The sequence below is a fragment of the Aphelocoma coerulescens genome, chromosome 5 (genome assembly GCF_041296385.1).
Source record: "Aphelocoma coerulescens isolate FSJ_1873_10779 chromosome 5, UR_Acoe_1.0, whole genome shotgun sequence".
Taxonomy (NCBI): Eukaryota; Metazoa; Chordata; class Aves; order Passeriformes; family Corvidae; genus Aphelocoma; species Aphelocoma coerulescens.
The window spans coordinates 37863640-37935728 of NC_091019.1; the positions used below are offsets into that span (position 1 = coordinate 37863640).

General features: G+C 38.5%; 2 protein-coding genes and 1 long non-coding RNA gene across 3 annotated transcripts; 2 read left to right on the forward strand and 1 right to left on the reverse strand.

Moving 5' to 3' along the window:
• Positions 1 to 700: 700 nt before the first annotated feature.
• LOC138111618 (uncharacterized) lies at positions 701 to 12332 on the reverse strand. The gene is made up of 2 exons (XR_011151399.1): positions 11626 to 12332; positions 701 to 1186 (listed from the first exon to the last, which is right to left on the reverse strand). It is a non-coding gene; the product is annotated as an uncharacterized lncRNA (long non-coding RNA).
• Positions 12333 to 13179: 847 nt separating this feature from the next.
• Positions 13180 to 18560, forward strand: ACTC1 (actin alpha cardiac muscle 1). The gene is made up of 7 exons (XM_069017715.1): positions 13180 to 13285; positions 13880 to 14028; positions 15015 to 15339; positions 15998 to 16159; positions 16272 to 16463; positions 17695 to 17876; positions 18232 to 18560. Exons 2-7 carry the CDS (start codon positions 13900 to 13902, stop codon positions 18373 to 18375), a joined length of 1134 nt encoding a protein of 377 aa, XP_068873816.1. The 5' UTR covers positions 13180 to 13285; positions 13880 to 13899; the 3' UTR covers positions 18376 to 18560.
• A 20192-nt stretch (positions 18561 to 38752) lies between these two features.
• Positions 38753 to 40918, forward strand: GJD2 (gap junction protein delta 2). The gene is made up of 2 exons (XM_069015991.1): positions 38753 to 38823; positions 39492 to 40918. Exons 1-2 carry the CDS (start codon positions 38753 to 38755, stop codon positions 40333 to 40335), a joined length of 915 nt encoding a protein of 304 aa, XP_068872092.1. The 3' UTR covers positions 40336 to 40918.
• The last annotated feature ends 31171 nt before the right edge of the window (positions 40919 to 72089 follow it).

The window sequence follows — 72089 nt, forward strand, 5'->3', positions numbered from 1 at the left end:
TATGAGCACCTCTTCAATTTGCTCTTCCCTCCCATCTCTCTCAAATTAAAAATTAGTAGGCGATTGCTCAAATCCTTTTGGATTGCAATGAGGCTTGGAGCCCACCAATCAAGACAGATGTGGATGTCTGTCAGAATAGCCTCCATTCTTTTCTCTTTGCTTTCACTGTTATTGTGCTATCCATCTTTATTCTCTTTAACTCTTTCCTCAATTTTTTCCTATTTTTGCCTGGTTTTTGTTTAGTTCATCAAAATTTGCACCATCTTTTTCTTTCCTGTAAGATTTTTGAAAACTTTTTTTAATTCGAGGTTTTGTTAATTGATTTTATTTCCCTTCATGATGTTTTCTACCTTCTCCGTTACACGCTTTACTTTGTTAAAGTCCCTTTTATATTTATAAAGCTGCTTTTATGCTTGACATAAAAGTTGTATAATTCCTTGTGCTGAGTATATCTTAAGGGGTTGTTGCATTTTGTTTTGTGTTGTTGTGTTTTGGTTGTTCATTGTGTTGCATTTTGGATCACAGTCTGTTAAACTTAATAAAGTTTACTTGTTCAGTCATCCTTGATCAGATTTTGGACTGCATCCTATTGTTTATTATTTCCTTGTTGGAATAGGCCTCCAGCATTAAGTGTTCTAGGTTGGTGGTCTCCAAACTTTTTTGATTGCACATCTCTGTCAGTAATAATTTTGGAATAGGCACACCCAATCTTTGTATATTTATTAATGTATAACTTATGTATGAATGCTATTATAATAACACATTCTGTACACTATAAAACATAAAAAGACAAAATTAGAAAGTGAATGAGATAAAGATGAAACAAACACAATTTAAAAAATATTTTTTGATTTTATCTATTAATGGTACAAAGAATATTTTCCTCCTGCACTCCAGTGGATTTTCTTGCGCATCCCCTTGGGTCCTTGCATCCCACTAGGACCCCACAGTTCTAGATATTCCAAAAACAAGCATTCGTAGCCCCAAACACACTTCTTCCAAAGAGCACCTAAGTTCATAAGTGTTCTTAATTTGTTGTTGTTTCTTCCATAACTGATAAAGGAGGCAGAGTTTGTTACAGCTCCAGGATAGTTAGAGCAGCAGTAGTTAGATGAAACAATAATTCCTCTTCATTCATCTTCCTCTTCTCCACTTTTTTACCTTTCTTTTGTGGTTTTTGTCCATCCTTTTAAAGTAAACAATAAAATACATTTACAAGCCAATCACCCTCTTACACAAGCTCATTTACAATTCTGCTACTAGATTAGAAATACTGTTGTGTTCTAAACCAGTCCATGCTTGCTTCATTACTAGGGGTGTGACAAAACTCCTTTTAACCTCATTCTGGCAGAACTTCTTAAACAGTTCTGTGCTAGTATTAGAAACTCTTTAGCTCTGCATTATTAGTGTGTAATTCTATAGGGAGAAATTATCTCTCTTTGACTGTGGAAGGGCTTTATTCTGAATGATGGGAGGTAGTTTAAGATGAGTAGCACCACTGCTCTTTTTTACCAATATTCTTCTGCTCTTTAATGACAGAAAGACAAAAAAAAAAAAACCCAACTAGAATCACCTACAATGTACCTAAAGGCCATTACTAAACAAGCACTGTTTTTGTAATTCTTCAGTTTCTTGTAAGAGTAATGATGCATGAAAATAAATAAATGATGGAACCTGAAGTATAATTATGCTACATCTGAAAATTCAAATGAATTTGTATTACAAATAAAAGTCCATTCAAAGTCATGAGGAACAACCTGAAAAGCAATAACCTCATGTTTAACTTTACTGAAATATTACTTGCAGACATATCTACCCAGCATTTACCTTTTGTAACATACTTTCCCTAACTCAAATTTCTGGGTGCTATGTAGAACCAGGATCTTTTCTTCCTTTAGTTTTCCTTTTAGAGTTCACCTATCTCACATGATTGCTTCCATGCTAAGTAATTAATCTTCTATGATATCATATTGGTTGTTTTGGCAGTGGTGACATTTTTATATCCTATGACATTCTCCCAACAGTTCCAGAAGCACAAGGTAAACCAAGAATATATGTTAAGCTGTAATTTTCAAACCCCTTATGTTTCTGTGCTCAAGATTTTATTTTTTCTTTTCATTTGAATACTGCTGAGATAATTTCCCTAAAGGTAAAGCCTCCAGTATCTAATTTCCTTTTTATTAATAATTGAACTCAGAATCTTACTCCTCTTTGGCTTCAGGTGGGTATAACTGCTGAAACCAGCAGAACTTTCCAGGGCTTTCAAGCAGATCAGCTTGGAAAATGTGGCTGAGCAAAAGAATTTCTTAATATTGACAATTATTTGGTCATGTAAAAGTCATCTGTAAAATTCCATGCCCCAAAACACTAGTAGGAATGGGCGATAATTAGAAAATTTGAGGACTATAGGACTGATGTTTAAAACACTGGAGTGGTACTTCTAAGAAGAATTTTTCAGATTGATCAACTATTTCCTGTTTATCAGTAAGTCATTTAACCTGTACCTCATTGCCTTATGCATAAAAGCCTCACAGGAATTCTGAGAGTTTAAAATTCACTAAAGAAGCATGAACATCTTAGCTGTATCAAACTGGAAGACCTCTGAAGATCCAGAAAACTACTAGCTTTAGGACAGAGGCAGGGTGTTAGCTAACCCAAGACTGTAACTACAGTGCATATTCTGTCTTTTTCTCTTAATGTTCAGGCTTTGAGACTTCACTTAGTTTGTGTGCTTCTTAGTTTGTATGCTTCCAGGCCAACTGTTTGAATTTTCAGGATATATTTAGACACGATATTTTAAATATTCATCCTATTATTTATTTAATCTTGAATTTATTTTATGCTTGTATGGAAATTCATCTTCTTCCTGGTGTTATAGAAATTGACTCCACAAAATAATATGTCAGTCACTTAGTTCAATATGAATAGTCCAGTTTCTGCTGGGGTTTGGACTCCTTTGAAGGTGACAACCTAAATTAACAGTTTTGTAGGGTACACAATGATTCACAATTAATGGCCAGAGTAAATATGCTAGTTATAGTTCTACCAAATAAATATTTCTTTATCCTTGGGCATTTATGCCTTCTATTTAACTATAAATAGTTGTTGTGTCTTTCTTAATTTGATAGGAGAGCAATATACATAGACAACTCTTCTTGGGCTTGCTCCAAAGCCTAAAAATTCAATGAGAGTTTATTAAGAACTTTGGTGCAGTTTGTATGAACTCCTTAAGCTTTCTTCTATAGATTTCCTCTCAAACATATCACGTTTCCAAATTTGCTGTAGTTAATTCCCATTTTTCTTGCACTTGAGTACTTAGAACCTGCATTCTGAGTACAGTAGTTTAATTCTTACAGCAGCCATTTAGATAATTTTCACCTGAGTTGTCATAGGGTCTTCACTGGGAATTGGCTTGACCATGAATGACAGAGAAAGGAATCAGTGCAGATGAGTCTTACAGAAGACCAAGTATTTATTTTCAGTTTCCAAAAGCTTTGACAAAGTTTACATTTCAAAAGAGATTCAGTATTTAAGGCCTTTACCTTTAAAATGGTATATTTTTTGAAAGCATCATCGATTTTGATTGTTATTTTCAAAAAAGTATGTGTAGTGTGCTAAGTGTAAGGTAGGCTGGAGGAGCTGCATACATAATTCTTAGTTGCCTCTCACTCAGCAGGAATCTAGAGATTTGGCACAGGTATGTTGGTTCCACCTGCAATACGAGAGATGACTTGGAACACTCAGCCACTAGCTATTCTTTTTTACTAATTTTTGCTGAATCCTAAGTCTTAAGGCCATTTTATCTCATTTTGAAATACAGTATGGTATAGTTGAAATTTTCTTAATATCAAGCTATGTCAAGTGTATATCCAATATCTTGGTCTTTCCAAAATGTTTTGCACTTGGAAACAACTGCTTGACATGAGAGCCATTTCTCTGAGGGCAACCTTGTAGCCTGCTAGTTTTGATACCGTTTTGAAAAGTAGGAAAACATTTAGATTTTCCTTGTGGTGACTGCCTTTGGTTGTACCATGTGTATTATTTTAGAAAATATTTTATGGGGAAATAATTGCTTTATGAACCATTGAATTGACCTTTATTTTTTCCCTGAGCATCTACTATGCTTAAGGCAACAGATTAAAACTGTATTTTCAGCAACATTTTCCCCAGTTGACTTAAATTATGAACTTTCGCCACTGAGATTTTACTGATGCCATCTGGTACTTTCTCTGATCTTGAATTACTGAGATTTTAGGTAGATTACCTGTTCCTTAAATATGCATTTAACCTTTTAATTTGACCCTTTTTTTCAGAAGTTTCCCAGGGTTTTGAGATGATTCAACCCCCCACCTGCAATGGATCATTGTTCCCAAGCTTAGAATAGTTCCCGTTTTTCAATTCTTTACAGGATTGAATGAAAATCAATAGAAATTTTAGCTATGCCTTAACAGTATTTTAAATGGAAAATTCTATTGCTGCTGTCCACAACTCCTACCTGTAGTACATGCTGGACAGCTTTATACAAAATGCTAACTGAAATTTGAATTTTAAACATCTTTGTATCAAGCACAAATAAGTTTGATGACCAGTAACACCTCTTTCTATGTTAAGGATGACAGTAACTTGAGTAAAGTATTCCAATACATAGGAAATCCAGCATTCTGTTCTACAATTAACTCAGAAATGTCCCATTTTCTATCATGTTAATGAAGTCTTGCTAAATGCTTAGTCTTGTATAAAACAGGGCCTTTTAACAAAAAAATGAGGTAGACCCTCACTTTTTTCCCCTATAGTTAGGACTTTGAATAAATAAGTGACAAAATAAGTACTGGCAGAAAATATTTCCCACTGTCATTCTAGAATACTGTTTAGAAAATCATTAAACCCTGGAAGTAATCCCCTTTTAGTCCACTGGAATTGTTTCCACCAAGCATTCTACAATGGCTTAAAATGCGTTTTTTGCTATTCTCACTTCACTGTGCTTTTCCATTTTATTTTTTTTAGCCTGTAGGTACTTAATAGGAGTATCTTAATAAATGCTCTCTGAGATGCTCTCTGAGATCTTAAAAGTCTGTCAGTACCGTTAAAATGTTACACATACATTTTTATGGGTAAAATGAAAAAGGTCAGTCTGCTATGGATTCTTATTAGTTGTACTGAATGCATTATGGAAATTCTGGATTGGAATTAAGATTGCTTTACTGAAGATAGCTCATTGTAGGATATAGATTTTGTAAATATTTGGGTGTTCTTTATAAAACACACTATGGAAGTAACTATTGATAAAATCTGGTAAAAAGCTTAAGCCATACCTGCACAAAAAAAGGTGATCGTATTATAGGTTCCCTGTAAAAGTAAAATTTGTGATCCAGTGGCTGACTGAAAATTCAGAAAATGGAACCCATATTACATAACAATTCCTTCAGGGGTAAGGGTATATTTTTGAATTATACCTTCTCTTTCTCTCAATCTCTCTCTCTCTCTCTCTTTCTTACTGGGCATAATGGGAAATTAATGGCAAAAATTGGATAGAATTTGCATTTGTAACATGATATGCAATACAATACATGAACTTACTCTTATAGGATTTTTCTTATATTACATAAACTCTCTTTATAAGGTAACTTTGTGGAAGCTTCTTCAATCTTGTAGCTAATTGCTTAATTGCTAATTGCTCAATTTTCAAGGGAATCTAATGGTCAGCAAGATTCCAGAGAACTTTCATTTTGGTTATGAGAGTTTTAGCTTTGATTAATAAACTGTTATGTTTGAGATTATTTTTCATCTTTTGAAAATGGTGGCACAAAAGTAATTTTTCTATTGAATTTGTCTAGGGGGCAAAAATCCTGAAAATACTTAGAAACAAAATTTGTGAAAAAATAGTTTCCATCAAATAAATTTTTTTCTTTGTAATTCAGGCAGTGTTTTTCTGCAAAGTAAATCTGCAGCTTTCTGGATTTTTTTTAAACTGTAAGAAAATGAAATGAGATGACTTGAGAGCATTCTCTGAAAAACGGAGTAGCAAACTTTTGGGGTAAATGTATTTTGGAGTAGCTTTGGTTTTTAGCAAGATAAATATTTTTTCCAGAAATTTCCAAACTAGTCTCTGCATTATCCAGTTCTACACCTGGATCCACTTACTGCACCTCCATGTAACATGGTGCAGCTACATCCTCTGTTAATAATTGAGATATTTTTATCTAAACCATCTCACAGCTTTGCAAAATTGTATGTAGAAACCATCACAATTTTATGAGATCATCAAATATCTTTGTGTTCCTAATAGCATCAGCAGAATCCATGGGTCTTGTAACACAACATTTCTTTAGAAAGATATGTCCATGAATTGTGGCAAAGCAAACTCTCTGCATGCACCACAGATTCAGAAAATTTTATGTACTCATATCTGAGAGCAATGGAGTGCTTCTTACTCAATGGCAGAATTGGTCTTCAGAAGTAGGATTCCGTTCTTACATAAACTGCTAATTTCCAGTGTGAATTCATCCTGCTGAAGCTTAGCTTCTCATCTGTAAAGCATCACTTCCCTCTCTCCTTGGTCTATGCAGATTAAGAAATGTTGGTCCTCCTGCTTTCACACACAGTACAAGCAAATGCATGCAGAGAGGTTAGCAGAAAAGCAAGTATTTTATGGTTTCCTCTATTAAAGGTTAATTCTTTAGTGCGAATGCAATTAAAATAGACTGCTTAATTGCTGCTTTTGTTGTAATCATGAGACATCTGCCTCTGATTCTGGAAAACTAAAAGGCAGCTGAGAAACAATCTGGAAACTCACACATTACTTTGCAGCAGCTGGTGGATTCGGGTTCCTTTAGTTTCAAATTAAAAGAATTTCTTCCTAATGTCTAATCTAAACCTACTCTCTTTCAGTTTGAAGCCATTCCCCCTTGTCCTGTCACTCCAGGCTCTTGTAAAAAGTCCCTGTGCATCTTTCTTGCACGCAACTTTCAGGTCCTGGAAGGCCACAATTAGATCACCCCAAAGCCCTCCTTTTTCAAGGCTGAACAATCCCAATTCTCTCAGCCTTTCCTCATAGGAGAGGTGCTCCATCCCTCTGATCATCTCTGTGTCCCTCCTGTGGACTCGCTCCAGCAGGTCCATGTCCTTCCTGTGCTGGGACCCCAGAGCTGGATGCAGCACTGCAGGTGGGGTCTCACCAGAGCAGAGCAGAATCCCCTCCCTCTCCCTGCTGCCCACGCTGCTCTGGATGCAGCCCAGGACACGCTTGGCTCTCTGGGCTGGGAGTGCCCATGGCTGGGTCATGTCCAGCCTCTCACCCAGCAGCACCCCCAAGTCCTTCTGGGCAGGGCTGCTCTCGATGTGTTCATCCCCAGCCAGTGTTGGTACCTGGGGTTGCCCTGACCCAGGTGCAGCACCAGCACTTGGTCTTGTTAAAACTCATCAGATTCCCATGGCCACATATCTTGAGCTTGTTCAGGTCCCTCTGGATGGCATCCCATCCTTCAGGTGTGTCAACCACTCAGCTTGAACATGAACTACCAGAGGTGGCTGTGACTCAGACCTTGCAGAGGGCTTACAGAAGAGAACTTGATTACACTGGGAGGTTACAGCAGTGTGCTGGAAACAACACCACTAGTAGCAGATTTGCATCTGCTCATGACACTGGTCTGGTAGCAGTTTTCAAAACGCTAAATTTGCAAAGCAATAGGCTATGAAGTCCTTATCACTCTCTATAGAACGTGACAAGGGCAGAATCTATGGCAAAAATACCCAAGAGTGCAGTGAGCTTGGGGGAGACTGAAGGTGGAGTGAGACATAAATCTGGATGAGGAAGTTCCTTTGCAAATTTCTGAGTATGTGTTGTGTTCTTTCTCCCTCTCTCACTGTTCTCCTTTGTCATCTTCAAAATTTCTAGGTGTAAATCTACCTAATGTATATACTAATTAAATATCTACTAAGGTCCCATGTCATTTAATTATACTTCCTGAGTGATCATTCTGCTAATCTGAGCTTTTTGCAGTCACATAAGAAGGAAATATAATTTAAATAAAAATAATCACAAATTTCACTTAACTAGGCAGAATTTAGCCTTTAGCACTGATGGGTTTTTGAAATATTCCTAATATAAAGTATTGTATAACTGTCTTTAGTACATATAGCAATTAGCCATTGTCTTTGAAATTGTTATATATTGATTCTGTACCAGCAGCCAGAGACTCATCAAGTATCAAATTATGATTATATGATACTGAACATACACCAAGTTTTTCTTCATATTCCATCTTTCCTCAAGTTTAGGTCAGATGTGTTTTCTGACTGAAAAAACCCAACAACAATAGTAGAAATGAGACTCATAAATACTGATAAAAATACTGCTTTATCAGCTTTCTGAAGTATAGCACCTATCTCTCAGAGACACTGCAAGGATTTCCAACCTAGATACATGCTGGCAACAGCTGAAGTGTTGTGGACATTTTTCTGTCCTCTTGATCTCTCAGTGCATAAGACATCCTGAGCAGCCTAAGCTGCAGCAGTTTCGCTGGGCTGTTTTATTTCAGTGTAGACTGGTCTCCATGCTGTGACATGCTGGAGTCCTACCCTGCCCTGCCTGCTGCATGCTGGCTTGCGAGGGATGCAAAGCCCTCCTGGAACCAAGACACTCCTCCTGTGCAGGCACACAGGACCTCCTGGCGCGCTCTGAGCTCTCCTTCCACTGCAAAGGGGGAAGAACGGACATGACAATCTCATCCTGTATTTGGAACTGACATGTGGCAAATAATACCTCTGGAGAGTGAGATTCCTTTCACTGCCACTCACCTCCACTTATGCTGCCCATGCCTAAACCTCTCAGCTCCATTACAAGATGTTCTAGCTGCATCTCTAACTGCCAGTGCCCACCTCATGATTTTACCCTTTCACCACACTCTTAAGATGTTTTAGGTTAATTATAGAAGTGCACCAGTACATGAGTGAGTGAGAGAAAGATGTAGAGAGATGATAACTGCCTGCAATTATGTGAAGGGTTTAAATGCTGAGAAGACAAGGAATGTATTGAGCATGAAACATGGGCTAATACTAGGGTGGATGAGACATAAGAAAGAGAAACACCCAATGAATTCTCTGGAAAAGTTTATCAGACAGTGTGATTATTAAATTTGGAGACTTTCTTTTAGGAGAAAGATTTCTTACATGGAAGGTTCAAGACTTCAATAGTTTCACAGGGAATAATTTCATATTTGTGGTGACTGCAGAACTGGCTTCTCTGGCTTCTCTTTGTATGTGCGTGCACACAGGGACTCATAACTGCACAGACAATGGCAACAGCATATGGCTCCTTTGTGACGGTGACTCCTTCAATGACAGTGATTTTCACCATCTAGTGCATGTTTGGCATTCTCATCTCATCAGGACTTCTGTCCATCAACAAGACTCTGTTGCAATGCTGCTTATATTTCTAAAGACCATATAACTCCAAGCTACTGTTGTGAGACAAAAGAAAACCTGTCAGAATGGCATTTTCTTCTTATTCTTGAAAATGTAAGATTTCTTTCAAATACTACACTGGCCTGAGGCTTAAGAGAGGTAACATTTGGCTCTGTGCTAGGACAGATTTTGTATGTCAACATCCATTGGATTTAGAAATAGCAGATTTTAAGTGAGAAGTTGCTATAAAATCTGCTAGGCCAGGGTATACTGTACATAAAATTGTTTGGTATATTATAAAAATGTATTGATTTTATTGGGACATTTACAGAAAAAAAATTATCATCTGAAAGGCTGAACTAAAAAATACAGGGAGGATCTGATCCCACACATTTGAAATTTCTGAACACATAGCTAACTACTGTAAATAATCTGAAGTCTGTTGTAATAAGTGTTCTATGCTTTAAAGATTTTAAAGAATCATGGCTATATTTTAAGCTTTCTTGGTTTTTTTAGTCAAAAGATGAATAGCAGTTGTGAGGATTTCTAGGCATCATGAGATCACAGTGTGATTTTTTATTCACATTTTTACCATGCAGAGGTAAGGACTCATGTTACGATTTTGGCTGCAGTCACAACAGTGTTTTTTTGGTTGAATAACACATCCAGTTTTGCCTACATGCCTGTGTCTCATATATATATATATATATATATATATATATATATATATATATATATATACACATCTCTCTATATATACACAGACATACATATACTTAATTTTGTTCTCCTATTAATAATCATACACATTGAGGCTTCATGCTCCTGTGTGTTCAGGCTGTTCTAGGGACATGCAGATCACGTCCACTGCAGATCTGTCTGCTCTCCAACACCCTGTACTGGCTGTGTTTCCCTTGTCTCTGGGGTCATTCCCAACAGCTAAGTCATGAGAAATGTACACAGCATGTGGGGGCCCTGGTCAGTCAGAGCTAGAGGGTTTTTCCTGTAGATGACATTGCATAACATACTTCAGTAGGTTTTTGCTTCCCTGTTTGCTTCTCTAATCTTCTAGAGGCTGCAATAACACTTTATTGCAGAAAGAAGAATTATTTTGGCCAAAGGAATACCTTTAGCTGGGCAATTTTCAAAAGGCTACAAGGCAGGAAGTGATATTTTGGAATTAAGTACATTGTGTGGTGCCCTTTTCATTTGACCTTGCAATATATGGGAGTGTGTTGGTGTGTGGATTGATGAGTTCTCAAGGGCATCAGGATCCTAACTGTGAGTCCTGCTAGATTAGAAATGTAAAACTTGAGGAGATGGTAGAGAAAGCTGAAATTTAGTTAGAAAGTAAACAAGAAAATACAAACTGTCTCGTAGTTTTTCAGTGAGGGCTAGCTCTGTCTCAGTTTCAGGAGAGTCTGTCTCTCTCTAGCCAAAGGGAATGTAGGATGTGTCAGAGAGGGTCTGATTGGGGAGGAATTCAGTGCGGCTATCAGCAGTGGACTTCTATGTAAATACTGCAACACCTCTGAACCAAGGAACAGCTGAGATAACATTATAAACTAATCTCTAGTGCTGGCAAAGCTGCTCAATCCCTCACATTATATGGTTTCTGTAGAAAAGATGTGCTAGGGAAAAAAAGAAGCAGATTTAAACTATATATGGCAACTTACCATCGGGTAAAATATGCTGACTTTTTAGAATTGAAAGCAGCATATGGTATTTTTTTTCTTTGAAATGGTGCTCTGTGCCAGGGTGTATTTGCTTAGAAATCCTTGCATATATATGAATTCTTATATAAATAGGCATCGCTATCACCAAAACATTTCCAAGTCCCTGTTACGTGTGCCTGATCAATTTTGATAAATATATACTCTCTTGAGGTCCTTATCCCACCAGTATTGACTTTGGTTGATTTTCCATCAAGACAAAACAAACAAAGAGCCGAAGTTTGTCCAGAGCAGAGGCATTGAAGCACAGTGTTTTGCTGCTTTGACCTTTTGAGGTCACTGTATTTCACAGTCCTACACAGTCTTTCTTAGGTAGCTAAGAAAAAAGAGCAATATATAAAAATATATATAGATGTATATACACATAGATATACACATGTATATACACACATATATATACATGCATATAAAATATATATGTGCATATATATTTATATATACTCATGTATTAAATATACATACAAAACTCTGTACACAAATGGTGTCTCACCTGGAAGAGGTTCTCTTTCCTCGAGGCATTTAAAGAAAAGCAGGAGCTATTAATGTCCAAGAAGTTTGCAGCTGCCATCTCTTTCAGAGTTGTGCTCATAATTGGGCACAAACTCAAGATAAACTGGGGTTGGGGTGGAGCTAACCACCTCATTAATTGTGCTAGAAACAAGGAAACCTTTTCCACAATCTCTGATTTCAGAAGAAATTAAAGTCTGAGGGTCTCTGACGCCCCCTTTGGATACCGTTTAGAAACAAATAGTGATTTCCAGTTGTCACACACGTTGTCAGAGCCAAACCACAATGCAAAGATTGCTCTTCCAGCAACACTTCTCAAAGCCCCCAGACTGCCAGTTGTGTAGCATTCACAAACTCTTTCCTTCCACCTAACTTAAGACGTAAATAACCATGTGATGGCTGTCAGCCTTTGTGTGGCATCTCTTAAACTGGACCTGCGTTTAAGCAGTTGATCCACTTAAATGTTCCCCTCTTGACTTTGAATCTCACCATTCCCTTCTGTCCCAGAGCTCAACTCTCCCCCCTGCATCCTAGCATTGTGTCACAGGCAGACACGGAGCCGTTTACAAGCTGAGCTCCTGGAAGACACTGTACTCCACACTATAATGAGTTTCTCTGGGACATGAGTTGACAATCTCTGCTTTCACATACCAGGCCAAACCCACTCAAGGGATGCCTCTCCAGTCTTTCTATTTTTAACAAACAAAAAAAAGTCCTGAAGACACATGGATTTTCTAGGTTCCACCGCTGGAACAAATTATCAATGAGGATGTTTCAACAACTGAGCAGGAAAACAACTGTCACATTACATTAATACCATAGCTGGTTTTTGTCCAAGTTATTCCCATATCTCATCCTCTGCCCTATCTCTTACTGATCTGATGTGCATTAAAAGCGCAAAAATAAGGAGTTTAAGTCTATGCATATTAACATAAATAATCATATCCCATTTTGTGCTATAGATGTCAGCCAAAAGCAGAGAAAAGGGTGATTTTTGCAGCATGTGCTCATCAAAGTTTAAAAAAAATTGAGTGTGCAGTGCTCCTTCCTAAGGCAACACAGAGAGCAGAGGCTGCCTGCATGCAGGAGAGGAGCCTCAATTGTTGGCACCGAAGTAACCTCATCACTCGTTGATTAAAGATGAGCTCGACTGGCCTTTGTTTCGGTGGAAAAATCAAAAGCCGGGAAGAAAACACCCGTGCGGCTTCCCTCGCACCCTCCTCCGCCAAGCCCAAGCATCATGAATTTGAGGCGCCGCACCTGGCGGGGCACCGGCGGGTGCTGACCGCGGGGCCCGAGCCGGGCTGCGGGCACGGCGGCACCTTCCCGGCCCCTGCCCGGCGGCGCTGACCCCCGGGGGCTGCGCTGGGCTCCCTATTTGGCCATGCGGCGGCTGGGGCCGCGCTGCCCCGCGCCTGCCATACATGGGCCGGGCGGCCGCGCCGCGCCGGGGCTGGCCCGGCTCCATTCATGGCTGCGCGGCCGCTCAGTGGCGCGGAGCCGACCAAATAAGGAGAAGGTGGCTGCCCCGGCCCGCCGCGGCCCCGGACGACGCTGCCCCTAGGGGGGTATAAATTGGGGCGTCTCCGCCGAGCCAGCACCCAGGGTCTCCTCCTCCGCCCCCCGCCGCCGGTGCTGGTTTGGTGAGTAGCGCGGCGGCACCCGCAGCCGCGCGGGGCGGGCAGGAGGCATCGGTGGGATGGGGCGAGACGGGACAGGATGGAATACTTGGGAGGGGTGGATGGGAGGCCCCGCCGGGCGGCGGACGCCGGTGGTGCGGGTGCAGCCGGTGCCCGGGCCGTGCAGCTCCCGGCTGAGCGCTGTTTCCGCCGGGAACACCGCCCGGCCCCGGCCCCGGCCCCGGCCGCGCAGCATCGCCCGCCGCGCTCCGACGCGGCGCGACCTTCGCCGCCCGCGAAGCGCTCTGGGCAGGACAGATCTCTGCGATTTAAAAAGCTTTCCCTCCCTTTTCGGTCCGCGGCCCGAGGGATCCGCTAATGACGCCCAAATTGAGCGTCCTGCAAGCTGGGGCGGCTTTTAAAGCGGGTAGAAGAAAGCGGGTGACGGATCCCGTTTAGAGCCCTGCCCACGAGTCGTGGAGCATCCTCCCGGGACGACTCAAATTTCCCGCTCCCGCCGCAGCAATCCGCGCCGGCAGTGCCCTCCGGGATGGCGAGCGGGAGGGCGCGGAGGGGCTGCCCGCGGGGCTCTGAGCGTGCCACCGTGCTGTTTTCCAGGTTCGAGCTTCCTTCCGAAGATGTGTGACGACGAGGAAACCACCGCACTGGTGTGCGACAATGGCTCGGGGCTGGTCAAGGCGGGCTTTGCCGGAGACGATGCCCCCAGGGCCGTTTTCCCGTCCATCGTCGGTCGCCCGAGGCACCAGGTAAACAGAGAGGCAGGACCGAGGCAGGACAGAGCATCCCACTCTCTTTAGGCGTCGCCTCCACTTTCCCCTTCCATCAGTTCTTCTGCCGTGTACGAAGTACCCCACCCTCTCGTCTGCTCACCTCTTGCGATAGTACTGATTATACATTCCCAGGTCTGGCCAGTGTTTTCTTAACTTCCCTGTTTGGCTGTCCCATGCCTCCTTTTTCTCCTACAATTTCTTTGGGGAAAAGTTCATAAAGTTCATAATGCCTTTCTTTTCCTTTTTTTTCCTTTTTTTTAAATTAAAACATTTGCAATTTTTTTTTTTTCATCCTTGGTAAATTACTGCTGAGGCTGTGTAGTAATATGGAGTATCTTCCTTCACTAGAATGCTAATTTCCCTCTGTATCTTCCTGTTTACAAACTCCTTTTCCTGCTTGTGATACTGTGCAGTTTACTTTCAGTCAAATTTTTGAAAGAAGCAACTGAAAATAAGAGGTGTATTATAAATGGGGGAAAATCCATTCATCTGATGGAAGGAAAAAAGATTTTATGAGAACACCTCAAATTCTGTTGACTTAATATTTTAAAAATATTAAATTTATTTTCCCAAACAGCCTTTCTGGGGTGTGACTGCTAGCACCTTTCCTGGAAATGAGATAGTTAGAATTGCAGAATCATAGAATATCCTGGCTTGGAAGGGACCAACAAGGATTGTCAAAGTCCAGTTCCTGGCCCTGCATGGGACAGCCCTGGGAGTCACACCCTGTGCCTGAGAGCATTGTCCAAGCACTTCTTGAACTCTGTCAGAGCCAGTGCTGTGACCACTTCCCTGGGGAGCCTGTTCCAGTGCCCAACCACCCTCTGGGTGAAGAACCTTTTTCTAATATCCGCCTAAACCTCCCCTGACACAACTTCATGCCAGTTGTCTGCGATGTGGTTTTTTGGGCTCTGTGATATTGCCTTCCTCAAATAATTATTTTCTGTGTTTTCTTCTCTTAGGGTGTTATGGTTGGTATGGGTCAGAAAGATTCTTATGTGGGTGATGAAGCTCAGAGCAAAAGAGGTATCCTTACTTTGAAATATCCAATTGAACACGGCATCATCACCAACTGGGATGATATGGAAAAGATCTGGCACCACACTTTCTACAATGAACTCCGTGTGGCCCCTGAGGAACACCCTACTTTGCTCACAGAAGCCCCCTTGAACCCTAAAGCTAACCGTGAAAAGATGACCCAGATAATGTTTGAGACCTTCAACGTGCCTGCTATGTATGTGGCAATCCAGGCTGTGCTGTCCCTGTATGCCTCTGGCCGTACAACAGGTAAAATGAACAAATAAACACCATTTAGATTCTATTTCCTTTCAGAAACTCTCCTTCCTTCCCATTCCAAATAGGAAAACACACCATAACTCATTCAAATTTACAGAAAAATAGATATTTTTAGTTTTTAGCAATTAACAATAACAGTAGCATAAAAGCCAGTGTGAAATAGGCCCACAGTGCTCTTTCCATAGACTATCTGCATTGCTTTTGGAGAGACACCATGGAGCTGACTCTGCCACTGCTTGTTGTAGCCCAAATGAGGAGATATTTCATGTAGGGTTACTGCAGTTGCAAAAGTGTTACACCAGATTAAGGGTTTGAACTGGACCAAAAGATGCCTGTTATCAGATCAAGACAGTCACTGTTGCAAATATTCTTATTGGTCAGTGTAGTAGCAGTGGAAGACTACTCTTATGGATTAGCTTAAAATATTAATGGAACAACTGTTCTGTGCAAAAATTCCCACCAAACAAGAATGTCCAGGCAAGCAAAGGCAGAAAGAACTGGAAAGATCTTTGTGACTGAAAAAGAATTAATCTTCTTTATACTGCCTGAAAAATCATTTATTTTGCTGTTTTTCCTGATACCTCATGTGTCTAAGGACTCTAAGCATTTGCTAGGTAATTCCAGCTGCTCTCTGACATTTGTCTCCCAGGTATTGTTCTTGATTCTGGAGATGGTGTCACCCACAATGTACCTATTTATGAAGGCTATGCCTTGCCTCATGCTATCATGCGTCTGGACCTGGCTGGCAGGGATCTGACTGACTACCTCATGAAGATCCTCACGGAGCGTGGCTACTCCTTTGTGACAACAGGTCAGTCCTTCAGCTTTTCCCTACTGTGAAAATCCTCATGTATCTCTTGGCTGATCATCTTCTCCAGTACTGTGCTTATCCAAAGCTTGATTTGATTCTCCTATATCTACAGCTGAACGTGAGATTGTTCGTGATATCAAAGAGAAACTGTGCTATGTTGCACTGGACTTTGAGAATGAAATGGCCACTGCTGCCTCTTCCTCCTCTCTGGAAAAGAGCTATGAATTGCCCGACGGTCAGGTGATCACAATTGGTAACGAACGTTTCCGCTGCCCTGAAACCTTATTCCAGCCATCCTTTATTGGTAAGTGTTCCCAGGAAATTCTCCTTTCTGTAGGAGGTATGAATGAATCAGAAGATTTGGAAGGTGCCCTGCTCCTCTTCCTGCTTCCTGCTAAATTTGGCACAAAATCAGACATGAATAAATAATGATTTAGATCCTTTGGTTCCTGTAAGATGGGCTTGATGTGAGCTCAGTCTGGTAATTAGCTGAGTTTTGGGCTCTTGTTGCAAGTTTTAGATCAAGTTTTAGGGTCACAAACTTTTCATGATAAAACATACAGTTAAAATATCATCATTAAGGAGTTGGATTCCATGATCTGTATGGATCCCTTCCAGCTCAAGACATTTTATAATTCTGTGTCACTGATGGCAAGAATAGCTTTCAGTGCTGTATTTGCACTTACACTCGAAACAGTATCTATTTCCATGAAGAAGTAAAGTGTCAGAGAGAAGGACATGGAGTGAAGGTGTGTGTATATTTATATGCACTGTAATTAAACATTACCATGGTCGAGATGGAAGGCTTTGCTGGTTATGCATGCAGCTGACGGATACAGCAAATGTTTATACTCTTAAGTCCCAAGCAAAACAGGCAGTTGTTCATCAGCTGACATCTTACCGTGGATCCAGTGTCAGCCCTTTCAGGCAGCACCTGTTGAAATTAATAAATTGGAACACAACCTACAAACACTTGCTTCTTGTTTCTTTCTTCTTATCATCAAGTACTAATATCTTATTCCATGTCGTGGTTGTCTTGCCTTGGTGATTCTGAATAGAACAGACTGAATTTTGAGTTGACTGAAGAAGAAGTTACTATTGTCTTCTTTATTTCTACTTCAGCTATTTCTATTGTCTTCATTGCTGTCTTTACTATATTCCACTAATGCTTTTAGTGAGACTGACACAAACCAATACTCATGTTTTCTGTTTTAGATACCTTTCCTCCATTGCCATATACTAAATGAGTTTATCTTGCATGTCTACTTGTTCTCTCTCTCACTGTATGTTTTGGGTCTCTTGCCTTTGCACATGCATTATGATTGTTACCTTTTCTGACAAATAATGTTAATTTTCTAAGTTAGTTTTGTAATTCTATTTTTTTATATTTTTCTGTAACACTTTATAATCAGTAATTATTTTTACAAGAAAAAGGCCATAGAAGTTTATATTAATGATGAGGAGAAATGCCACAGTTTTGTCTCGTGAAGAACTCTTGTATAATTTACTGGCCTACTGTCTTTTTTTTTCTCAAGGTATGGAATCTGCTGGTATCCATGAAACTACCTACAACAGTATCATGAAGTGTGATATTGATATCCGTAAGGACCTCTACGCTAACAACGTCCTCTCAGGTGGTACAACAATGTACCCCGGCATTGCTGATCGCATGCAGAAAGAAATCACTGCTCTTGCTCCTAGCACTATGAAGATCAAGGTAAGGAATTTGACTCTGTTTTATAAAATGTGGATAAAGATGGAGACAATGTGTACTTCATTAAACTGGGATATAGGAACAACTCAAAATGAGATCAACAGCTGATGGACAAATGAGCAGAAATTCCATTTGATCAGAATAATTGGTTAGAATCAAGTGTTAGAATAGAAGAAAATATGATTACAGATTTATTTAAATCATTACATGTGTTGTAAGAGCTGCTGAAGATCGATACTGTTGTAGGAAAGTTCTTTACTTGCTTAAGGAAATACCCAGTGGTTTGATTGACTATGAGCATTGATGATATGGATTCGTTGTTCAGAAGTGAAGATTTTTTTGCTTTTCTTTATCCTAGATCATTGCCCCTCCTGAACGCAAGTATTCTGTCTGGATTGGTGGCTCCATTCTAGCATCTCTGTCCACCTTCCAGCAAATGTGGATCAGTAAACAGGAGTATGATGAAGCTGGTCCATCCATTGTACACCGCAAGTGCTTCTAAGCACTTCCCCCCTCAATTTACTTCCCACTCAGGATGACGACAGTATGCTTCTTGGAGTCTTCTGGCAAACCTTCCCGAACTCTTCAGTCATTGTACAGTTTGTTTACACACCCGTGCAATTTATTTGTGCTTCTAATATTTATTGCTTTATAAATAAACGAGATCTGGGACTTGCAACCTACAAATTATTGTCTTTTGTTTTATTTTAAGCATTTTTTGGTCCAAAAAAATGAGGCTAAACCCCTGGGGTTTTGAAACTCCCATGAGACCTATGAATACTTTTACTGCATCCATGTCTTAACTGATGTAGACATGTTAGGTCATGGTTTTCTATTAGTAAGAATTTACACTTTATAGTTTTAATTTTGAAACTTGAAACAAAAGAAGCAATATATTTCAAGGCTTATAAAGAAAAAGCCTTGAGGGTAGACCCAGTAAGTGGAACAAGTGAAAGGAAACCTCTCATACTCACTCAGTCAGTTTAGAAAGATTCTTCTTTTGCATTTATTGTAACCCAGACATTTTAATACTCATTTATTGAAAGCCAAAGCTTCTGTGAAAGAATTATGTTAATACATTTAGAATGAGATTTATAAATAATTATCTCAGTCCTAAAGAGTCATACAATTGTTTTCTGTCAGCTATAAGTACTTATGACAAAACATTAATTAAAACTGACGGCCTACTCATCTTCCCCTATCTCTTCAAAGCCAGAGATAAGGAAGTGAAGTCTTTATTGTACTAATGCACAAGAATCAAACTTTTGCTGTATAAACATACAATTGTTAAAATCACAATTACTTTCACATCATCATTCATATGTCTTAGGCAATTTTTAATCCTTAATCTTTGCTATCCTTTCTTGCTATTTGACCCAGATACTAGTCATAAATTGCACAGTCTCCACGGGCATTTGTGTTCCTCACCAAGACTTCTTAAAACTGGGCTCTTTGATTTTTTTTTTTTTTTTTCTTCAAAAAGTAGTAACTAAAAAGGGAAGTACAGAACGATCTGGGACATTTTCATAAAATGGTACCAATTGGTGTCATAGTTTGAACTATGTACAGACTGGAACATGCCTAAATTTGATTTAAGAAACCAGTTCATGTATCAAGCTGTGTATGTATGTAGTTAGCTGAGTGTCATCCCAGCTCTTTGAAAAGATAAGATTTTGTGCTAATCTTATAATCCAATGCTAATTAAAAAAAATATTTTACACATTTATCGGGAAACTTTCTGTTCTTCTTAGCTCTTATTTTCTTGAAAGGCATTAAAAATAATCATTAGGTGTGATCTGTGACTATACAGAACCAATTTTACCCTTTGAAAATATGAAGATATATTTAGTGTTTGTCTCAAATTTACTTATCATTAGAAGACATTTTACTGGGGGAGTGCTGTAATTTCCTTAATAATTTCCTATAATCCCCTTGCAATTGAAATATTGAAATATTTCTAGATATTTTTGGGGTTGGGCAGAGAAGTTGGGTGGAATTGTCAAATATAAAATAATTTAAACATAAATATGACGTTTAAAACATTTTACTATTTGGACATGGATTTAAATATTTTAGGCAAACATAAAAATGAAATTTTAAAAGCATGAAAATTTAAACATAAATGTGAAATACTCATTCTAGTAGTGCAGTATTACTGAAATGTTGCTGCAAATAGGCTTTTTCACAATAAAATACAAATTTATTAACCTGTGAATCTGTTAAGGGAAAGTCAACAGCCTCCATTGTTCTCCAGAAAGTTCCCACAGACAGTAATTATTCTGAAGTTCACACCATGGAGAAATTTTGTTTATCTTGAAAACATGGGAACTCTTCCAGGTGTCTGGCCAACACAGATGTTTGCCAATGACTTTTGCGTATCGTTGTTCAGAACTATTGCACTTTTTTTACTTGTCTTGCTTGCTAATTTGAAAGATTTGGCTGGGCAGAAAGGTTATCTCAGGTATTAGTGTGAATTAATAGGGTGAAACTGGACATAAATTGCAACTAATTGGAGCTTAAAATGTTAAGCAAGTATGCAAAGGGCATGCTAAGTCAGCCCCTGTGGATGCCGGCCGTGACTGGCTCTGACTGATGGGTCAGGAACGGCGGGCAACAGTTGGTACCACATTCCCAGCTCTGAGCAGGGGTTCACCACTGAGCATGTGGGCAGGAGCAGGGAACTGAAGGAAGCCACTGGCTGCCTGACTGATGGAAAAGTTCCTTCCACAGGCATTTTGGGGTTTGTAATTCACAGTTTGTGGAAATGGATATGAGCAGCAAGGATTGTACAAAATAGCCATGTGCTTGCATATAGGTAGGACAGGACTAAAAAATTATCAATGCCTTACCCTTTTCCTCATCTTACAGTGTTTTTCCAGAGGCATTAATTTTTAGTACAATAGTCCCAGATTTGGCCACTGGAAATTATGTATTCCCACTCAATGCAATGAAAACTAGTAATTCAATTATATGGGAATTATAGTAACAATTTATAGAAACAAAAACTAGATCTAATTTGATTGAGACAAATTTGAATGTTAAATCACATGATCTAGGATTCAAAATACTGGTAAGAGAGGCCACTGTTAAACGGTACCTTCTGTTTACATTTTACAAGACTTAATGTGTTATACATTTTGCATGCAAAATTAAGATGGTGGAGTGGGAATCAGAAACTAACTGCACAGCACCTATATGACAGGTAAAACTATTTTGAATATTCCTTGAAAAAGGTAGATTAAAAAATATCTGCACCCAAATCCTGTTGTGATGCAGTCTTCACCTCTGAAACACCTTAGCTAATGATGACAATGACATTAATTTAGACTAAAGGAACCCAGCTAACCTTCACCGCTTTTGATGAGATACCCTTTCAATGGAAGAATGAAAATTAATGTTTAGCCAAATTATAGATTCAACACACGCATTTTAAAAAGCAGTGTGAATACGTGGCAAAAGGTCTGTCTGCCACACTGAAGGGTGTCCTGTTATTTGACTTTGCAGCTCCTTACTGCTCTGTATGTACAGTGGAGAGGAAGGAATTCTGTGGAAGGCAGTCTGACGTGATTTTTAAGCTACATAAAGAAGCTTTATTCAGTAAGAAGGGCTAAATAGTATTAAGAAATACTGACATACATCAGTAGAGACAAAATCTTATTGCCTGTCCTGGCAGCCAGAATAACACTGCCCAGTACTTATGCTTTTGACTCAAGGGCATTGAGGTACTACCACTGCTGGCTGACCCTCAGAGAAAACTTTCCTTGTAGATTGACAAGCATTTGAGGAGTATTGAGAATTATGATCAAAACACAATACTTTTAATATCTATATGAAGTATGTGCTAAGGATCTGGAAATATTGTGATTCTGGTTTAAAAGATGCATTTTTTTTTTTTTGGACAGGAAATAAGAAGATGTTTCAGAACTTATTTGTTTGTGCTTAAAAGTTACTTAAAAAAATTGATTGTAGAGTCACAAATTTGATAGAGTTGTCTACTTTGCACTAATCTTCTCTTAAAAGGCTGTTTTAGCTAAAGCTTTAAGAAAGTCAGCCTGAGGCAAAGCACTAATAGGAAAATTTTTGGCTAGAATACTGTAGAGTGATAATTTTTTTAATATAGAATGAGAGGGTTTTATACTTAGAAAACATTAGATGACACTAAATATATGTGACAGTCAGATTAATCTACAATACTAACACTAAAATAGGAAAAAAAATAGATAAAAACCTTCTGGTTGGATAATTGTATATGAGGCCTGGGCAGAAATTGATGCTTGCTTCCAGTAACAGCTGAACCCTGTCCTACCCTGAAGCAACCTGCAACAGAAGTCTCTGTGACTATCAAGACACAATTAAAAGAATAAAATATTATAAAATTGATTAGTAAATCTCACTTGTTACACTTCAGAACAAAACAATTCAGGCAGTTAATATACTACCAATTACCTTTGCTTTTTCTCCTGAGGATGGCTACAATTGCTGAAACATATAAAGTCAGCATACAGAAATGTTATATTGAAAAAATGTTATAATGCTGCTATATAATTAAAGGATGGATTTAATTTATTATTAGGCTGCCCTGTGTGAATAATATTGGATGAAATTAATATAGTAGGCATTAGCAGGAGTTAACACACCTAGTGGTAGTTTTATATTTCGTCATAAAGGTAGAATTCACAAAATACAATCTATATGTTGTCTACCAAATACAGGGTAGTATGCTCTTGTAGCATTGTATGAATTGTATTTTAGAAACATTTTTAACCAGGAGTATGTATGTACGTGCATACAGAGAAAAAAGTGGGTGAGGCATAGCATAAAGCTGCATTGACATAGTTTTATGTAACATGTAAATGATACAATAAGTCTGGGAAGGTACCAAACAAGATGAAGGTAACAAGGCAGTAAGAAAGAGCTTAAAGATTAGTTAGTTCTGAGTCTCTAAGCCCCGCAGGTTTAGATCACCAGAAAGGGTGCTTAACATTATCATTGACATTATCATTGTCAATGATAATGAGGACTACTTGAGCTTTCTTTCCAAAGGGTTCCAAATGCCTTAGGAGTTATATTTTGCCTTCTGGACATGCTTTTGAAACAAGGTGATGCTCAAAGGGAAATTGAGGAGATCCTGAATGTTAGAGAGGGCCTCCAACTCCAGCTCTTCTAGAGAGAGTGGAAATGCAGAAGCACAGCAACTCCTGCCACACGTGTATCCCCCTCCTGCAGCTCCCTGTAGCTGGTTGTGGCTGCCTCAGCTGAGAAAGCAAACATGGAAAGTGTAGCTGATTGCCTTCAGGGAAGGAAAGGGTCTGGGAGGCACATATTACTGGGCCAGTAGTTGTGGGGACATCTTCCACAGCATCCAGAAGCACAGTGATTTTACAGTAGCTGCTATCAAGGAAAGAATCAAAATGTAGGGAATACAAGCCATATCCTCAGGTTTATGTAATAGATGAGTTCTGACACTAAATTTCACATTATTTCTTATTTATTTTTTATTTTGATTATATAAACTATTTTCAAGACACAGACTTATATCTTCAAAAACCATTGCTATTTTATATTAAAAAAACAAACCAAACCAAACCGAACCCCAAACCTAAAGAGAATATGAATCATTACCTTAAACAAGAAAATTGTCTACTTTGGGTCTGTGTGTATATGTGTGTTTACAATGCTCTGATTCTCTGATAAGTCAGAGGGGAGAATTCTTTCAGAAATAGAAATCTCAGCAGATTTTAAAGACAAACCATTGAACAAGTCAAAAGAAAAAAAAAAACCAACAAACTTTACCTCTTTAGCATGAATTATGTCATGAATTTAGCACCTAAACTGAGTGATCCTTGCTTGTCAAGAAACACCACCTACAAGGAAACGTTGTTTTCCACCAGTTAAATCAAGGCCATTCTGTATCTGTAATTTTACTTTGGGTAAAAGGTTAAAAGAAATCATCTCTTTCCCAGTCTTCTACTACTGTCTGGTTAACCAGCAGACATTTTTCTTGTACTAAACTTCTGGCTTCATTATCTAATGTTTTAGTTTGACAATTTGAGTAACTGGTTATTGAAATTAATGTCATTAGCCTGTCAAGTTACTAATTCAACATTGGTTTTGAATTCATTACCATATTGTTTCCTTCATCATTAAAGCACCGGTCTCCTAGAAAACAGCTTTTTTGTATATGCAGAAATGTGAAAAATACTATCTCTGGGTATATTCTTACAAATGCTTAATCATTTTTTGATCCATATTTAAAAAGCAAAATGTATTTGCAGGGATGAATATGTAGTAGCTATTTAATGTATGGCTTACTAAATGTCACAATCTGTTGTCAGATACTACAAAATGCCCAGATATACCTTTAACTTGTAATACACTGTATTGTAAAAACTAGAACCTTTAATATGTGATGCAGTAATTTACAAAAATGATCTTAGGCCTTACTAGTCATACTGGTGTGTAAATAATTTCAGATTTATTTTTAATTTAATTCGAGCTCTCTTGTGCAGCTCAGCTCTGTATGGCAACCAGACAAACTGCAGAAATGCAGTAGTTTTTGATCTTTTGCCCATACATTTTGGCAGTTAAATTGAAGGGAATTTGAAAGAGACTCGCATGAAATTGTTATCTTCACTGTACGTAGGAAAATGAGTTACTATGCTATTGATGGTGATATTTTCTTTCTTACCTTTATTTCTGGATTCTCCAAACTTTTTGCTGTAATAATATACACACATATATATACACAAACACATGCACACAGAAATATATTTATACATATTTGTGCATGTATATGCATACAGATATTTTCCCTAAGCCTTCTCTTTAACTTTGAAATGGAAGAGGATCCCTGACTCGGTAACTAGTGTCAGAGACTCCATCTGTACCACCAGCAAATGAGTACTCCTCACTGGAGAATTAGTATAGTTGAAGTTGGAAAGAAAAACATTTCTGGTCACAAACATCACAGAGATATTTTAGTAAGACAAAACTGTGAATATTTTGTAGCCTTGTTCCTAAGACAGAAGTTAATTCCTGATTTAGTTTTGTGCTCAGAGAAAAACCTCAGAATGCCAGAATTTTGAGATCAGAACTGAAGTGTTTTTAGTGACAATGTGAAATACTCTTTCCTTCTTACAGCCTACAGCCAAAAAGTGCCACAGAGATAAGATTTTCAGATGTAACCCGAATACATCATATACTGCTGAAAGTATAAAAAATGCCCAGAGAAAATGTATGCAATGTCTGGTGTCGCATTCTGTGTTTTAATGGCTGCAGCAATAGTTTTGCAGACTTTTCCTTCTGATGAAACATATTCTCATCTGTTGTCATCAAACTTTTTCTGCCATTTCATTTCAACGAAGATCGCGAATTCTATCCAATCTACCGGCACCTGACAGAAACGGGAATTCAACTAAGATCATTAATTCTATCCATCGTATTGGCATCTAACAGAAATAGGAAACTACGTTCTGACCTTCTTTTTGTAAATAAAAAGCATATGAAATCATCAGGAATAGTAAGTATCCTGCAGGCTCTTCTTTCTGCAAGGGATATACAAAGGGTTCCATTGCTTATACAAAGTTAATATATTGACATTGAAAATGCTGTAAGGCTATTTCTTGTATAAGAAATTATACAGAGATAGTGATTGTGCAATCTCCTAATAGGGTCATGTGGTGACAGAGGGACAGTGGGTGCTATTAAAAGCTTGACATTTATCACTCACAGTGTTTAAATTTATCATGGAATTTGTGGCATTTGCCAATCTAAGTATAGAGAATGCCACAAATACCACAGAACAGATAAATACTGCTATGCAAAACCCAACAAACTGCTGGTGGTTCTTTGCAAAACCTACAGCTCTCTCCATTCTGGAAATGCGTTGCAGGTGCTACTGGCTGGAATTTTTCAGTATGAAAAAGAAAAAAAATGTTTGTTATGCTTTTATTTTCTTTTATCTTGACTATTTAGACTAAAAGGCTTTTTGTATAGGAAATTTTTCAGTGTATCTATCTGTAGCCTCCAGAGCAATGGAGTCCCTATCAAAGTTTAAGTGTCCTAAAGCTAACAAAAACCAGATCATGGAGTAGCACTTTGTGTTATAGTTTAGTGGTGGTATTTGGGCAAAGGTTGGATTCTATGACCTTGGAGGTCTTTTTCAACCTTTATGATCCGATGATGCTATGGCATATCATTCACACAGACAAAATGTACATGACAGTACAGGAATTTTATGAGATGTTCTATTGGAAAATATGTCATGTAATTTGTGATGAACAACTGTGGAATTCCTGTTGGAAAAAAATGACTTCAGCAGAATGTTGTTCTCTAGAACTCTGAGCTCTAGAGCTCTGTCTAAATCTTGAAGGACAGAATTGATATAATCAATCACACTGTACACTTGCTCTAAGAAACACACAAAAGTCATCATTATATTTTTTGCAAAACCTGCAGAAAAGACATTAAGATAAAGTAGTACTTAATGGAGCTATATTTTCTTCACCTAACAAAGCAGCTTTAATGGTTGGTGGTAGAGGAGATAAAGGCTTTGCTATTGTCTTAAGAGTTAAGGTTTATGGAGTCTAGGCACCCAAATCCAATTTGTACCTTGGAAGATATTGTTTCTTGACTTCTCTTTCCCATGTTCACAGGGTGAGCATGAAATGGACAGCTGCTCTCAAGTCATACCAGCAGGTGCAGTTCTGTCCTTTCTTGGCTGGAGGAGGTGCTGTGGTGCTAAAGCAACAATTCTCACAGATGTACATTGTGTAAAGGGTATTTTGCTACAGCTTAAGAAAGTGGGGCAAAACATTGAAAGAATGTGTCCATAGCTGTGACCAAGTTCTTCGTCTTTGGCAATGATGTGCATTTGATTCCTTAATGGGATTCTACCCCTGTAGGACAGACCTAAGTCTAGACTTAGATAATTTCCCTGTCATGCAGCTATTGAGACTGGCTATTTGATTATCTCTTAAGTTTTTGAATGCATCTGGTTACAGCAGATGGCACTGAAGAGTATATAATGAAATTCCCAGGCTATCAACAAGACCTGTGTGTCACAAGACACTCCTGCTGTTAGTTCATGACATGAACTCTTCACATGAATTTGCTATTCTCTTCCAAATTCCCCGGTCTTTCCCACAAACACAACATTCACATTGCCTGGTGAAAGCAATGGACGGCACTAGGCTAGGGAAAGAGGGTACTGTGTCCAGCATCAGAAATTTCTGTAATAATTTAAAATTTACAGAAATCATAGCTAAGTTGACCTTTTAAAAAATCTCTTTAAGACTGGAATGTATTTTGATTCAGTAAGTATTTTTTTGGAGGATTAGAATTTCAGATATTACTTAAATGCAGAAAAAAATGGCTGCACTGTATTCTTAGGTCCATTAAAAAAAAAAGATAGAAGGGCCAAAATCTCAGGTCAGATAAATTTAAACACTGCTCTTGTTTTGACACTGATGATACTAGTAGGGCTGTCTAAAGTAGGTGAGGGTATGGATATTTTCCAAACATGTGGTTTTTTCTTCCCATGCTGTAAATCTCCAGTGCATGCATACCTTGAATTTAATTATTTTGATATATACACTTGATACATTTCACTGAATAACCCTCCCAGTGAAAAGAAAACATAACATCTTATTTATGATGTCAAAATCAATGTCTTTACACTATACTTCCCCATCCTACCCTCCCTAGTCTTCTTAAAAACTGAAGAAAATCACATTATTGAGCAGGGCTGATCATAAGAGTGGCTTTTCAAAGGGGAAACTCAGACCTTGCTCCCTGTTTGAGGATGTTTCTCTGATCACAGTGCAAGAAGGAGGCTTGCCACCCAATTTAGTCAATCTTGTTGGCCTCATCGTGTTTCAGAGTGAAACATGCTGTGTTAAGTTGTATTTTCCATTCAACAGGAGCTCTGCCTACACTGTGTGTATGACTCATCCACCTGTCTAGTTGGTGTTCTTTGGATTAATTGATCTATCTTTGAGCTCATGTTTTCTCTCATGCCTTGTTTGTTTTCGTGGCAGTCATATTTGGATTTCACACATTTATTTTTGCTGTGCATTGTGCCTTCAAACCCAAGGAACAGTTTGCACTGACATTTCAGGTAGCATGATTTTGGACTTTGATAACTAGTTGGTGTAATTAAACTAAATATGCTTCACAAATGTTTATTAAAGCCCTGTGGGATTGGCTGTCATTTTTTTCTCTTCCCCTTTGCACTAGCATTCCTGTGAGCCTTTTCCCTTTGTAATACAGTTTCTGTCCCAAGGCTAATCCTTCAGGCCAAGGAAATGGATAAAATTATGAAATGTATCAAAAAAACCTAATTAAAAAACTATATCAATAATTTATCCATATTTTTTTATATATTAGCGATTGAAATATGTTTTAAACAGATGAAGCCTTTAAGTGCTTATCAGAAAATACTTGAATCCCCTTGCCTGGTTTTTGTCCACTAAAACTGTAGGATGGATATACTTATACAGTGAAACCAGGGCTGGAAAACAACTGATTTATACTTTTTAAGGTCAGGAGAGGGTTGGTTTTGAGAAAACACTGGGGAGCTGCATCTCACCATGACATCTTGAAACTCCCATCTCTAAATTCTCTTTGTGTAATTTTCATCTATTTTAAGCATGCAAAAATCCTTATTGAATCTAAAGCTTAGGAGTCCTCTGGTCCTTTTGGCTTTTTGATTTTTTCTTTTTAGGCAAAGGGAAGCCTCTGGGATGCAACAAGTCCTTCACGGATTCATTCTTAGAAGTTTCCACCAGGAAGAATGTGTTTCATCATGCCTCTGTGCAGTAAATCAGGATGGGGAAAGGGAGAGTTACTGTCCCATGTGAGGAGGTATGACCCCCTTATGGGCTTGAATACAGTCTGAGTGACTCTGTCATGTGGAATTTGTGTGTGAAATGGAGATATTCTGTAAAGGGTTATTGACGAAAATATAATTATTTTATTTCTTTTATTGTGTTCTGGCAGGTAGGGACACACAGACACATACAGATGTAAGACATGCTTCAAAACCTGAAAAGAACCCAGAAAACATAGATAAAACAATGTAATATTGGCAATACATCTTAGTAACTGGTAAAAATCAATAGTTGGTAAAAATGTTTACGATATAAAATATTGACCTGTCTGCATATAAATATAAATATAAATATAAATATAAATATAAATATAAATATAAATATAAATATAAATATAAATATAAATATAAATATAAATATATGAGGTTTACACTCCGCTGAAGCCTTTGAAGTTCAACTGACAAATATTTTAAAGACTCTGTGGTTCAGGCTCTGGTTTAGGTGTTTAGCCACACAAGAGGTGTGTAATGTGGTCCTTCAGCTTCCCTTGATCCTCAGCAAGGTGTAGAGCTGGGCAAGCACAAGTGGGAAACATACCCAGGGATGACTCAAACAGATGCTTGGTGCTACTGGTAGAGTGAGCCAGCCTGCCCACCCCAGGCCCCAGATCCTGGGAATATTGTAAAGACGTGGATAGAGTAATGGAAGATATGTCTCTCCATGCTGTTTCCCACTCATAGAACATAGATTTAGGTTAATGAAGTCACAGAGCAAGGTATCATGACAAATTTTCTTTTTTTTTTTTTTCCTATAAATCAATGATAGTTTGGTTAAGTTTATCAGAGGAAAACAAATCACGTTCTTACAGGAAAGTGTGAAAGGAGTTGCAAACACAGCAGAGAAGAATTTCTAAATCTAAAATGCCAAGTAAATACCTGATTCAAATGAGGACAGATTTGCACAGGATGTACACAAATCAGTGAAGCCCTTGAGCAACTCTAACCTATGCAAGAAATTATGTGCGTTTCATTGTCATCTAGAAAAATAAACTGTAACTGCCAATACTATAGCAACATTACACATAATGCTGATTTGTCTTTTTCTTAAAAACACAGAAATAAATCATACACATTTGCAGCTGTCCCACAATGTTTCATGAATGATTGAATTTTTCTTTTTCTCTTGTTGTGTCACAGATTCCTGCAATACTGTTGAAAGTAAACCATCTCTAATAGATTCTGAAAAATATAGTTATGAGTTGAATATTTCAGAACATGAAAATTTTCACAAAATCTTTAGGTAACCATTCAATTTGCTGTGAGAGAAAAGAAATCAATATTCTGAATTTGATTTTGCCCCATTTTGAAATGGAAACATTACCAAAAAGTTAAGGAAGTTCTCATCCTGGAAGTCTTTTTCTTTAGGAAAGATTAACAAATGGTGTTATGAAAACAAAGCATGTTGCACAGCACTGAGCAGATGCTGTTTGTTAGTAACAGTTGTGGAACTCACAAAAATGCCAGTTTAAATCACCACCTGTGAAATTTCAGATGTGCATGATTGGGATTGGTCTGGGAAAGTGTTCAGGCTCTAGAAATTGGTAATTTCCAGTAAAAGTGCATAGCTCTATATACTAGATTAAAGGGTCTAGACTAAAAAAACTGGTGATACTGAATACTTATAAACCTACATTAATTTGAAAATAATTTTTTAAAAAATATTTCATGAGCTCCACAAAATTTGTCAGATTATTTTCTCAAACCCATGACTATATACTCTTGATCCATATGTACTAATGTCACTGAAAGGCAAAATTCAATAGATTTTACCTGGAATCTTACCTGGGACAAAGTCTTAAATCTTGTGGAATTTAAATATACTTTCCCCACAGAACCCTTTTAACTCACTTCAGTAATCTTACAGGAGAGGATTCATAGAGAATTCCTATGGGCAGGTTTGCCTTTGCTTAATCCAAACTGTCTTCCCTAACACATTCCTCATATGCAGTATGGGGGACTTTATCCCCTTCTGTGGTAAGCATGTTCTGACTGACCAGGGCCAGCATGAATGGTGGAGCCTCCAGTGTTAATTAACCAGGTGGCCTTCACTACAATGTAAATCTCCAGATTTGAAGGTCCCACCACCCACTGCTTTCAGTGTGGTTTGTAACAGTCCAATGTACCATTCAGTTTTCCCAGAGGCTGCTGCATGGCAGAGAATATGACACACCCAATCAATGCTGTACTCTCTGGCACAGGTGTCTATAAGGTTATTTTGAAAATGAGTCCCATTGTCCATCTCTATTCTCTCAGGGGTAACATGCCTCCACAGGACTTGCTTTTCAAGGCCCAGGATGGTGTTTCAGGCAGTAGCATGTGGTGCAGGATGGGTCTCCATCCATCCCATGGTTGCTTCCACCATGGTCAGCACACAGTACTTGCCTTGGCAGGCTCGGGGAAGGATGATGTGAAAAATCTGCCAGGCCTCCCCATGCTTATTTTGACCATTAGCCCCCACACAACAGGGTAATGCCCACCCACTTGGCCTGATTGATTGCAGTGCATATTTCACAGTTACAGATAACCTGTGAGATATTTTCTATGGTTAAGTCCACCCCTCAGTCATGAGCCCATCTGGATGTTGCATCTCTTCCCTGATGACCTGAGGTGTCGTGGGCCCACCAAGCCAGAAATAATTCACCCTTATGTTGTCAGTCCAGATCCACTTGAAACACTTTAATCTTGGCAGCCCAATCCACCTGTCCATTGTGGTGTACTTCAGTAGCCCGACTCCGGGGTACATGCGCATCTCTTGATGTACTTTTACAGCAAACTTCTCTACCTGGGCAGTGATGTCTTGCCACAATTCAGTAGCCCAGAACGTTTACCTCTGTCCTGCCAATTGGTCCAGCCATGCCCACAGAACACTTGCTACCATCCATGTCTCAGAGTAGAGGTAGAGTGCTGTCCATTTCTCTTGTTAAGTGATGTCCAAATCCAGCTGAATGGCTTTCAGCTCTGCAACCTGACTTGATCCACCTTGTCCCTCAACACTGCATAGGACTCCCCAGCCAGGACACACACGCTTTAATACAAACATCTGTGCACCCATGAATATGTCTTGTATACATTTATACCTTATATATCTGTAATAGAATTAATATAAAATATATTTCACAAATTTTTATTACAACTGCAGAATCTTTGAATCACAGAAGGATTAAAAACCCTCTGCATTTCTTACTGAGCTCCTGCTTTTTCACTCCCGTTCTCTGACACACTTTACTTTCAAGTCAATCACTTGACTGCCCTAGTTATTTCAAGAGATTGTTTCAGCCTGGCTTCTGAAGGGAAGCTTTAATGTAATGTGAATTCCCTTCCGTGGCTGGTGAGATGGGGAGGGAGACAACAAGGGTGAGGGGCACCAGGAATACTGAAGACATATGGTGGTGTAGCAATCAAAACAAAGGAAAAGAACTGCAGTAAATCACGTCACTAAACTGAAAGCAGCTGGGAGTACACAGATTCAGCCTTTGGTTGAAGACAAATGTAGACAGGGCAGAGATAAGCAGTAGCACTGAAAAAGTGCTTGATGTAATGCATTCATACTGAAATACTGAAGCATGGTTTCTCACAGTTTATTTTCTTTTTTTGTATGGAATAGGAGACGCATCAAAATGCTGGCAGGAGTTCCATTATAGCTGACTCTTTTCTTATTACTGGATCTTATTTTTTTGTTGTTCTGGGTATTCTGGAGCATTCACAACTTTTTCATAATTCATATTCTGCCACAGGAAATTTTAAAATATTCTGGTGTAAGTAATATCTTCAAGGTTTTTAAATTCTGGCTCATCTAAAGCCAGTGGGAATTGCCATTAGTACAATGAAAATTTACTACCACATGATGAAGATATTATGATATAATATAAATTTTTTAAAAGGTATTATTACCGTTAAATTTAATTATATTTCTTCTGATGAAAATTTGTAACTCCTTTTGATGGAAAAGAAAAAATAGGGTTTGCCAAACTGAGTCTCACAATACTCTGCATTTGCTCTGGCATGCTGGCTGTAAAACCCGCTGGTATTTTAGTGTAATGCCCTAATCAGTTATATTGGGCTACATACATTTTGAAATAAGTATCTTTGTAAGAACAGACTCAAGGAATAAAATCATTTGTTCAATGGTGAAAAATTTTCACTCCCATATTGAATTAATTATATTAGTATGTAGATATTTTTTGCATCCTTAAAATGTGTACTAAGTCTGTTTACAGTGGAATCCTTCATACTCTTTTCTGTCCAAGTTATTTTTGAAAGGCTCTTTCATCAGTGTATATGAAAACTCAAAGAAAGCTGAAATTGAAAGGCACATAAGATTGGCTCACAAATTTACACTTAAGCCATCATAATCCATGAAATTGCATTAATGGATGTTTGGATGATTTAGCACAATGTGAGTGCTTTTTTGAGATTGGTGAGGGTCAGAAGGGAAACTCAATAGACTGGCAGCAGATGATCTGGTCACTAGAATATTTTACTTCTTTTGTATATCTTTGCAGAGCCTGTCAATTCATAAGTATTTGTTTCAATAATATTTCCCTTCCCTTGGCTGAAGCCTGTCTGCAAATAAATCAGAGCTTGCAAGAAGTCCAAGTGCTGCTGCATTAGGAGCTGTAAACCTGCCAGAAGTAAATGCAATTTTAATTCAGTATATAGATCTAAATTATTTCCTCAGAAATTGATTTGATCTGTTAATTTGTGCACAGAAAGGTCCCTGCGGACAGCCTACAAGAGCCCCATAAAACTTCGGTGATTTTTCTGTCAGGAAATAAAATATTCTGTAACTAGAAAAGTGTAATACTTAAAATTTGTTTTCTAGGTGAAGCAGTTGCATTTTGATCTTTTAAATTCCCTTAGTTCAGAAGACTGTTGTATATTTATTTAGTACCTGCCCCCATTGTGAATATTTCTTATGGTAGCCCCCCACCCTTTGCAAGAGTAGTTATGGAACTTCAACATGACTTATGAACCCTCACTTCAAAGTTCATGACTATTCATAGATTTATTCCTTCTTCACTGATTACATACATTGTTTTCCTGAATGACTTTTCATTTATAGCAATCTTCATTTATAGATCTGAACCTCTGATGCATAATAGAGTCTTAATTTGATTATTAGGCTAACTGAGTGTTTTGTCTGTTCCTGCAGTACAGGAAGCCCTGAATTCTGTGTGCTTGACACTGCTACTGTCAAGCATGAAGCATATAAATGCAGTCTCTATTCCATGCTCACAACAAGGACCCCACAAGTGCCTGCCATTGACAGCTTTGACACAAACACTGTTGACTGGATGGGCAGAGTGTCCTACCCATTTCTTGGCAGCAAAATGAGTATTCTTGAAATGTTGCTTTCTCTTGCGAAGGACTGAGGTCATTAGTACATCCAAATCTTGTACCTTTTGGGAAGTCATTGCTTTTAAAACTGCAGAAAAAATTCACTTTCTCTGCTGTGATATACTAGAGTTGTCTTTTGAGGGAAATTCATTTGAGAAGAAGACACAGAAAGGGATTTTTTATTAAGATCTACATACAGCAGCTAACTGCAGCTAGAATTGTACTCATACAATGGGGAGGGAATGTACACACAAATGCACATTTTAACGAGAGAGAAAGTGTAGGTAGAAGCAGATGACCTAGATGATTTTATGAATAAAAGATTTAATCTGATGCAATCATTTCATTAATACACACATGGCACCAACTGAAAACAGAGCATAGCAGATGGCTATGAGAGGTCTTAAAAAGGCATTTTCAGTTTAGTAGCTAATGACTTAGATTTCATGGACTACACCAAATACTATCAGAAACGAAGTATTTATCATATCAGTCTTCCAAAGAATGTTCTAATGTTTTATTAAGGCAGGGCTGAAAGATCTCTCTTTTGTGACACTAGTTAGAAAATGCAGTCACATTATATATTATACAGATATAGGGCAACATGACTTTTTCACAAAAACTTCTGAAAGAAAACCCCATTATTTTCTTTATTAATAGCTTATATTTATTTAATTTAAAGCTATTTATTTGCTTCCAGTTTGCTACAGTTGGTGGAAACAGTAGTTTACAATATAACAATGAAATACAATCATTTGCCATGCAATTTTTGAATATAAACATGACATATGTTCATTTGCTGTAATGATGGATCCACTGCAAACAGCTGCAAAAAATTGCATTGAAGATTGTTGGGATAATACTAATAATTGATTTGATTTATTTTAAGGTAAAATATTTGGAATAAATTTAGGATGAATGTATAACTTTAAAAGGAGGCAGTAAGTGCAGAAGGCTCTTATCAGATCTGTATTGTGTTTTTACATTAGTAAACCTGAGCAGAGAAAGCAATGAAGGAGGGGAATAACGCTGTTTAGCACACTGTGTCACAGCACTGGCCATGTGGCTACCACATCCTGCCCCAGTCATGTTATCCACGTCCAGGTTGCAGGGGGTCTGACAGACAAGCCAAATGTGTCAGCTCTGCTCTCAACTCTGTTCTGCTCCATCCTGGAGGAACGTGCATCCTGCAATATTTGATTGCTCTCTGGACCCTTTACAAAACCAGATCAGGGCAAAAGGGCTGGATTTCTTAGAGAGAATCTGGCCTACAGCTTCTTACAGACAGATTAACCTCAGTTTGGCTTCAAACTGAGGACACATACAGTCTCATTCTTCAGACCTAATCCAAGATCAACTTAGTCTATATTATTGCTCAGAAATGAATATCGCTGCACTGAGATCTTTGAGCACAAGCAGACTGAATTTTCTTTTTGTAAAGCTTGTTTGAGATCCTGTTAGGTATGACAGAGTTTATACTGAATTTGAACTGAATGAATACTCATTCTCTTTGAATGCAAAGCAAGAGGAACAAAAATACACCCTACCACCCAAAAGCTTATGTGTGGAATAGCAAGCTGATTTTATTTCCTTTCTATGCAACTGATAAAAAGAACAAGACAGGCCTGGCCCTGTTGCAAACTGTTACTGCTGCTTCATTTGGAAATGGCTCTTTGTAAACCAGGAGATATGAAGCTTTGATAATCCTGAATGTTTGTGAATTAAATGTAGTCATGGTTTTCTAATCTGAATATATACACTGTGCAATATACATCCACAGCATCCTTGGCAGCCTGCTGCTCTGCAAGTCCTGGCTTTACCATAGGCTGAAGCATTCAGGGGAATGGTGTAAAAACTGAGATGAACCTTTAGAAGCTGAAAATCTTCTTAACTCTACAACTTACAGTCATGACTATACATAGTCTGAGCACTTTGTGATTTAGACAATTTGTCAGATAAATCCCCAGGCTGCCATTATTCACATAGCAGATAATGGAAATGCAGTCAATTGCATTCTTCATACACCTTTCACTGTTGTGTTAAACATTCAGAGAACATCATGTTGATTCTTATTACCTCTATTTTGGCAGCAAGACAGGCCTCAGATTAAGGACAGAAATTCATAGCTTCAGAAATCATACATGTAAATTCAAGATATAACAACTTCCTTTGAATTTTGTAGCCACGTTAAATGAATGTTGGCCTTGTGAAAGAGACTCTCACTGAATTTTTTGTTTTCCAAACTCACCAAGGTCTGAAGTCCTGTAAACTTTCTTAAGAGGAAGGCCAAGTATCCAGCATCTGAATATGGTTGCGGGGTGGCGTATGCTAAAAAAAGAGCAGTCAGGTATTCCAGAATGAGATGCAACTCCTGTAAAAAAAGGTCTGAAAGAATTTAAATTTAAACCATGATTAAACCAAAACAATGTAATAACAATGTTTATATGTTTGCAGCATTCATTTATGATATTTCACCTCCTTGTCTTCATGACTGGGCTGTCAGGAACACAGCAAACACTGACTAACTGTTAATTTGTAGACCAGTGTCTGATATGATCAGAATGTAATTCCTTTTCATTTAAGGGTCCTAAAAGCTCAGATAAATGGGTTTTCTATCCCAGTACCAGGGAACAGCTTTCCTTTGTAGAAATTCTATTATTCATCTATGAACCAAAATCTTCTCTCTTCAGTAACTTCAATCATGGGTGTTCCCTCCGTTTGGTGTGCTAAATAGGATTATCATCATTAGCTTCTTAGCATATTCCCCGCCCTCTCTCCTTCCCTTTCTGCTTTGATTTCTCTCTTTTTCAGATCCATCTCCAAACAGATTTCAATCTATATGAGACACTCAGTTGTCAGGGTAGCTGGATAGATACCACAGTCCTTTTAAAACAAAACAAACCAAACTCCAACTTCTTCTTTATAGCTTTGGTGTTGTTACAGCAGCAATTTTTAGAAACTATATACAAAAGGCCAAAGACCCTTGACTGAGAGAGAATAAAAATCTTCAAATTTCTGTGCAGAGGTATTCATTGATCCTCTCGGTTGATACTTTCCTAATTCAATCAGTCAACTGACCCAGTATCACGTGAAGCAGAGTCCATCTGCATAGTCCAAATGAAAGAACAGCAAACCTTGGGGTGTCTAAAGCATACAGATGCCTTCTTGCACTGATGAAGCATGGTTCCATTTATTCAGAAAACACTTAACATCTTTAATATGAAATGGAATCGGTTCATGAGAGAGCTGCGAAGAAAAAAAAAAAAAAGGACTACACTGTTTACTATGGCCTGTGCAGTTCTGCTTTAGAAAGAATTTGATTTTACTGGGTTTGATGGTAGGAATATTATCATAAAACTGACAGGAATTTTTCTGACGTTGTTCTTTAATGAGATTAGTTGAACAGGTGTGAAGGTTTACCTGTTTTTTTTGTAAATATACAGAATACAAGAATAAATTTTACACTGTTTCACTGGAGAAGTCAATTCCAATTGGTACCAATGTTTTGTGTGGAAATGTTTGGTGATATCTCAGGTACAGTCTGTAAGGGTATCTGTGAAATGAAAAAAAACCTGCTTTAAACACAGTTGTTTATGAGATAAAATATGTGGACTGATTATAATGCAGGGGTTTATTCAAGATACTTTTTTCTTTTACTGTTTAGAGATGCTTTGTGTGAAGATTTGGTGTCTTTTCTAGCATAAATACAACCTTACTCTCAGAATTCTCTGAAATGGCTATATATGAGCTTCATTTCTTTTAAGTGATTCTTATAACTGTGATCAGGGGAGAATAAAGATGCAATTTTGAGTCAAGTATCTTCCAAGGGTTAGCAGTTCTAACAAGTAAGGTCACTTCTGTTGGGGACCACTGTTCTGATCTCTAGGAGAGAGGCAAAGCCCAGCAACCCCTGGAGACCCCCGGCCAGGCGCCCGTGGCTGGGCAGGCCAGGGTGTCACACTCCCGCCGCAGAGCAGCGTTTCGAACGGGCGGCCGAGGGCAGCGCCCGGTGCTGCCGGGGCTGCGCTCCTGGGCGGAGCGCGGGGTGTGCCGGCTGGCGGGGGCGGCGGGGCAGCGGGTGCCCGGCCGGGGCGCTCCGGCAAGGAGGCACTCGGTTGCACAATGAGCCTCGTGCCTGCCGGGTCAGGTCTTCCTCCGCCCTCCCTCCTCCTCATCCTTTTATTTATTTCATTTATTTTTATTCCATTTATTTGTTTGTATTCCCCGGAATAATAAAAATGAGAAAATCCGAGCGCTGCTTTTGGCTGCTCTCCACCAACCTGTCAGTGACGCAAGCGGAGACTACTTAAAGGCAGATTAGAGACAGCAAGACAGTAAAGCCAACCTTCCTCCCTCCACGCCGCCGGTCCGCCCGCCGCGCCGCGCCACGAGCCGAGCGGGCCCGGCCGGTGGCGGCCGCCGAGCGGCCCCGAGCCCCGCAGAGCCGAGCCGAGCCGGGAACCCTCTGCAGGGCTGCCACCTCCAGCCGCCCTCCCGCCACCGGACTGCGGGCGGGAGACACGGGCTGCTCTTCTGTTGGTTTTCCCTCCCGCTGAAAAAAAAAATAAAAAAAAAAAAATAGGAGGGGTGAAAAAAAGCAGAAGTGAAGAGATCCCCCACGCTTGCCAAAGTCTTTGTCTCCGGATGAACAGCGATGGGGGAATGGACTATTCTAGAGAGGCTACTGGAAGCTGCCGTGCAGCAGCATTCTACTATGATAGGGAGGTAAGGGTCGCGGGGGAGCTACGGGGAGCACGGGGGGATCCCCTCCTGTCCGAGAGGGCCGGCCGGGGGGTCGGAGGCGCACGGTGGGTCCCGGCTGCGCGGTGCCCTTCGGCCGGGCTCTTTCGGGGTGTGCCTGGAGCTCGCTTGTGTGTGTTGTGTGTTGTGTGTGTGTGTGTGCTGGGGACGCTGGTATGCGGCACGGGGCTCCGAGGCGCGGGGACACCGCAAACGCCGCTGTCCTTGTGCCCGAGGAGCCACGGGGCACCGGACGGTCGTCGGGGACACCCCACTGCCATCGGGGTCCCGCTGCCGGCGCAGCCCCGCGCCGCTCCCGGCCGTGCTCTCGGGGGCCCCAGGGCCCGTGTGGTCGCCTTTCCGCCGAAGGGGCCGGGCGGGGGCCAGCGCTGACCGCCGCCCGCGGTCTGTGGCACACGGCCGCGCCGAGGCGACGCCGCGCAACCTGCGCGCCCCCCGCGCGGGAGCGGGGCCGGTTCGAGGCGCCGGGGCCGGTTCGTGGTGCCGGGGCCGGGGCCGGTGGCTGTGTCGGGGCCGGTGGCTGTGTCGGGGCCGGTGCCGGTCCGCGGTGCCTCGGCGCGGGGGCCCGGTCAGCACTGGACAGCTCCCGGCCGCGCGGCGGCGGCGCGCACTGACGGGCTTCTCTGTTGCAGGATCCTGCTGACCGTGGTGGTGATCTTCAGAATTCTCATTGTGGCCATTGTAGGGGAGACGGTGTACGATGACGAGCAAACGATGTTTGTCTGTAACACGCTGCAGCCAGGCTGCAACCAGGCTTGTTATGACCAGGCTTTCCCCATTTCTCACATAAGGTACTGGGTGTTCCAGATCATCATGGTGTGCACTCCCAGCCTGTGCTTCATAACATACTCCGTTCACCAGTCTGCTAAACAAAGGGAACGGAGGTACTCCACTGTCTTCCTTACCTTGGAAAGGGACCAGGATTCAATGAAGCGTGAGGACAGTAAGAAAATCAAGAACACGATTGTCAATGGGGTGCTGCAAAACACTGAGAACTCCACCAAAGAGGCAGAACCAGACTGCTTAGAAGTGAAGGAAATCCCCAATCCTGCTATCAGAACTACAAAATCAAAGATGAGGAGGCAAGAAGGCATTTCTCGATTTTATATCATCCAAGTGGTCTTTCGAAATGCCCTAGAGATTGGATTCTTAGTGGGACAGTATTTTCTGTATGGATTCAATGTCCCTTCCATGTATGAATGTGACAGATACCCTTGCATTAAAGAAGTAGAGTGCTATGTCTCTAGACCCACTGAGAAGACTGTATTCTTGGTATTCATGTTTGCTGTCAGTGGGATTTGTGTGGTGCTTAATTTGGCAGAACTGAACCACTTGGGCTGGAGAAAGATCAAAATGGCAGTGAGAGGAGTACAGGCAAAAAGGAAATCCATATACGAAATCAGAAATAAGGACCTGCCAAGAATGAGCATGCCTAACTTCGGCAGGACTCAGTCAAGTGACTCAGCTTATGTGTGAGGCTGTGACAGAACAGAAACACTGTGCCAGGTGGAACAGACCCAGATACCATTAGAGAAAGGTACATTGCTTAGGCAAGCATTTTATCAAACCACCAAGAAAGCCATTAAGGTATTGGATCTGCACTTACTGAACTAGCTGCAAAATGCAGCACTACATAAAAGACTGAAAAAACAGCTATAAAACCATGCTTGACCTAGCCTTACAGCACAGCTACTATTATTCCTACTTTTCTTTCTAATGATTGGGTTTTATCTGTCAGTGAAGCAGCTTTTTGGTTGTCATTAGGATGTTTACAGTTTGAACTGTCTGACTAATTGTTGTAAATGTGTAGAATGTTCATATCAAAAACTCTGCAAGGATACTCTGTATGGGGTGGGGTGGGGGACACTGTTGCAATGTGCAGGCATAAGCATGTTTTAAAAGGAGGATAAGTGCACTGTAAGGAATCTAACCACAGCTCAATCAGGATACCTGCGTTCACGTATCTCACAGATGTCTTATTTGGTTTGTCTAAATCACAGACTGTAGTCCTGGTGTGTATTACTAGCTATTTTCTCTCATGGTTTGTGCATCAATTAGTCATGCTAAAAATAAATGCTGAATATAATTTTGCCATTTTTTGTTTGCCTGTCCACACACACACACACACACACCAGAGACCTTAATCATCTTGCATTAGTTGTGATCTGCAGAATATATTGGTAGGTTTTGATTGATTCCCTAATAGGTGCATGAATAAGATGGAGTTGGTTCATGCCAGTCAAGATATGCATTTACCTACAATCACCTATGATGACACACATACCAAAGGAGGAGAGTTCATTGCATTTAACTGCGAATATATCATCTTCTCTCTGCTCTTATTTATATAAGTGCCATACTTGAAACATCTAACTCTGTACTTAGTCAAGAAGGTTGTCTTGGGATACCAGCTGGAGTGAAATGATTTTATACTCTCCTTTGTTTATTTTATGCTATTTGTTTAGTCATTGCAATGGTGTAAAAAGCAGCTAAAGTATATATTGATAAATAAAGTACTTGCCTTTTTTTTTTTTTTTTTTGTAAGCCAGAGAGATTTGCTCTTCTTTATTCTTGTATACAATTGTAAAAAAACTTACAGGGTCAAAATAATTGACTTACAACAACTATTCTTCAGGGTTTAAAATGTCTTATTGGTATTCTAAACTCTAAGTGATAAAACCTGGGAAATCAGGACTATTTTTTATGTCTGTTTTCCTCCTTAAGCAAGCTTCCTGTCTTTAAAGCCTGATCCAAAGTCCACTGACACCAACAGCCTTCTTTCTGCTGACACTAAGGGCAACACAGTTGGCTGCCAAGGTCACTCTAGGAATAGCCAGAATACATTTACCTATAAATGAAACAATTGCAGCTTTTCATCAGGGAATCCAAATAGTAACCTCAGCTTTTCTGCCTTACAGCTGGTTTAAGAAATCGTTCATGTCCCATCAACTTACTGGTAAGCCACTGAGGCAGTCTCAAATGAATCTCTGTTAACAGCAATTATCTTAATAAATAATAGAATATTACGTTTGACTGATTTTTTTTTAGCATTTTTAAAATTTGTTCTGAATTCAACAGAAAATATTTCTCTGGCAACAGTAGGAGTTGGATCAGGACTAAAAAACATACAAGTGCATTTCTAACTAAATAGTATCTGCCCTTTAAAGAAAAGGGCCAAAATGGTGCTGGAAAATTTGGGGGTACTTTATAACATGAGAAGGAGACATGGGCTCAGAGTCACAAATGGCCTTTTGATTGTATTTTATGTCAAGCCTGAAAATGGGTTTTATTATATATTGGCTTGGAGATGATGCATATAAATCTTTTCCTCTTGGCTTACAATAAATACCTTAACATTCCATTCTTGTTGTTTGCCAGCATTTTCACTTTAAAAAATGTAGATTAATTCTTAGATAGTTTATCCATTATCACATTCATCTGTTGTCTTTTTTCTTCCACTGTGAAACATTAAAGGATTTTGAGATGTGTCATGTTTTTAAAGATTTAAAAAATATTTTTCTTTATGTGTAAATCTTAGAGTTTTCCTGATTTGATTACAGAAACCTCTAAAGATGGATTTCTCAGATGATTCTTTGTAATAAAAACGCACACTGATATTGCTAGTTGACTGCATGCTCACTGGAAAACTGCATGTTATTTTTAGAAGGACAACATGGCAGCTAAAATCTCCATCTGCAAAATAACAAGCTTCCGAAGATTATTATTTAACACACAAATCCAAGTCTGATTTTCATTTTGCAGAGTCCTGGGATGGTTTTCAAAACCTCTTTTTGAACAGATATTAAAAGGAAAAATATTCCTTGGCAGTCATAAGCACTCCTTTAATGTTGAAGAAATGGGAGATTTTATGCAAAGGCTTGATCCAGTGCAAATTAAAGTTGAAAGAGCAAAACTTGTACTGAATTCATTGGGCTTTGGTTCAGGCTCAGCATAATTTTGTGTTAGGCAGAAGCCCTAATGCAGGTTTTTTCCAGTGGCTGCATAGCAGTTTTCAGTCAAACTCTAGTGAAGGTGCATGTCTTGAAAGCTGTAAGATTTTAATACCTTAAAATTCTAAGGTAATATTTAGGAAATATCTGTTTATATTAGTCAATGCAAATCACTCAGTTCATTTAATTATTTTTATGTAGTTGCACATTTGTACTCCAGTAAACTGGGATTCTTCAGAACCCAAAGAGAAGAATATCGGGAAATGCAAATGCTAATTTACATAACAGGATCAGTGATAAAGTAGGTAAAGACTTATATTTTGGTCAACAGAAACATCATCCTCCGTACTTGGAATATGGCTTTTCATAGTTCAGATGAGAGATGAAATGTGTCAAGAGATCAATTGTTCTAATCTTCCTTTTAAATTGTTATTTTTCATTTCTTACCAACTACTCATTTGTCATGGACAAGAGAAGTATAGCAAACACTTTTTTTGTCAATGTATGTGAGAATCATATGATTAATGCTAATGGCCTGTTTGCATGAAAGCTGACTATTCATTTACAGAATAAATGCTTTAAAATTGTCACAGCAATGGAAAAGTCTGTTAACTGAACAGAACTGAGTGAACATGAAGCTGAAGGGCACATTACTGGCTACTTAGATCTTGCTCCTGCCTCAGTGAAATAAATTAGTCTCACCATTGACATCTCTGTAAGGATCAGACATTAAAAATGAAAATTGAGTTAATGTTTGTTTTGTTCATTGTTTACATTGTTTTGCACTGGTGGACAACATTATATGTCATGATACATGCAAAAAAAATGCTGTGTTCACTAAGCTCCTGTGGAAAATTGCAATAGAATCTAATACACTATTAGCTTCATGGAATTAAAAAACTTAAATGAAAAAAGACATTATTTCATTTTTATATATTTGATCTTGTGCTTTCCACACCTGTGTGAATTTCAAAAATTAAAAAAAGGGGTTATGAACTGTTTCGCCAGATATGTATAAGATACAATGCGAGCCTATGAAAAATATTTTAAAAAATAGGACCTTTTTATCATGATTAAAACTAGCTGCATTTTTACATGTAGCATTTTTACATGGGGAAGCTGAATTCACTATTCCCATAAAGAGTTTCGTTTTATAGACCTCTGACTTTGAAGAAATATAAGGGGTTTCAGCTTTTACAAGGGAAAACCGAAGAACAAAGAGATCAGCTGAGATGAATGAATCGCAGATGCGGTCAGGTGTATTTTACTTTGTTTTATGCTAAAGAAGTCAGAAACACTCAGAATGTTCAAAGTGGGTGCAATGCTTGTCTTGCATAATACCTACTAGGGTAGGACAAAGCTGCTGCTATGTAGAGAACCGTAGGAAAAGACGTACATGAAATGTTAAATGTGAGGAACAATTATTTTCCTGCATATATAAAAGAATACAGTTTTTCCAGGGCAAGAGGATGGACCAGGTGGACATTGTGCCTGCATCCTTCTGGCTTAGTTTTGCTTGAATATAACTGTTTCTCCTTGCTCCTTCAGCAAAACAGGTTAGAAGCTTTTGTTTGGTGTGCATGTATAGAAATGGGAATTTAAAAATTGGGTCATATGAGGAAAACACAGGCATATGTTTTCAGTGCTTAGAGTCTGGTCTGGTTCTTCATGAATTTAATGACAAGACTTTGCTTTCTGTGGGACCAAGTCAATTCCTGGCTGGGTGAAACACTTCTACTTCATGAGATTAACAAGAGAGATCACAGCATTTCTGTATTGCACACCCATCCCTGGATATTTTGGAATATTCTTCCCAGAAATTCTATTTTATTGTAAGCACACAATAAACACACTAGGTTAGTATCAGCTACTAATATCAGATTCTAAGCATCACCATCCTCTCAATGAAATTCTAATAGTATCTCTGTGAAGAACAATTGGGCTAAATAAATTGGGCATAAATAAAATTTATGTTTATTAAAATGTACTAAGAGTCAAGAGTCAATCAAGAGTCAGCAGCCCATTAGATAAATGCAGATATGGAGTATTCCATAGCACAGCATTAAAATAAGCCATGCATATAGATGTATATAGGAAGCTAAATACCTGCAAGAATGTTAAAAGATTTTTACCTAAACTGCATTAGTGTGTTACATATTGAATTTCAGAGATGCATACAGAAGTCACATACCCAGAGACAGTTAGAAACTGAACTACATGCAGTGACCTGACTGGATATTTAACATGCATAAACCCCCAATAATCACCCTTTTCCTCTGACTTCTGGGGCTATGGGCTATACCAATTGCTTTAGAGAGTTCAGCTGAGCAGGTGTCTGTCTGAGTGATAGCTTTAAAGAGGCTTGTCTTCACTGCATTAAAATATATAAGCTTTTTCTTGATGATGCCTGAAATACAGGATGAATCCAATTTCTAGGTTATGGAGACCCACATATAAAATGACTGTCTGATATCCCCTCAAAATGAGAATTACTCTTGTATTCAACAGAATGTGAAAGTAAGGTAATTTGCTACGAATTCATCTATTTTTTGCATATGTAGTGTGGCAAAAAAGGACAGAGAAGAGTTACCAGTATCTGGATAATAATTAAAACACCCTAAAGTGATTAAGCAAATCTTGACTTTTGTTTCTTCCACTGAAAACAGCATTTTCTGCATATGATTTATCTACAAATATATTTCATAGTACATAATTAAATGTAACTTTAGTTTTTGAAATATTTTGTGAAGTTTGCAGTGAAATCATGATTGGTGTTTTCATATTTTTTTAGAGAAAGGCTAAAAGATTACTGTTTGAAATTGGCTTTCTATTTTTTGAAATAATAATATAAAATAATCCTGTATTTTAAATCTGATAAAAATTTGGAGTCTTTTTGAGAAATGGTAAAGTAGAAAATTATTTGTACCAGTAAAGCAACACTACATTTGCAGGAGATGGTTTCCTTTTCAGGAAAACTCAAACTTTATTTGTCAAATTTTTTTTTTTTTAATTACATTGAGCAGAGATTTTTGAACATATTAGAACTACATATTGTGAACAGATAATTTTAAGGAAATCTGTAACAGCGAAATTGGGGGGAAAAAAGGATTTGTGGGTATTAGAGAAAATAGGTGTGCTATGGCCTTATTTTCCCTACTTATTAACAGTTTAGGGAATAAAGCATATTCAGAACACCTTCATGAGCAAATATTCAAAATTCCTTGCATTATCTCTTATGCAAGCCAAATGTTTCTAGAAATTATTTCCAGTTCTTTTCCAGTATTACTTTGAATGCTCTAAATGGTGCATTACAATGTCCAAAGTCATCTTGAATACTGATGTCCCTAGTTCCACCCTAACCTTAGTGGACTTAACATATTAAGGGTTTTTTTTGAAAATGCACCACTTCTCTGTAGTGAAAACCCTTCTGCCATCAGAAAATCTGCCCATCAGAAAACAGGTGGTACTTGACACGGATATCAAGCAGACTTTAATGGAGCAATCAGACTTAAAGCTGCACATTAAAGGGTGACTTTGTGAGGAACATGCTATGAATGGAGTTATTGAAAGGCCAAAACAACTTAAATAAAGGGGCTTCCACATTTGCACTGTGTGTGATATTCAGGTGCATAAGATTCAGGGGTTCTGAAGAAAGATAAGGGCTGTAGGAATTTCTTCTCTTTCTCCTTTGAAAAAAGAACAAAACCTGTTCTAGCAATGCTCTTTGAGTAAGAACATGTGTAATTCTAAATATGTACATATGTACAACTCTGAGAGGATTCCACATCTGACATTGTTAAATGCCCACCAGCAAGTGTAATTGAGCAATATTTAGTTTACTTATATATAGAGATAACACATTCAGGTCTTTGCTACCATTTTCTCACACGCTAGTGGAAACACAATATGTAGGACCAAGCAAATAATTTGTTGCATCTGATATATTTGTACTAATTTCCACAAAGTGAAACTCTTCATATTTTTGTCTCATGAAACTATTGAAGTTCCTCTGTTTATAAAAAGGGTGGAAGCACATTTCTAAAAAATTTTAACATGCTTACATTCATTTCGCAACTTGAGGTTTGTTTTTTTAGTTTTTTTTTTTAATTCTGTGTGGTGCAAATTTTCTTGATGTATTCTTCAATTTAATATTCTGGTTATTGCTTGGATTGTGTCTCCAGGGAACTATAATTTTTCTGGTTTTCTTTTGTAATTATTATTATGTTTAACTCAGATTCTGCACATTTGTTAAGGTATTGTAATTCTTGGTGTCAGCAAATATAGAAATTTTTAAAAAATACGTACAAGGCATCCAATTATGTATCATTTAATTGTGGGGATTTTTAAAAAAAAAAACTGGTAAAAGATAAGGCTTTCATTGATCACTTTAATTATTATTCCATTTTTAGAAATTATATCTCCTGCATTTATTAACGTAATTTTTATGTTAGTGGAGACTGAAAATTTTATCTTCCTTTAGCTATGTGATCTATAGCTCAAATTTCAGCTTATTTTAAACCAATAGGACCACAGAGCATGAACAATCAAGAGAATCACAATGTTCAATGAGACATCAAAAAAGAAGTGAATTTTAGAGAGTTGTTGATCATCTCTCTAATAATACCTACTGAATTAAATCAGCCTTTATGACCAAATCATAGATAAGTGAATAGATTATCATTGTATATTATTGGGAGTCATACTAAGAAAAAGCCAGTGTTAGTTGCTAATGAGAAGGACTTAAAAAAAAATTACATTTTAAATTTCTCAAATAGTTTAAAAATCCCTTAAAATGATGCAAAGATTGAAATGTAACTGTGACGCTGGCCCATCGTCTTAAGTTGTTGAAGCACAAATTATAAATACACCTCTATTGATAAAATACTTCATAGACTTACAGAATAAGCTGACTTGGAGGGGATCCACAAGGATAATTCAGTCCAACTCCTGGCCCTGCACAGGACAACCCAAAAGTCACACCCTGTGCCTGAGAGCAGTGTCCAAATGCTTCTTTAACTCTTTAGTCAGGATAGTGCTGTGACCACTTCCCTGGGGAGCCTGTTCCAGTGCCCAAACCCCTTCTGGGTGAAGAGCGTTTCCCTAATCCAACTTAAACCTCTCCTGACTCAGTTTCACGACATTCCCTTGGGTCCTGTCACTGGTCACCACAGAGATCAGTGCCTGCCCCTCCTCTTCCCCTCACAAGGAAGTTGAAGACTGCAACGAGGTCTCCCCTCAGTCTCCTCTTCTTTAGGCTGAACAGACCAAGTGACCTCAGACACTCCTCAAACAGCTTCCCCTCCAGAGCCTTCCCTGTCCTCGTGGCCTTTGTCCATTCTTTAACAACTTAATGTCTTTCATATACTGTGGTGCCCAAAACTGCACACAGGACCCAAGGTGAGGCCACCCTAGTGCAGAGTAGTACTTCTTTGTTCATATGTATATACTATCCAACTTTGCTTAGCAGGCAGCCAAGAGAGAAGGGGCTTTAATTGTACAAGGTTTATTAGACTGCAGTAAGAGCATAGACAGATAAAATATTTATAGTATGATTTTTGAATTTGGCAGCATGACTCTTATTAACATTAATGGAATTTTTACAGCTGAATCTTAGTGCATCAAGCAAAAAATATCATTCCTGCTGTTTGCTCTACAACTTGACCTTTCTACTGTAAATTAATACAATATTTTGAATTAATTTTAGACTAATTAAACTTTGAGGCCCTCTTGTACTCTTTCATGAAAACACATATCAGGGAGAAGCTAGCTTGTCAGCATGAGCATATGGTTATCTAAACTTAGCCTATTTTATTGAAAAGGTGTCAAATTTGATACATTGAAACTGTCGCACCATTGGAATAGCACCTTACACTTTGCAGTATTAGAGTTTAGAGTGATACAGTGTGCCAAAGAACTATGCAGCATTGCATATTTGATTCCTTTCAGTACTGAAAAGCCTATGAATATTTGTTACAATGACCTTCTGCTTTGAATAAAGGAGAAAGAAAGGAATCCTGCCAATATTATTGTCAGGAGGTCCTTGACCATGATGTCTCCTTAGCAAATGTGTGAACTTCTGAAACAAAAATATAAAAATGGAACTGTGTTTAGACTGTCAGTCCTAGTCAAACAGGAATTTTTCTCAGTGTTCTCTGCTAGACTATGAATGATACTATAGGGTTGTGAGAGCTTCTGCACAGCTGCTGCAATCCTGTATGAAAATATTTAATTGTAATTAATACTTGAGTTGCCACTCGTTGAGTGTCTGTCTTGAAGGTACTGTATGACTTGCTTAACTATTAAAAAGAGCTAAACTCTCTAATTTGTTTTGGCCAGCATTGCTTCATACAATACCTACCAAGAGGCAAAACTCTCCTTCGAGCAAGCATTCTTTCTCAAATTTTATCCTAGAACAGTGGATCATATCCTCACAGGAACTAAAGAATACAAAACTGGCTCCAGCCTGTTCAGCAGCATAAGCAAAACCACGGGGGAGGGAGGGAGAGAGAACAGGAAAAGCTGGCTTTGCCAGTTTTCTGCTGCTAAGGAGAAGTGGGAAGGAAAGCTGTGCTTGTCCTTGCCTTCACCCCGTCCTCACTTCTCAGAGGCGGCTGTCACCTCGCATATGTGACCATTCCCTGGACCCAGCAGCTGTGGTGAGCTCTGTGATTGTACCTGCTGGTCTTTCCTGCCTGCTGGTGCCTTTGCAGGGGCTGTAATGGGCCCAGGAACTGAAAGACCCTGGCAGTTGCTAATTCTCGCTTGTCCAGGGATTCTTTCACCATCCTTCAGAACAATATCACGCATTTTTCTTGTACAAGACAGCTGAATTATCAAGAGTCCAAGGCAAGCCTTGATAATTCATGTATTCTCTCCGTAATGCAAAAAAAAAAAAAAAAAAAAAAAGGAAGTTTATTAAACATGGGAGTTTTAAAATGAAATTAAGGCTGTAATTTCTCAGTTGCTAAGAGATATATACAGCAAAGTTTTTTATGCTGGAATATTCATCCAGAAATGCTGACTCATTATGGAATGAATGCATATTTTAAGTTAAATTCTACCTAAGGAAATGTGAGGATACTCCTGTCAATGTCAACTAGAAATTCTTAGACTTGTCTGGAAAAAAACATAATGTCACATGCAAATTAGAGAGAAGAGTGAAAAACAATAAGGTTAACATTTTCTAAAAAGTTCCTCTATATTTATAAAAAAAAACCCACTACAGGTAAAAACCCCCAACTTCCTCTTTTACTTCTGATAAGCAAAATATGTAATTGTCCCTGTGCTATTTTTAAACAAAAACATTTTAGAACACTTTCTTCTGGCACTCATCACACTCACAGCTCCAGGATAGTTCAACACTGAAGATGAAAATATTTAAACACATAAATATCCTCAAATTCAAAAGTCTTCCAAAGAAGAAAAATATAGTTGGCTATACACTAGAAATACTTTGAACTGGTTTTAAAACAGAATTTATCAAGACAATAATTAAACAAGTGCCAGAAAAGACTAACTTAAAGTGTTTAAAGAATTGGGGCAATGAATTAAGATAGTCACTAAAAACTATTTAACAGATTGTGTGGTGAATTTATACTTTGCTGGATCTGATAGCCCTGAAATGGGCAAGCTTCCTGCCCCAGGTCCAACCAGTAGTGAGAATGAACTTATATTCCCAGGATGCAAACGCACAGAGTGCACACACATGAACATCACATGTAAACATGGCTGGCCACACAGGTCAGACACACAGAACACTCACATGGAGCTCATCCCACTTCCATCTCTGTTATGTGGGATGCAAACACCCTAGTAAAAATATATATGTGTAGATAGATAGACAGATAGATATAAATATATGTACACGTACTACTTGGAACCCTTTAGCATCCCAGCTCAGACACTCGGCCTGCCCAGCAGCTGCCACTGGATCCCAGTCTCCTCAGTTGTTGTCACGGGGACATACAAGCCCCTGAGGCTGCCGCTCACTGCAGCTGCTGGTGCAGACCCTGCACTCACACAGAGACACACTCACATTTACACACGCCCAAAGCTGCCACTGGGTTTCACTCACTCAAGTCTCTCCACACAGGCACATGGAATTCCTGACTCATGGTCTGACGGCAATTGCTGGCACCCAGACCCACTCAGTAGGGGATCCTTCACTGAAAGAGCTTTAAAAGAAGATAGGACAGGCTGGGCTGGTCAGGTGCAGCTCTGGCCAGAGAAGGACAAACTCATACCAAGGAGAAAACTGCACCTGACTGGCCTCTTTGTCTCTCCTTCTCCTCCCACAAATTGCTCCTCCCCGAATTGTCTAGATCACTTCCTTTCCCTGCCTTTGGCTTGTCTCCTAAACATCCCAGAATAAATCTTGAAATGCACTTCCCTTGCATCCCACAATATGTCCCATATCCTAAAGCACATTCCTCCATGCCAGCTAGGGTAAAACCATCAAATGGTGCTGTAGTCATAACTCATGCTGATGGCCTTAATATCCAGACTCTTGTGCTGAGGGTCTACTAGGGCAACTCTGAGAGAAGCCTAAACAGAGCAGTCTTTTCTATGAGTCTAATTTGGGTTCTCTCCTTGCTTTTGTACTCCTGCACTTCTTTGGTCTTGTAGAGACGAGTATTTTATGGGCTAATGGCTCCTCTGATGGTGTGGCAGTAACTGGGAAGGGTGTATTTTGAGTTCCCCCACCTGCTGTTATCTCTCTATCCTCTTTTGTGGGTGTACAGATGAGCTTTGATCACATAAAAATCTTTTGTCAGGTACAAATGCAGGTAAAAATCTTTCTTATAGCAGAAATGCATGATAGAAAAACTGAATTTTTTGCAGCTGTATATGTGTATATGTGCAACATTGTCTAACAGCTTTCAAAGTGCTGAAGGAAATTTAACTAGCATCATGACCTTTGCAAAGAGGAAGCTGAGCTGTGCAAATAGGTAAGATTTATTCTGCTTATTTTGTAAGGATACTCAATTAATTTTTGTCAGTTCTTTCCTCAACTAAGTGGAAGAATTTCACAATAACCTGAGTGAAATTTGGCTTCACATTTGTTAAAGAATTCAATCCTGAGGAGTCTCCTGCAGAGAAGAGGATCTGAGACCTGGGGCCAGTGACTTAAAATATTTTGGCTGGTTCTTCTGCACTCTTAAATCCCATACCTGTCAACGCTCTTAGATCCCATTCTCAGTAAACAAAACAGCTTATGTCCTTCAAAGGCATGCACTAAGTTGCTTTCTTGGATTGAGACATTAAGATCTATGGCCAAATCAACAGGAAGAGAGCCATGATTTCTGTAAAGACGGCAGGGTTTCTGAGCATTTAGTGTAATTTGGATCTAAAGTTTTCATTTAAAAGATGGAATAAATTACCCTTTTATCTATAGTGTAGTTCCCATGATTCTATTCATATTGACAATTGTGTTATTTAGAGTACGTAGCAAAAACTTAAAATCTGGAAAATTTTTGCCATCTCTGATTTACACTTTCCTAAAAATATGATGGAATAGGTAGACCTGTTTTGTTACTTTTTTTCTGGTTTCACTCACTTTATTAATCTGGTTAGTTCAAATGATAGCCTGTATCTCAGCATCGTGTCTGTAACTCAGTCCCTATTTTTCATCTTGATGGCTCTTGACAGGTGCAGAAGAAAGTATTTCAGAGCATACAAAATGTCTCTCATAAATGTTCTGTTAAAATCCCAGCAATCATCTACTTGAATAATTTTGCAATGTTCTATTTCAGATGGCAGGTCTGAGATCACTGGCAAACAGCAACTGACTGCCTGCCCTCCTGCAAAGGCTGTGCTGTAAGTGCAACACACATGGGAAATACAAGGACATAAACAGCTAAATGACAAAAAATGTGCAGAAATATTTGCAGTATAGGTTTTCTATCGTGGTCTGGACACCTGTCACCAGTGTACAGAGGGAATAACTTCACTGAGATTTGTAGACTGTGTAAAATCACATTTTCACCGTGTCAAGAGAGAATCAAATCTGGCACTGTTTTTACAACACCGTAATGTCATTAAAAAATAATTCAGGTTATTCTGTTGTGCAATTTTTACAGCCTTGCATCAATACGAACTGTAGAACTGTGTGACACCTCAAAATGAGTAAGACAGCTTTTTAAATTTTCTTTTTTATTTGGGTCACATTTTTGGTCAGCTTGCTAGTTCCCCATTAAACTCACATACATGTCAAAATATTTATGTATATATATATGTATAGTGGAGATCGGAGGTTGTATTGGCTCCATCTGTGTTTAAGTAATCCTTTCAAACCTTGCAAAAGGAAACATTATAAAAAGTCCTGTTCATTGCACAGACATCCTAGGTCTTCCATGTGCACTGTTCTTCGACAGCTGCTTAGCCATAGGCTTCTTTTGACTTCATTCAGGTGACTTTAAAAGCTGATGACAGAAACAGTTGTTAAGAAAAGTGAGTGGCTCAGCCCCATGGCACAGCAGAATGTCTTGTTATCACGGTGAGAGAAAATTCAGTCACTTTTATTTAAGGGTTATCTCGTGCAACCACACGTTGCATTTAGCAGTTATACTTGTTTAGTTACTCCATGGACCTGACTACTTTGAGGAAATCTATACACCTCTGTGGGCCACCTAGTCCCTCTACACTTTGCTGTCACTCACCCACTCACTCACTCACTGGAGACTATTTCCATCCTGCAGCTGCACAGCTGTGCTCAGATGCTGTAATGAGCCTGGCCATCGTGTCACACCACCCTCTTAGTGTGTGCTGAGTGCAATCCTACCAAGGTTCAACAGCCACAGTTTCACTGAGCTCAGGTTTTATTATATTCCACTGCAGGCAATTTAGGGACTCTATCCTCTGTGATCTGTGGGTTTTCCATGAACCTTTAGATTTTGGTAGAACTACAATGTAATAAAAGGGAAAATGGTAAATTAAAATCCCTCTCCCCCCCCCCCCCCCCCCCCCGTTATTATGTGGCCATGATAAACCAAAAGGCCTCAACAGCAGTTTTATGAACAATACATTGCATGTTACATCACAAAAATAACAATAATCTTAAATGGGATGTTTTATTGTAGCAACTTTTTGTTGCTCCTCCCTGGCTTATTCACTTTGTTTCCTTCCTTAATGTGTGAGGTTTCTTATTTCTTTAAATACAGCTTTTTTTCATGTACTATCTTTTGATATTTCATGTACAAATAGCAGTCTGTGGCTGACAGGTTAGAAAAAATATGGCAAAGATAACTTACACAACATCAGGAAAATAATTGGCAGAGTCTAAAATAAAACTTAGAGCAAAAGCAAAGGCCTAATAATTAAAAATCAGTGTCCTACTGGTTTCTAGTGCTCTGTCCTTAATAGCTGGTGAACCCCTGTTCCTAATTATTAGGAAGTTATTCAAGCATCTAATTGAATCTGTTAACTGATGTATCACACGTAACTAATATATCACACATACCTGATATACCATACATATCACATCTAAGTCATTAGATAGCTTTGCCAGGTTCATTATCATACCTTTGTAGCTCATATATGAGCCACATTATTAAATCACATCATTACTAAATCATTCATCACTAAAGCACATCAATATAATTCAAAATCTTCTCCTACCTGTCAGTCCTATAATAAAGCACAAAGGCCAGAAGACTATCCTTGGTGTTTCTAAGCAGCGAAAGCTGTTTGAGAGAGATTTTTAGCTAATTGGTCCAAAAGTTTCCTTAATGTGGTTTAGAAAGTTAAACTGTTATATTAAAAATTCCTGCTTTGAATTCGTTTATTCCAGGTAAGAACCTGTAGTTAAATAGATTTCACACATCTTTCTCACACCCTCTCTCTTAAGTGCTGCAGAAGAAGAAGTAAACTGAAAATTAAGTAACACCAGTGCTCTCCACTTTCAGCTTCATCTGTTGTGCCTAAAGAGGTGTTTATGACTCTACAAATATCCTGGAAAAATAAAGCAAGATCTGGAAGTGAATTAAGCCTGTAGATCAGTGAAAGGGCAAGGCAGAGAGATAGGCAGCACTTCTAGTGCAGGATTAGCCACAGTGTAGGATTGTCTGCTCACCTCAGGTCAGGGATTGCAAACAGTTCAAAATCTATCAGCACTTGGAAGTCCTGCCGTCAGCACCAAAAAGACTAGCAGAAACTTTGGATTGTGTAGGAAATGATAATTTCCATGAAACTCACGCAACATTTTCATGCATGATGAAATTTTTCATACTTGCTGTGGCTCCTGTGCATGGAGCCAGAATTTGGTGCTGTTGAAGGTGTTATGATTTAGGACCAAGAACTCAGTCAGAATTAGGCCAGTTTTATGTCAGGAGGGTCTGACCACTATCTAAAAGTCTGGACAAGAGAAACATTTAGAATTTCTGTTCATTAATTGGCTTTAATCTCTTGGATCCAACCCAAGGATGCTTATAAGAAAGTAACAGGTAATTCATCAGCTTTTCTGAACAAAACCAGATAAATAGAAGTGAATCTCATTATGTAAAAATCTTGAAGGTGAAAGAACTAGGAATTCAAAAAATGCTCTCATATGTAGTGTGGTGACACCTGATGAGAGCTTGATACCAAGGGGAAAAGTGAGATATGCATCTAATTGCAGAATTCTAGCTTCTGCAAAGTTATTTAGATGGGTTACCATTTACCAGATTTGCAGGTCCTCTTTTTCTAACCACCAAATATTATTTTCATTTTAGGGAGGAATGGATTGTAATTTTGAACTTGATATCTTTATTTCTACAAAAAAAAAAAAAAAAAAAAAAGTGTGTACATATAAACTTGTACTGATTCATTGAGAAAACTGCAAAAAAATTTTATTAAATGAGTGTGAAAATTAGTTTTCATTTTTCAAGGTGACCACTCAATTGAATACAGGATGTTTCCTTAAAAGATTTTTCTATTTGTTTGGGACACAAATTCTAGGTACTTTTTGCAAATCTGCTTGAAAGAAATGTCAGCCTTTTTTTCACTGGTAAAAAAACCTCTTTAGCATAAGTAATTGCTTTGACCGGTTTGCTTAATTTAGCAATTTGCCTTTGAAAATTAAAACTTTGTACCCAGTCTGTTCTAATTTATTCTTCCACTTAGCTAAGTCTATTGAACAGTGCCTTGGTACAAGGTTAATTTCAATGACCAGCTTTGTTAATATTGCTTGAGACTTAGCAAAGGCAATGTGAAATACTCACCACCTTTCGTCACTTTCTTGGCAATTTAGTGGCTATTGCGCACAAAGACAAGTATATGATCAGTGCTGCTACATTTGCACTCTCTACCTGTAAAGCAAATATTTCTGGCTTCTCTGTGTGAAAAAAATGTGCAAATTCATAGCAGACTGCTGTCCTGACAGAATACCTTCCAGTAATATTTGCTAACCATAACGATTGTATTTAGCCTGTGTAATCACCCTAATTTGTGTCATTTTTACCTCTGCTGTGGTCATTCAACCACTATATGCCATTTAATACTGCTGTTCAAGTTAAGATCTTCAAACTGTGCAATTTCTTTTTTTTTAGCAACTAACTGCTTGTGAAAGGAACATGAACAGTATGAGAAGATTGCAAGTCTTTCTAATAAGGTGGGCTTGCTTATAAAATAACCACAGGATGCAATGAATCTAAAATGTGATCAAAGCTGCAAACTAATTCACAGTGATAAACACCTCTACGACATGAGCATCTCCAGAAGAGGGAAATAATCCTGTGGAAATATTACTTCTTGAGCTGAGAGGTAAACTTCTCTCTGTACCAAATCTCTCTACCAAAAAAAATTTGTGAATTTAATTTATAAGTTTTTTAAGAAAAACCCAACCTACATAAATAAATATCTATCATTAATTGCAATAAAAGAAGGCGGAAACCAGTGAAGTGAAGAATGGACAGAACAGGTTATGAAGCAACAGTTCTAAAAATACTTTGCAATGAACAAGTCATTGTTCAAAAAACTGTCAGAGAACTAGATAAAAGTTTCATTATTTGAACCAGCATCAGAAAAGGAATTTTATTAGATCTATACTGCAGGAAAAAATAAGGTGAAGAGCATTGATGCATATCTTTAAAACTAATATTAAATAAATTTTGATTTACTAATTAAGTAATGAGGATCAAAATAGAAAAATAGAAGACAGTGCTTTACCATGTATGTAAGATACTTTTATTAAACATAACTATTGTTCATATCTGATTATTCTGTGAGCATTTACAAACCTACTTACTTCCTGTTGGTTATGTGTGTATCTAAGAGCAGAATTTGGTCCAGTGACTTCATTTTCTGTCACATAAAGTAACCAGATTACTTTGATAGGAAAAACCACAGGGGGAAAAACGCACATATCTGTATGAATTAATTTGATTTAACTACTGCAGGATTTGATTTAATGATTAAACACACTCTGTTCTCTGGTAAAAAACAGGTACCAGATGGTATGCATAGCAAAATATGTTTGCTCTTACCTGCAGGTTTTGAAGTAAAATACAACCTTCCTAACATCTGGCGTACCACCTCAGGACATCTGAAAGTGCACAAAGTGGACAGATATTATCAGATAACAGAAGGCTATGTTGAGTAGATTTAATCTTAATTTTATACAGATAGTGGCACAAAATAGTTAGGAACACAAACACCATACCAAGAAATATCACTTGTATGCAGCATTTTATGTCTAATTTGTAGATTGCCAGTTGTGCAATACCAAGTTTCTTAGAATAGCCACAATTGTCATATATAATTTATTCTGTAGTTTCCATTGCTAAACAGAAAAATGTACAGAGAGTTATCTAAAAATGTGTTGACATGCTGGCTTTTATATAAATAATAAATACTTTTGTATTATTTCCTAAGGGAGCTGTCAGAGAAGAACTCCAGCAACCTCTGGTATCTTATCTTTTTCAGTAGCATTGATATACACGACATTGTTGTTCCAGTCAAACACAGGATCTGAATAAGTCCAGAAGCATCAGTAACTTAATAGAGATATCCTGTGGAACTGTATGGATATATACAGTCCCATTTGAATTACTGAGAGGTTGTGTTCACAGTGCACAATGCAGGAGTATGGAATACTGCAGTGACTTTAACAAGGGTAGCCTTCCCCTTGAACTTCAAGCCAGCTCAGGTGTCTCCTCAGAGCACTTCAGAGCGTTGTGAATCTTTTATTTCCAAACCGGTCAATTCCATGGAATATTGAATGTCTGCTTTAAAGTTTCTAATATATAGAAATTATATGGCATCTAGAATAATATGTAATTGTGTGATCTTATGAGCTGACATTTTCCATGCCTATAAAGATGTCTGAAATATGTATGTTCCTTTTTTTTTCTTCTGTTAAATTGGCTAAATATTTTCTTTTGAATAAAGAATTTTCTTGCATTGTACTTGAGCTGTTTTATTGGATTGGCAGGCTAAATAACCTGTACCCAGAAGTGTGGGAGGAATAAGGAGGCTGACATCCATGCTGGATTGACTCCCCATTTCAAATGAACAGATGAGGAGCCTGAATCCAAGGTTTCAGGGACAAAAAGCAGTAGTAGTTCTGCTGCCATGCTGAACACCTTGGAGGAGCCAGTGGAACCTCTTCATGCAACTGGTGTTAGACAAGTATTCCAAAAAACATTCAGATGCCTTGTGCTCTGCTATAAGAGTGTCTCACGTGCTCCAATGAAAAACGACTGAGATAATGTCAGGCATTGAAAATAATATGGCAAAATTCTGAAGGAAAATCACCAGACTCTGCCATACCTTAAACTGACAAATACTTAAATGATGGCCCAAATCTGAATACTTTCTTTAAAGGTTATGGTTAAATAATTTTCCACGCCACAGCCTATGAGTTTGGACATTTATTTGTCCAGTTTTATTAAGCTTAGTAGTAACTAAAGTCTACAGTGTGTTTTATTTTTCAATTTTGTTCAATGGATTTTTTTCAGTAATACTATATTTAGAGAAATTGCTTCTTTGCGAAAACATTTTTTCCTATGTTCAATCTGAAAACCAAAAGCTTGAAAACAGTCTCATCTTTAGGTGTGCATTTCTCAAAACCCTAAATATTATGTTGAATAGTTGATTTTTCTTCTCCATCAGCAGTATATGAAATGATATTTGAAGTGAAACAAAACTATATATATTGCAGAATGTTCTTCCCTCTTACTTGCATTCTCAGGGTGTGATACTTGTTGAGAAGTTTAGTTGACAACACCTGTCTCAGGTATTGTACAATATCTGTATTTCTAAGAATGACCATCTGACATTTGCAATAAATAATGTGCCTCTTACAAATGAATCAGAACAGTTAAGTTCAGTACAGAACTTAATCAATATAGAAAGAAATGCTGCACTCAGAAATGCTGTTCTGATTCAGACTCTAAATGAAGCAGCAGTCTTCCTTTATAATAATAATAATAATAATAAATGGGTATCAGATATACACTATGTGAACACCTCCAGTCTTTGTGCATTTTCCCAAATCCACTGTGCAGAATAGTCTGCAACAGTTATGACATTTTAATGGTAAAAATCAAGGCTGATCCATCTGAAGCCTGGTTCTGCTGAGTGCAGTTATTTCCATTGTGGTCTCATTTTAGTTTATTGTAAAAGCAGAGGGAGTCACATGAGCATTTTCTGTCCTTCACCACAGCTGGAAGAATAGGAATGGTCAGCTGCAGTCCATTGTCAATCTGGAAACCTGCCATTCTGCTGAGAAAAGGCTTATGGGTGGTCTAACTTTGCTGTTCCTTGGGGGCAGGTGGACTTATGGGTCAGAACACTGACCTGTTGAATGACAAGCATTGGTTCTCTGTGAGCCACTTTAAAGACTTGCTTTAAGACATTGCTTATTCAAGCAAGTCATGTAAATAACTAGCCAAAAATAGGAATGGGTGCATGAAGGCATGGGCAGGTCAGTAGACTGAGTTATTTTGCTCTCTTAACAGTCATTAAAAACTACGTGAGACACAGAGAGGCAGTCTGTCTCCTCTTCAGTGTTCCTCTTTGTATCGTGACCCTCAGAAGCAATGCTCTGAGCCTGGGCAGAGTGGAATGCTGATGCCTTGCACACCTCATATGCACTTCTGTTTCTGCTCCCATTTGAAGAATATTAGCTTATCTGATATTGCAAGTTGTCCTGTCTCCTCTGAACTGTGGAGAAGACTTGTGACCTTGCAGGTGTGTAGGAGACCTAGTCTGATGACAACATGTGATTGAAGGAGGGCAATCAAAGAGGTAATGGCAACCCTATCTGAAAAATATCTACCTTTCAACTGAGAAAATATTTCTCTGGAGTGGAAATGTTAACTTTAACTGTTGTAACTTGTTCATTGCAATCTTGAATCTGTAGATCAGGATTCATAACATCTGTGTTCTATTGTTAGCTGGACAAAAATACTTTGAGGGTGGTATCATAAATGATTGTCCTTGCATTTTATCTCTGAGTGCATAACTTAATTATCGAGCTAAAATGCTCCTAGCAGGCCAAAGAATGAAGGTAAGACAGGCATATTTGGTAGGTTAGGATTGACATATCTTCTGTAGTTATAAAAAGAGAAATTCATGTTATCTAAATCCATTCTTCTGGACAGAAATAAACTGGTGTGTCTGTGAATTTTAATAATAGATGACACAAGTGCATATTTACTGGGTAATTCCCACCTCATCTATTATCTAAAAGATGCAAAAGTATCCCCAAGTAAGAGTGGCCTGAAGTAGGTCTGGTGAAATTCTGCTTTTTTCTAATAAAATAGCGAGGCCAAGTGCAGAGGTATGGGTTTAATGGTCTTTAGAAGGAGAGGCATCTGTTTTAAGGCACATTTTCTAATGACTTGGTTTGGAGGATAAATTCTACCATATTGTACTCAAACTAAATGCCACAGCAAATATAAGCAACAGGTTATAGCAGAAGCAGAACTGGAAGAACACCTAGCAATTTGTACTCTCACATATGAAGAATTATCTTATCAATAGCTGTGTTTGAATTGAAGATACAGGAAGAGTATATGGACTATTCTGGCTTCATCAGCTTTCCCCCTGTAATTCTAAAAGCTTATCTGAAAATATTTACCCATCTTCCAACAATAAACTAAAATGAGACCAAAATGTAAATAATTTTATTCCAGTTATTCTTTCTATGACAGCACGTATATGTAGACATTGAGGTACTTTCCCAGACAGTGTGGGAAATGTAAGTTTTCAAAGCAATACATCTGCCAATATTCTGAATTTAGCATCTAGACTAAAAACCATAAAAGCAAGCTATTTATAGGGATCTGGAGCTTAAGGAAATCAGAGGTTTGAAACATGATATGTACACAATGTAAAAATAAAGCAGAAAGTAAATTGTGCTAATGATTCTCATTGAGATCTTAAGAAATTCCAGATTACAAAAATCAGGTTGAGATTTTGTAAAAGGTCAGAAGCAAGGCACAATGGGTTGCATCTCAGCACCAGGCACAGTGGGGGCCTCATCTCAGAGAAGGTCATACAAAGAAAAAGGGAAAGAAGACAGTAAATGGGTAATTCTATTATGTGAGCCATATTAACAGATTGCATAAAATCATATAGTCAAAATATGCCTAATCTTTTAGTAGCTAAAACATGAAGAAATTGAATGCTGATAAAACACAAGAGTCTATAGCGAGAAATGTTCTCATTCTTCCTTTCCATAATATTTTAGAGAAAAGAACGAGCAAAAGATGCATCTTTTTAATATATCTTTTTAGTGTAAGTTATGATTTAAAACCACTGTTTTAAAATTTAATACTGAAAAATGACTTGACAGGCTAAAATGAATACAGTAAATTAATTAGAAAGCAAAGGGGCAAGGAATACATAAAATCCTGGCTCAGAATAATGTATAGTCCAGGGACAAAAAGAAGATGGTATAAACTCCTTAAAATCCCTGGATTACAGAATAAACTTTTTTTCCTCTCCTTTAAAATTGCTGATTCACAAAAGGAAGTGCATATTAAACTACTTCTATAGTTTAAAATTATGTTATGTGCTATTTGACAATTTCAACTAGCTCTTGCAACCTGTTTATAAACCATCCTGACTGAAACAGATGGATGTGTAATTCAAATAATGAGCTGGATCCACTCCCTGTAGCAGTCAATTATTCAGGGGTTCTTTCAGTATAGTATTCAAGAGACTAAGATCTTTCTCTATATATAGATCACCTGAAATGACCTTGCTTATGCAGTGTCAGAGCCAAAATGGAACAGTAGGATATGTATCTTGCTGCATTTTTAAGAGCTCAAACTGATTGTTTAGGAACTATTAGATATGACATTTGCACTTAAATTGTTCCCAGTACTTAGCACTCTGATCTTTTAATGTGATACTTTCTCTCTAGGTAAACTGCCCAGAGACATCTCATGTCTGAACACTGAATGCCATGTGAGGACTCCTAACAGCATTGTATTTTTCTGAGGAAATGATGACAGTGAGGGAATGCATGCTCATCTCATTAACAATAAGCGATAATCTCTAAATAGTGAGAACTCTTGGACAAGATTTAGTTTGCTTCTAGCACTGAAAATGAAATCATCTAAGGACCTGTCAAGTGGTGTGTGTACAATGTTCATCAAAAGTATTACATAGAGACTGCTCTTCCTCTGTGCTTGTCAACATGCACTCTGGACCAGATAATACCATAAAAACCTTTATTGTAAAAGCATTCGACTAAGTGCTGTGGGAATTTTCTTTGATCTGTAGTAGGTACTGTTATGATCCAGTTTTGAGGTTCTTAGAAATGCCTCTGCCTGAATTAAGGTGCAAACAAGACCATATGCCAGTGAAAATAGTAAGGGTTTTATTTGATGGTAAATATGAGAGAGTGAGAGAGAGAAAGAGAAAGAAAGAAAGAAGTAGAAGATAGGTGCGGAGGACAGACAGACAGGGACAGAATAAGGAAAGTACCACCACTCCGTGGATCCCAATGTTGTTTGCTGATCCTCTCCAGCTGCTCCTCTTGGTGGTGAAGGTCCCCCTGGAGGGCACAGCGTCCCATGGGTGTACATGCCCAGGCTAGGTAGGCATGGCCCCCTGGGGGGGGGGGGGGTCAGTCTCTCACAGCAGACTCTGGGTCTGTTGCACCCCGTGCAGCCCTGTGGGGCCGAGCCTCTCACGGGAATGTCCCATGGATGTGCCCTGTGGGGTTGGGGGTTCCACAGCTGGGCCAGTTTGTGTAATGGGGGATGGGTGTTTATTGCCTCTCACCAGAGGTTGCACCATGCACCCAAAACCTCCTCCTCCCCCCTTGGTTGGCTTCTGTGAGCTTTGTTCTCCCCCCACCCCAAACTCAGCCGTGGATAGCTGCAGCTGGTGGCTTTGGCCTTTTGTGGATGCATTCCTTTCCCTCAGCCTGAGATGACTGAACAATGTGTTACACACTATCTAATCAACAGTTTGACTTTCAGTTCGAAGTCCCACTCTTCAGGGAAGCTTCTTCAGTTGTAGCTTCTTTATAATGAGCAAAACTTTATATCAGTGTTTGAGGCATGAACTATTTTCAGTCTCTGACAGGTACCAATGACAAAACTCTAGCAGCTCGAAAAGTGAAAAACACAATTATTTCTATTCTGTTTTGTACGACTTGTTGGTATGCAAATATAAACACTAATTGTATGTGGCTGCAGTCAAAATGATGTGAAACTCAAGAATGAGAGAGAGCTGAAATCTGGATCTGCAGTTAAAAAACACCCTTGAAGCGCAACTTTTGCAAAGAGGATATAATATGCTAGAATTCATAATATGATGAGTTTAAGTCCTTAATGTTCTGCATGAAGGGACATAGAAAGTCTGGAATTCCTGTGTTACATGATATCAATGAAATAACTTGTCTGCATAACTTACAGCTTTCAAATAGTTTGCCACATACAAAATGCTCAAATGTACTGTGTTGATTGAACAAAGATACTGTTATGCTCTGACTTACCATATAAATTCAATTAACAATTGTATTGGTGCACTTTGAAAGTACTGTGATTTATTTTTTGCATGTATAAGTGTTCAAAAGAACACTTACAGCAAATGGAAGGAAAAACATTGCAAATAAGACTCAAAGTATTTTTATTCCTCTTTATTTTGGGATGAGAGGCATCACTTTCATTTTTAGCTTACTACAGAACCATTTCGTTACTTTTTTCTTGTTCTCTTAATATTGTTCCATCATTCAGGGTAATTAGCAGTTTTAGAGCATTTTAAGTGTTTCCATTAATTTCAAGTTGCGCTTTACACTTTTTTAAGTGAAACCTGGAATTTGTCAAGACATCAAGAAATTTTAAAAGTCAATACTTCTCCATTGAAAAAGTGGGTTAAAAAAAGAGGTATTTCTTCATCTGCTGCATTCCTATCCTTTGTTCTTCCCTGTGCCTTGGAAGGGTTGATTCATATCCCAGAATTATCCTGCACTAGAAAGGCTATCCACTGTGAGCATTAAATTCAACCCACATAAAGGAGTTCACTTGAAGGAGATCACTTCATTCCTCCTTACACTGCAGTCTCTGCTCTGGAGATGGGCCAGAAATTTAATGTAGGAGAGAAGAGAGAGCTGGGGGTATGTGTGGGACTTTAAGAGTGGGGCATAAAAAGGTCAGAGTTTGGAACATCTAATCAGGAGGATACAAATTTTTGCTCCTGTATCGCTTCTGACAGTTTTGACATACTAGTTCAGAAGTACAGATTAGCTAAGCATTCTCTGCTCTTAGTATTTAATACAATGAGAGGGAAAAACCCAGAGCTCTAAACATAATGTCCAGCTTGGTTTGCAGTAAACTATACGGACTATGATAATTTATTTCTGCTCTATTTTGCTTCTGACAACCTATTTACTTTTTCTTGAGAAGATAGAGACATAGACTAACAACGTGAACCTTCTATGATCTCTACCAGAAGGAGGAAGTTATCTAGTAGGTACATGAAATAGAGTCTGTTTGAGTGACTATTTATTATGAATGGTCAGTTATAAAAAAATGGTGGGCCTAGAATAACTGTGACCTTTTTCAGTAGCCATGAGGCTGATGCTGATTAAATAAGAAGTGACAAAATTAAAATTTTTATCAACATCTTTCTTGAAAAGAAAATGGCATTTCAGGGGGTGTAAAGTAGTATGTTTGCTCACCATTTCATCACCCTTCAAGCCTGCTTTCATTTTTATACAACATCTGTGCTAAGGGTTTGTAGTTCTCATATGCTGATGGTGACACTTTCAGGTTTCTTTTAGTTTGGATGGGGTGCAGCTGCTCCCACAGTAAATTACATGAAACTTGATGATGTGCCACACTCCTTTTGCATTTGTACCACATAAATAGAACAACACAGATGGATTTATGCTGCCTTATGATACAGTCTTTTGCCTAACAATAGATTTTTCCTTAGCAGCTGGTAAAGCAGGAGTTTCATTGTCATATCTGCTTATGCTCATTTACGTAAAGTGGCATAACTAAGGTCTGCTGGGGACTGAGCCATCTAAATGTTACTGAATCACATTTCTTGTATGCTCTCTGTGACACCGAATGACAATGTATAGATAACCATCTTGGCAGCATAGGCTGTAAGGCTCCAACACTCCACCTGTTATTGCCAAAAAATGACCAGTATAAGCATAAATAATTAAATGCACCTAGAAAATATATTATTTGGAATTTTTTTTTTCTCATATAAGCCTATGTTTTGGAAAATTAAAAATCCTTCAGTGATTTTTTTTTTTTTGGTTTTGTGTAGACTTCTGGGCTTGTCAGATGAACAAATCATTAATGCAACCCAGTTCCACCATTGCTTTTGTTTGAGAAAGGAGACAACTCATCCTTTTTATTACTTAAGGCATTGTCATAAAGTAAAAGGAAGTTCTGTTACGGAGTCCATTGAGGTCAGTCATAAAACATTGGTTATTGCTTTCTATTTATTCTCCATTGTTTCATACCTGTGCATTTTTCTGAAATTTACTGTGACTGGGGTGAAATCTTTGGCTTAGATTTAGTGCTTTATGGTCACCATATCCTTAATTGACCCCTTCCATTCACAATGCTTGAATTTCCTTTTCAAAGCAAATGACTCTCAAATTCTGCCGTCCATCTAGTTTTATAGCTGCGACTGTCTCTTGGGCATCCCTTAAGAAGTTGCTGGTTTTGTTTTTCCATACTCTTTCTCTCCATTATAGCTAAGAATTCAATGCCCTCAGGAGAGTATGTTCCCAACACTTCTTTGTCTTCCATGTTATTGTGCTGTCCTCACTTTTAAGTTCGAGCAAATGATTTCTAGATGTAAAAAGGAAAATTATAAACACATAAAATGCTTTCCTTTTTTTAAAATAAAAATATTCTAAAATGTTTTATAAACATTTGACTGGAGTTTTCTCTACACTGAAAAAAACCCTTTTATTTAAATAGTAAAGTGTAAACTGTTGTGACACACTATTGTTTAACTATTCATCAATGCCTTGGATGAAGGTGCAGATCCCTCCTAAGCAAGTTCACTGGTGACACCAAGTTGGGAGGAGTAGCTGATACCCCAGAGGGCTGTGCAGCCCTGCAGAAGGACCTCAACAGGTTGGAGAGATGGGCAGAGAAGATCCTTCTGAAATTCAGCAAAGGCAAGTGCAGAGTCCTGCACCTGGGGAAGAATAACCCCATGGACCAGCACAGGCTGGCAGCTGACCTACTGGAAAGCATCTCTGTGGAGAAAGACCTGGAGGTCCTGGTGCACAGCAAGCTGTCCATGAGCTAGCAGTGTGCCCTGCTGGACAAGAAGGCCAATGATTAGATTTGCTGCATTAGGAAGAGCATTGCCAGCAGGTTGAGGGAGGTGATCCTGCCCCTGTACTCAGCCCTGGTGAGGCCGCATCTGGAATGCTGTGTCCAATTCTGGGCTCCTCAGGATGAGACATGGAACTCCTGGAGCGGGTCTGGTGGAGAGCAGCAGAGATGATTTAGGGACTGGAGCATCTCTCTTACAAGGAAAGGCTGAGGGAGCTGGGCCTGTTCAGTCTCGAGAAGAGGTTGACTGAGATGGGACCTCGTCAATGTCTATCAGTATCTAAAGGGAGGGTGTCAGGAGGATGGATCCAGGCTCTTCTTGGTGGTGCCAAGCAACAGGACAAGAGACAATGGGCAGAAAGTTTTGCATGAATAGTAAGAAAAAGACCTTTATGTGTGTGTTTGAGCACTGGAGCAGGTTGCACAGAGAGGTTGTGGGGTTTCCCTCACTGGAGGTATTCAAGAGCCATTTGGAAGCAATCCCATGCAACGTGATCTAGGATGTTCCTGCTTGAGCAGGGAGGTTGGACCAGATGACCCACTGTAGTCCCTTCCAACCTTACCCAGTTTGTGATTCTGTGAAAAAAAGAAAACGTATTCTTCAAGTATGTTTCCCCAAGTAGTGACAGCTATTGAAAATGGAAATGTTCCCCCAGTTCAGTCAGCAAGAACCTTAGAATAGTAAGTGCAACAGTAAAGGAAACACTAACAGAACATATTAAGGGGAAAATAGTTTTAAAATATTTTTTCTTTATGTTTATTGTTTATTAATATTGACTTCACATCAAAAGCAACATATTTTAAATAATCACATTAGGTAATTGTGCATTTTTCTGTGAAACTTCAGAATTGTTTTTGCTAAGAAACATTTTTTTTTCCCTAAGTGCAAAAACCCTTAATTTGACAGATTTGTGGAAGCAAAGTTGCTTGGGACTTTGAATACAATCATCTCGGTCTAACCTCTGGTTCAGGACATCTTTAAAGTGCAGACTGCTGGAAGCTGAGATGACACATTGGGAAAGTTTAGCTTTTGTATTCATGCCCTGTACATCTTGTAAAGGTCATGTATTTAGGTTAACAAAGTTTTACTTGGGGCAGTATCTGTATTTACTTTTTTAAGAATTATCCTTACATATATGCATATGTACAGATGCATAAGCTGGTTCCGATATAATATTTTGTGATGCAAACCAATATAAACATTAATGTCCCACAATTTATGATCTCTCTATTCTTGCCATGGCCTTTATCCAAAACTCAGTCTTCTGTGCTATAAATTACATGATACATGAGAAGATTTGCACTTCTTTCTGCCTCCAGGTCCTTGTTACTAAAGTAATCTTCATGAAATCCTTAAGACTACTCTTCATGTTTCCCTGCTATTTCAGCTTCTTCCTCCCGTTTGTGTCTTCTCATTATTCAAAGTCTTGCACTTTCCTGGCTTCAGTCTGTCTTTCATCACTAGCCCTCTGGATTCCTTTGCTTTCAACACTCATTTCTATAAGTCACTTCACTCTGTATGGTGATCTGCTCCTAGAATTACTTTTGAGCCTGAATATGTTAAGTAACTTATATCTTCCAGATCACGCCTACTACCTTTGATCAAATTTTGGCATTGAAATAAATTTGTGCTATCTTTTGAGGAGAGAAAGGTAGTGAAATGGAGCTCATACAAGGTATGTACCTCAACTTTACACAGTGTAAAGTTATAACTTTTCAGAAGTCACTTCACAGCCTTGCCTTCTTCTGGGCCATGACTGATTTAAAATAGATGTCTCTTACTTTAGAGCATGACACAGCTTTAACAACAGAAGTGAAGTTCATGCTGGCTGAAGGAGTGATGAATATCAAGATGTATCAGAGGAGCAACATGTGCCACATTCTTAAAACTAATCCTTATGGATTATGCTTGGCTCTACCACCAGCCCATCCGGTTTGTGCATGCCCTTTGTTCTTGGAAAATCACAAGAAGCTGAATCACTCTCATTTCTTTGGTGGAAGGCAAGAAGCCTTCAGCTCTGCTGGTGACACTGGCTAGGTTATTCAACTTCATTTTACCCTGTGATATCAAGCTCAGACAATAGATTGACATTTATATAAGATTCCCTTTGAAGTTCTGTTAATTTATGGCTCTGCTCATATGAATAAGATAAATTATGAGTACTTATCTTTGCACCATTCAAAATAGACTAGCTAAGTGCTAGGTGATTACTGGAAATGATTTTTGTAAAGTTTAACAGCCATTCCAGTTGAACAGTGCTGTAGCTGTCTTGCCAAGACAAAAGTAACATTTCTTAGACTGGTTTCCTAAAGGCAATTGGTTTATGCCAGCAGAATCTCTATCTACCGAGCCTATTCTTCACCTAACAGTTTTTTAACCTAAAGAGTGATTTCAAAAAGGATAGGAAAATCCCAGAGACAATTAATGTCCTAGAAGTTCTGAGAAAATTAACAGAGGGAAGACAAAATAAGAACTCCCACTGCCGGACTTACTGTCTATTTAAGAATAACTTCATGGCCAATCAGTGCAAATGCAGCTGGTAACAGGCCACAGCTCACACTGTCTCTTCCCCAGTGGAGGGTTCAAAGGGAGACAGAAAGAACTGTAATCACCATAAAAAGGTAAGCAGTAGGAGAGATTGGGATAAAGGTTACGAATCTACAGGAAACCATGCTTTTGCAGCTCTGCTGCTCCTGGGGCAAACAGTCCTCCTGCTCTTTAGGGTCTCTTTTTTTTTTAATAAGAAATGTATTATTTCTCTGAGTGCTTCTATCACAGTTTCTCTCACTATTTTAGGTGTCAAGTCTTAGGTGTCAGTACCTATTTCATTCATCAGAGTTTTCATGCAGATATTTTCATTCTGACTGATAGCTCTAATATATCTGTAATACAAGTAGAGGAAATATTCTTATGATACCATGGCATAATAATCAGTGCGATCCTGGACTGCAAGCAGCTGCTGTCATGATTCTTAACTGTAAACAAATGGGACTGTTTCTTGAGGACACAAGATGGTGTCTTAAGCTATTTTTATTTATTGCTTTAAAATGAACCTTTCAGAAACATCAAGAAGTTTTGCTGTTTAAAGTGAAAACACTGCAGATAATGCAAGAAATGAATGAAAATATAAGTAACTGAAATAGAGAAGGCATACAATCCAGCTTATAAAAGACTAATGGTTATAAATTCATTTACTAGAAAATTTCCTCAAACTAGAGACAAACATAGGAATTAGAGAAATGCAAAAATGATCAGTGGAGCATATACTGCAGAATATAAAATGGAATCGCTGCAATGTGCTAATAACGTTGTTAGCAGTAATTATTAAAAATTGCAATAATGTAGCAGCAAGGAGTCTTTGCCAGGAGTGGAACCTCAGGTTGACTCATAGGAAATGGAGTCTGTTGCTATCTCAAACCCTTTCAGTGATTTCAGCGGAAGATGAAAATGCAACAGGGATACTGAGAGTTTGCTGGGTAAAAACCCCAGCACAACCCAGCCTTGCCTGAGTAATGTGCAAGGAGAGCCCATGCAGCCACAGTGCTCGTTCACTCTGCGGCACTGCCTCCTGCAGCCAACACCCCGGCAACTGCGGAACCACAGACCTGGGCTGTCTTCATGTGCTTGATATTTTAAATCACTTGTGTATTGGCTTTATGATGGATGAGAAAGATAATTGCAGAGTGCAGCAGTGATTTTGAGAGGATGCATAGCTATTTATTTACTGTTTCTTCACTACGTGCACAAGAAAGCAAACAGTATTTACCTTTTTCTCAGGACAAGGGAAAATACTGTTAAGTTACATATATTTTCAAGTATTGTTTACATTCGATGATAGAAAATATGATTTGAGTCTTAAGATACTTCTTTTAAAATTTCTTTAGGTGTTTTCAGAAGCTTTTGGAGAGGACAAGGGACTCAAATATTTTTTCAAGATTAAGTTACAGATATGGATATATGAATAGAATTGGATATATTGGATGGAAAGCAAAATATATCTTTGAGTAATGATAGTTACATTTGGCATATCTCTTAGTTTAGTTTGAGTGCATTTCTATAGGTAGCTTATATCACTATGGAAAAATAAGCTAGGCTAAGCAAAACAATTTCCACTTTTAGATATCACGTTCTGCATCGGCTGTAATTAACTTTATTTTCAGAAATATAGAACCATAAAGTATTAGAAAATTTTAGCTGTCAGCAAGACTGCTAGAAGTCAGAGTTGCAGTTGGGAGCATGTTGTGGTCATTGTCATTCATTGTCCAACTGGATCCTGGAGAGAAAGTAAAACCCTGATTTTGTAATCACATACTGAGCAGAGGTTCAGCTTAGTAGCTGTTCAATAAATGGCTGAAAAGAAAATTGTTGTTATAAGAAAGATTTAAACATATATAACAGGTTTTGTGATGATTAGTAAATATGCCTCTCCCCATCTGCTCTGAAGGAATGGTTGGCATGGCATTTTCTGTGCACTTTGCCACACAAACCCACAGGAGCAGCTGAAAGCTGAAAATCTTGGCTCTGCTAAGCAATCCACTGAAATCCATGCGGAGTTGTGGAATGCTTTTTTTTTTAGCTACCCCAGGCAGCTTGGCCTGGTGTATTGATAGCAGGTGGAAAAATCATTTCTCTTGTCTCATCCCTGAACATGAAAGCCTTGTTCAAGAGGGGGAAAAAAATGGTGGCCACACATTTTTATTTTTAAGCATTGTATTTAAAAGGTTTTAGGACAACAAGCACACCTTGGATTGGGATTTCTAGACTATGTGTCAAAATATAGCAAGCTGAAGCCAAAAACATCAGGGCGCTAAGATTTCTGTTTCTGTTCAGCAAGGGCAATCTTTCCACCCACACAATGGAATTTTGTATATTTTTAACAACTTTGCAGCTGCTGTCGTCATGAATATCCCTTCATTGCTGTTCTGAGATGGATTTGCTGATAACCATATTCAAAGAGGAGGGGCAGTGTCAGTCTCATGAGGAGCCTAAGGAGAAAGAAAGGCATGGGCCTCTCCCTCCTTTCACCCACATACTGAATGATTTGGATTTCTTCGTAACTTAACCCAGCAGGGACATAACCACGTACTGGGCTTGGGGCTCAGACTGGCTCCTTTTTATTCTAACACCTGCTCTGCCCAAGATGATGCTTCTCTTTTCATTATCAGTAGGCAGAGAGATTAAAATGGTATGACAGCTGGATTTATTTATTGGAAGTTTATGAACCAGGTTTCAATGTGAAATAAAAACAAAATCTCAGCCCAAGCTGCTGAGTTTGCCTGATTTTGATTCATATTTGATGGCCTTTTTTTGAATGGGTTATTAAACTATCAAGCCTCTTTTGCTGAGCTCTGTGTTTGTAAACCCACACCTTTGAAAGGAATGAGTGAAGATAAAGAATGTGATCTGTATCTCTCTTAAAGTCTTACAGAATGTTGTAGGCAATCCTTAATGTTTGCTTAACTATTAGTGAGATGAGAAGTTTCCATATAGAGACAAATAAAGGAATATTGACTGAGAGGTAGAGCAGGT

Excerpts from the sequence above, each read along its gene's own strand:
- ACTC1 (XM_069017715.1), top strand. The coding sequence starts at position 13,900 with ATGTGTGACGACGAGGAAACCACCGCACTGGTGTGCGACAATGGCTCG. Across the intron at positions 15,340-15,997 it reads TGCCTCTGGCCGTACAACAG|GTATTGTTCTTGATTCTGGA; the intron begins GTAAAATGAACA and ends TTTGTCTCCCAG. Across the intron at positions 16,160-16,271 it reads CTACTCCTTTGTGACAACAG|CTGAACGTGAGATTGTTCGT; the intron begins GTCAGTCCTTCA and ends CTATATCTACAG.
- GJD2 (XM_069015991.1), top strand. The coding sequence starts at position 38,753 with ATGGGGGAATGGACTATTCTAGAGAGGCTACTGGAAGCTGCCGTGCAG. Across the intron at positions 38,824-39,491 it reads CATTCTACTATGATAGGGAG|GATCCTGCTGACCGTGGTGG; the intron begins GTAAGGGTCGCG and ends TCTCTGTTGCAG.